General features: G+C 41.1%; 6 protein-coding genes and 3 pseudogenes across 10 annotated transcripts in view; 4 read left to right on the top strand and 5 right to left on the bottom strand.

Annotated features, from left to right (window-relative positions):
• Window positions 1–14,177: 14,177 nt before the first annotated feature.
• LOC146550414 (tonsoku-like protein) lies at window positions 14,178–17,650 on the bottom strand (annotated as a pseudogene).
• A 136-nt stretch (window positions 17,651–17,786) lies between these two features.
• On the bottom strand, window positions 17,787–31,408 carry LOC146550412 (tonsoku-like protein). The gene is made up of 3 exons (XM_085259542.1): window positions 30,306–31,408; window positions 30,016–30,172; window positions 17,787–20,045 (listed from the first exon to the last, which is right to left on the bottom strand). The coding sequence occupies exons 1-3, from the start codon at window positions 30,383–30,385 to the stop codon at window positions 20,031–20,033; spliced, it is 252 nt and encodes an 83-aa protein (XP_085115668.1). The 5' UTR covers window positions 30,386–31,408; the 3' UTR covers window positions 17,787–20,030.
• Window positions 20,164–22,793, top strand: LOC146550413 (uncharacterized). The gene has a single exon (XM_085259540.1). It carries the CDS (start codon window positions 20,281–20,283, stop codon window positions 22,402–22,404), a length of 2,124 nt encoding a protein of 707 aa, XP_085115666.1. The 5' UTR covers window positions 20,164–20,280; the 3' UTR covers window positions 22,405–22,793.
• A 54-nt stretch (window positions 31,409–31,462) lies between the features above and the next one.
• On the bottom strand, window positions 31,463–43,456 carry LOC146550410 (tonsoku-like protein). Of its 4 annotated transcripts, XR_014890154.1 has the most exons (4): window positions 43,167–43,456; window positions 42,877–43,033; window positions 33,046–33,200; window positions 31,463–32,771 (listed from the first exon to the last, which is right to left on the bottom strand). XR_014890154.1 is itself a non-coding variant. In XM_085259667.1 (3 exons), exons 1-3 carry the CDS (start codon window positions 43,244–43,246, stop codon window positions 32,757–32,759), a joined length of 252 nt encoding a protein of 83 aa, XP_085115793.1. In that variant the 5' UTR covers window positions 43,247–43,456; the 3' UTR covers window positions 31,463–32,756. The 4 variants fall into 4 exon arrangements, 2 of the variants coding, with proteins under 2 accessions (XP_085115793.1, XP_085115792.1); XR_014890155.1 differs by lacking the exons at window positions 42,877–43,033; window positions 43,167–43,456 and having other exon boundaries at window positions 31,463–32,021; window positions 32,382–32,771; window positions 33,046–34,000; XM_085259667.1 differs by lacking the exon at window positions 33,046–33,200.
• On the top strand, window positions 34,086–35,651 carry LOC146550411 (uncharacterized). Its single transcript, XM_085259665.1, has one exon. The coding sequence runs from the start codon at window positions 34,216–34,218 to the stop codon at window positions 35,266–35,268; it is 1,053 nt and encodes a 350-aa protein (XP_085115791.1). The 5' UTR covers window positions 34,086–34,215; the 3' UTR covers window positions 35,269–35,651.
• Window positions 43,457–47,107: 3,651 nt separating the features above from the next.
• Window positions 47,108–50,411, bottom strand: LOC146550409 (tonsoku-like protein; annotated as a pseudogene). Its single transcript, XR_014890161.1, has 9 exons — window positions 50,332–50,411; window positions 50,041–50,197; window positions 49,480–49,589; window positions 49,080–49,391; window positions 48,729–48,893; window positions 48,455–48,630; window positions 48,297–48,370; window positions 48,044–48,177; window positions 47,108–47,612 (listed from the first exon to the last, which is right to left on the bottom strand). The product of XR_014890161.1 is annotated as a tonsoku-like protein (transcript).
• A 3,670-nt stretch (window positions 50,412–54,081) lies between these two features.
• LOC146550408 (uncharacterized) lies at window positions 54,082–55,817 on the top strand. Its single transcript, XM_085260005.1, has one exon. The coding sequence runs from the start codon at window positions 54,105–54,107 to the stop codon at window positions 55,431–55,433; it is 1,329 nt and encodes a 442-aa protein (XP_085116131.1). The 5' UTR covers window positions 54,082–54,104; the 3' UTR covers window positions 55,434–55,817.
• Window positions 55,818–63,961: 8,144 nt separating this feature from the next.
• On the bottom strand, window positions 63,962–67,428 carry LOC146550407 (tonsoku-like protein; annotated as a pseudogene).
• Window positions 67,429–69,505: 2,077 nt separating this feature from the next.
• Window positions 69,506–71,015, top strand: part of LOC146550406 (uncharacterized) — a 3,204-nt gene continuing 1,694 nt past the window's right edge. The window contains exon 1 of the mRNA XM_085260719.1: window positions 69,506–71,015. This exon is cut by the window's right edge and continues 1,694 nt beyond it. Within this exon, the coding sequence (XP_085116845.1) occupies window positions 70,058–71,015 (958 nt within the window). The 5' untranslated portion in view covers window positions 69,506–70,057.

Here is a 71,015-nt window from a genome sequence, read left to right as displayed (position 1 = left end):
GTTCGATCTGATTTCCATGAGAGTTTGGCTTCTACCTTGATGACAAATCTGTGCATGAAAATGAGCAATGATCAACTTTGTAATGTGATGGTCCTTTGGGAGGATGATGGGGTGCTTAAGTCCCTGACAGAGTGTTGACTTCTTCAGTCTTCCTCCAACACGGAGAAGTCCTTGATCTAGTACTGGATCTACTCTAAACAGGGGACTTGAACTCGGAAGGTTATCTCCCACCTTCAACACTTCCATCTCTTGAGAAAAGGCCTGCTGCTGAAGGAGCTTTATTACTGTGTCAGCAGCTGTTTTCCGTTCATCTACTGTTACAAAGTTTCCATACTGGGCTTTGCCGGATCTCAATCTTTTTATCCTTGCAACCACTTTAAGGAGCATTGACCAGCTTGAAAACCTTGACAAACGGCTGAGGATATTGTCTTGTTCATTTGTTTGAGTTGTGAGAGCTTTGACTGCTTTGACTTCTGGATCCCCTACTAACAACACAGCTGAGGGGCTGGGTGCATATGAAATGTCATGTTCCTTCAGAAACTTTGGACCAGACAACCAACATGTTGACATGATTTCTGATGCACTGAGCCCTCTAGAGGCGTAATCTGCAGGATTCTGAGCTGTGTCAATGTAGTGCCACTGTCTGGGATCTGTAGTTTGCCTAATTAACTGAACACGGTTGGCAACGAAGACGTGGAACCGTCGTGCCTCATTGTTAATATAAGCTAAGACTACTTGGGAGTCAGTCCAAAAGAACTCTTCATTAATGCACATCTGAAGCTCTGCTTTTAGCATGCTGCTCATTCTAGCTGATGTGACTGCGGCTGAGAGTTCTAATCGCGGGATACTTGTGACCTTGGTAGGTGCGACTCTTGCCTTAGCCATAACAAGACTACAGTGGACCTTCTCGTTGCTGAGGTACCTAATATAGGAGCATGCACCATATCCTAAATCACTAGCATCACAAAAGTGGTGCAGTTCCACCTTTACAATGTCTGTTAGTTCTGGTGGGTGGTAACATCTAGGCACTGCAACCGATTTTAGTCTTTCCAACCCATCTTTCCAGTCCTCCCACCGTGAACGTAAGTTGTCAGGAAGGGGGTCATCCCATTCAATGCCTCTGCGACACAGTTCCTGTAGGATACCTTTGCCTCTTAAGGTGAAGGGAGCTACGAACCCTAGTGGGTCGTACAGGGATGAGATCACTGACAGTATGCTCCGGCGAGTAGGAGGTTGGTCCTTAGTGTTTATTTTGAAACTGAAAGTGTCATTTTTGATTGACCACTGGATGCCGAGCACATGGCCTTCAGCTGTTGTGTCAGGTTCGAAATCGAGCGGTTCTGTGGTGTCTGCTCTGTCTGAGGGTTCCAGCTGGGAAAGCGCATCACTTTGGTTTGAGTTGAACTTGTGCAGATGTAGACCGCCAAGTCTACAAAGTGCTTGTGTTTCGGTGATGAGTTCTTGTGCCTCTTTAACTGATGGGACACTAGTTAGACCATCGTCTACATAAAAGTTCTGTTCAACAAACTCTGAGGCCTTAGGATAGTCTGCTCTGTACTGTTGTGCCAAATATTTCAGGCCGAAATTAGCACATCCAGGGGATGAACTGGCACCGAATAGATGTACAGCCATTCTGTACTCTCTGGGTTCTTTGTCTAATTGTCCATCCTGCCACCACAGAAATCTCAGATAGTTGCGCATGTCTGGACAAACAGAGAACTGGTGGAACATTCTCTCGATATCACAGATTATGGCTACATTTTCCTTTCTGAAACGACAGAGTACCCCCACCAATGAGTTGATCATATCTGGACCTGTGAGAAGAGTGTCGTTTAATGAGACACCGAGAAATTTTGCTGAACAGTCAAAGACAACTCTTAGCTTGGCTGGTTTTTTCGGGTGATATACCCCATGGTGTGGGATGTACCATGCAGTCTTGCCTTCAGACAAAGGAGGTGCTAATTCTGCATCACCACTGCTGATAATGTCTCTCATAAAGGAACAGTAATGTTCATGATACTGTTTATCAGCCTTTAGCCTTTTCTTCAGGTGTTGCAGTCGGACTGTGGCTAACTTCTTATTGTTGGGAAGCGCTGGTGGATCATTGCCCTTGAAGGGAAGCGGCATCTCATAGTGCCCATCTGGTCTTTGTTTTATTGTATCACTGAGGATTTGTATGAAGCGAACATCATCCTGTGATACATACTTATCCTCATAGTTTCTCTCATTAAAGTCAGTCTCTAGGACTTTGAGTACTTCTGTGGCTGATGGTATGGGCATTTCTTTGACTGTGATCCTGTGCACATAACTCTGGTTACCTTCTCTGTCTAGGTGAGGATTACCAGAACCAATAATACTCCATCCTAGTAGGGTTCTTTGTGCGAAAGGTTCGTTTATTTTGCCTGTGACGATCTCTAGGGGGGCTAGTGCTGATGGGCAGTCATAACCAATCAATAGACCTACTTCACAGTTCTGTAATGGCTGTAACTTGTTAGCTAAGCCTTCAAGGTGTGGCCACTGAAGTGCCGTTTCCTTGGTAGGGATATGAGACTTGTCAACTGGGATAAAGTCACGAGAGTAGACGTGTTCTATTCGGACACGAGTCTCAGAATCAAACCCACGCACCTGTAAGTTGTTGGCAAGTTTACTTGCAACGACTGTGTCGACGGAAGTCATGGTGCTAAGCTTTAACTGCACTGGTTGGGCGTCTACATTTAGTTCTAAGGCCAAATCCTCTAAAATAAAGGATGAGTCACTCTGGGTATCAAGCAGGGCATATGTAAGTATTTCTTTCTCAGGCTCAGATGCAACTGACACAAATACTGGTACTATGCTGGATGTGGAAGATGGTTTCCTTGTTAGTACATGAGTCATAACATTATGCACTTCCTTGTTTGCACCTTCATCTGGGGATTTAGAATCCTCAGTTTTCCTTTCTTTAGGTTCATTCACTCTTTCTGTGTGTAGACAGGTGGGGTGACGCCGACCACACTTACTACAGGAGTGACGTCCTCTGCATTCTTTGGTTACATGACCCCTTCTCAAACACCCGAAGCAGAGACGATTTTCTTGAATGAAAACTTTCTTGTCATCACTAGTTTTCGCTGCAAAAGCAGGACACTTAGCTATGCCGTGCGATTCTTCTTTGCAAAACAAACATGGGGGTTTAGGTCTAGAAATAGATACTGGGATTGGTGGAGACTTTGGTTGGATGGTAGTACTGAGTGCCTTCGCTCTTTTAACGTGCCGCTCTTCTGATGCCCTTTCGTTTATTAGGAATGGTGAGGCAACAGGATTGAAAACTACTTTAGCTTCATTTTGTATGAACTTTGTAAAGCGAGCGAAGTTGGGGTAGTCTTGGCTTTTGTCTAGCTCCTCCACCACAATGCGGCTCCATCTCTGCACTATCCACTCAGGCAGTTTTCTTAGAAGCTTGTGATTTTCCTCACAATCATTAAGGATCTCTAGGCCTTTGACTTGAGGGATAGCCTCTGCACAGCTTTGGAGAAAATCTGCAAACTCCCTCAGTGCTTTAGGATCATTGGCAGCTATTCTAGGCCATTTTGTGAGTTTAGCCCTAAAGGCTCTTTGAATAACAAATGGGCTGCCATACCTTTCCTCTAAAACGCTCCAAATGCCTGCGTATGCCTGCTCACTGTTGCGGAAAAAATATCCCTCTACTGCCTTTCGTGCTTCACCTGCAAGATAGCTCTTTAGATACAACATTTTCTCACACACAGGTAAAGGTTTGTCACCAATTAGTGCCATAAAGGATACCTTCCAATCCATAAACTTTAGGGGGTCGCCACTAAAGATGGTGGGCTCAGGTACAGGAAGCCTGTTTAGGGTAAGAGAGCTGGCGAGGGCTTGAACTAAGCTAAGTTCTTCACGTTCTGGAGTAGTATTGTGAGGTCTAAATGTTGGTGCTTGTGGATTTAAAGAGAGCCGTGGTGCGATGTTGGGGAGATTTGCGGAATTTTCTAAGTTGTAGCAGGACACTTGATCATGGCTTTCAATGTCATTTTGAGCGCTAAGGGCTCTTACTCGTGCAGCTGCTACTTTCACTTCGCTGTCTGCCTTTAACTGTTGAAGTTTAGTCTTTTCCTCCTCCAACTTTGCCTTTGTTTCCACTTCCTTTATTTTCCACTCATTTTCCATTTGGCTGATCTTGGTTTCCTGTGCCAATATTTCTTGTGTGGCCTTTGCTTGTTCCACTTTGGCTGCAAGTTCAGCTTCTGCTTCCACCTCACGACTGCCAGTAGAATCTGCCTTTGAGCGTGCAACTGAACCCTCTGGGAACGACGTTTCAGTTTTTGTATCACCAAACACAGAACCATAGTCCCTTTTGTTTAACATCACTCGTACTCTTTCCTTTTCAAGGCGATCGTTAAAGAGCTGATCGATATTTTCCTGTCGTTTAGCAACAACTTCACAAATGTCAATTGTAAGCACTGCACAAGCATCCATTCGCTTAACAATGTCTGGCGTCATGGATTGGCTGCGGCGAATGGGTTCATAATGCTGTTGTACTACAGCGTGCTTGTCTCTTATGTCATGACTGGCATTGTTTAGCTCTTCAGGTGAGCAGAAAGTTTTCAGCTTTGTTCTGATTTCTTTAGCTGCCTTCTTCCAAGTGTCATAAGCTTTGTTAAATGCCTTCTCATTTTTCTTTGCCTCATATTCCTGCATTTCTTTACCCTTTTCAGTTAAATGCCTTTCACGATTGCTGGATCTTACTCCTTGTTGCTCTGAGTCGTCGGCTTCTTCAGCAGCGTTCAACATTTTGTTACTGTAATGTGTATGTTGCTCTATGCGATAACGTCTGGACTTAAACTTACGTGAGTGTTACTTTTGGAAACAATGCTCACATCAGACGTTTACATCACATAAATAAACAGATTAGCACCCACATATTAGACAAAATGTAACTGTAAATACCGCTGATATACGTTACTTTCAAGAAGAATAAACCCATACAATTTAAAGATTGTAATTACTCAGTGCAATGCAGTATACCTTTAAGGCTGTAACCACAAAAATATTTAAGGCAAGTAATTCTGAATTAGTGTGCAGACATTTTAACTTTGTTATCAGCAAAGTCCTTAATGGGCATAATACCTGCACCTTCGTAAAGTAACCATCAGAGTTCAAAGGGGAGGTAGGCGACGAAGCAAAGATGATCTTGACTGGTGTAGAAATATCTCACAGCTGACACACGGACCCACCTCGTGGCACGGACTGCACTCATCTGGCATGGGAGCTAGCAAGTAGCCTTCACTCAGCGATCGAGTTTTCACTGTAGCAGTCCCTCGGACCAAGGAAGAAATAGAGAGAGCCTCGACGGGTGCAGTAATTTTTACTTTGAGATTCATTCAGAATCTAACAGTGCGCCAGGTGCACCAATGCACCGTGAAAACTAAACAGAAACACAAAATACATTTTCTTAGACGCTTATTACAAATATGAACTCAAATAATGCAGAAAATACAACAAAATATCAGTTAAGCAAACAAATACAACTTAAAACATGTACCTCGCTCCGCATTCCAAGGGCTGCAAATTGTTAATTTTGCTAGAGTCCGGTATCACGCTGCTTCACGCTTCATTGAGAGCTGCCTACTGGGACATGTGCGCCACAAAAACCGGTCTGAGCTGGAAGTGCAGCTTGCCGCTAACTAAACAACAGAGCCCTCTACTGGACACTACGCGTCGCTGTTCAGGCTTAGATCAATAAACAAAACTGGACATTTACAGAATATGATGCATTGGTGTGGATTAAACAGTGTAATAGTTTTGATATTTACCTTAAAGAGCAGTAACCTTAATCAATATTGCACAGATAGAGAAAATCAGCAAAGTTATTGGCTTTAGTTTTGATATTTTGCCAGTAAAACAGTTTTATGTCTCCTGAGGTCTTTTCATTGTTTTATTGTTTCTTTTGCTAAAGAAAAATATCCCTGCCATTCCTCATTGTTAGCTAATCATGAATCCATCACTGGATCACACCCAATTGCTAGCACAATAATCATGTTTAAGGTTGTGAGCTGGTGTCTGATTTGTGTTTTCGTTAAATTAAGGCATCATCTGCACAAATGAACCACTTCATCAGAAAACAGAAAACTAAGTGTCTGTCATGGTCCTGAGTCTGTGTTGCCTTATGCTTTTGTTCATTCCGAGTATGTATTCTGCTGTGATTTTGCCATTTGTTAGGTTTCTGTTCTTTACCTGCCTGCTCCCACTTCTGTGTTCCCTCTGTCTGTCCTCGGTGTTATTGTGTCTACTTATGAGTCCGCCTGTCAAGTTCAGTGCCCTGTCTGGTTCTCTGTCCTGTTTTATTCTGAAAGTTCATGTTTCATGTCAGTGTGTTCAGTTTTACCACTCCCCTGTCTCGTTAGCCTAATTTCTCCCAGCTGTGTCTCCCTCCTGTGGCCCATTCCCTGATTACTCCCCGTGTATTTAAGCCCTGTGTTTTCCTGTGCTCTCTGTTGCGTCGTCTGTTTAACTCCATGTCCGTCTGCATAATTCTGTGTAACCTGGTGTTCAGTCTGCGTCTCTCCGCCATCTTTCTTTGTGCATTTTGTTCCTCCTCCCGTGCGTGTTTGGTAGTGATGGGCAGATGAAGCTTCATGAAGCACTGAAGCTTTTCATCCAATTGGTTCACTCCAGTGCAAAGCTTCTTGAAGCTTCATTTGCTCTATTAGGACACCTACTGGACGTAAAAATATTAGTTGGCATGAATTTGAAGAGTGTGGCCTTTTGCACACAGCCTGTAAATGTCAACAACAAAAGGAGTGTGTAAAACATCTATATTGTATTGATGGCAGCATACTGTGTATATTTATACTGGCAGTATGGAAAATGATCATTTGGAAATGCTTAAAATGGAAATGATCATTTACTGTGAGGTGAGGTGTGGTTGGGGGTGTGGACAGTGGTTGTGCTTTTGTAACGTTGAGGTATGGACAGCTACACACTGAGGCTTTGAGCCTCAGTCCTGCCCACGTTTTATTCTGTAAAAACTAAATTTTCACTGCTTTTATGACCTTTTAGTGGGGAGAACATAGCTAGGATTTAATGATTTCACAAATCTTTTGAATCCTTTGTCCTCCACAATGCTAAATGGCTGGGAGTCCTCAATCACCATGCTAACCAGGTCTTCATCTATTGGAGATTGTTCTCCTGAGGAAAGACAATAAAGACAAAGCACAAATATAAATATCACACACGGAACGTATTACAGTTGTATAATATTGTTATATCATTTAGTAACATTACTGCATCCTATATTATCATTGCATTTGATGGCTCACCTGGTCTTGCTCCACAATTGGTGTTCCCCTTATTCTCATGCAAAGCTCTGTAGTGCCTAAGCATGGATGAGGTGTTGTTGTTATATCCCAGCTCCCTGGCACATAGCAAACACTTCACCTTGTACAAAAGTAAAGCCGCTTAACATAAATTGTATTGCACCATCATTATTATGAAAATACATCTTCTGTAGAAATTTACATACCTTGTTGGGAGGAATAAAATCAAAATGTTCCCACACAGGGGAGGACATCCTCCTCTTCTTAGCTGGCTCCATTCTCTCCTGACTTTCTCTCCTCACTCTCATAAACCTCCAAACTGTCTCCAAACTCTCACTAACCGCAACTCTCCATCAAACACCTACATTTTGAATGAAGTCTGAGGGGTTTATATTGCTGTCATATCTCGCGACAAAGTTCGAACCACTTCATGAACCAGTCACGTGGTACAGCCGGGCAGCGAGGCTTCGGACGTCATCATTTTCAGCTCTTCCCATAAATGAAGCAAGCCTCAATACGCGCATCGCGGAAACGCCCCCTCAATTACTCGACACAAGCTTCGAAGCCTCGATACAGAACGTCACATCACTAGTGTTTGGTTTAAGTTGACTTCTTTAGGTTTCCCCAGTTTAGGTTTGTTTGCTCCCCGCTCTGCTCCTCCTGTTTTTGTCACCTTATCACCTCTGTAAATAAACATTCACTCGCACCCCAGCCAGTGCCTGCATTTTGGATCCTTTTCTCAATTCACCACACGACTGCTGCGCAGCCGTGAAAGTGTCTGATGCTAAAATACCACATATGTTCCCTCCTATAACAAAAATTAAAAACTAAGGATTGTTTACAGTATGATATTTTTTATCAGATATGTTCCCATTAGTTTGTGTAGGAATTATTAAACTGCATAGTGACAACCAAAAAACTGGTTCACTCACACCTTAGACCGATGTTGGACAACATGCCTTCCTCTAATGTTAAGTCAGTCTTTGCATTTTTTCCAGGTAACTCCCACAGGCATGACATGATGATTAAAGCTTGGATGTGTAATCTGTCGTGTGTATTATGTGCTCTCCAGCAAGATAAATTCATGTTTTTTATATAGTTTAACAAAACTGTTTGCAACATAGGGTACAGAGGCCTGTTGATTCAAACAGGTTTGTTTAGATGCACCTTTTTTGAGTGCATGTTTTGTATGATAAGTTTTAATCTAAATAAACACTTTAATTAGTAGCTTTAAATAACAGTCATCATACCCTGCAGAATTAGAGACGGAGCAGCCGGGCTATGTAAAAAGCATCCAAAATGCCGAAAAAGATAAAAAGATTGCATACCTGGAAAGTAAGGTCGCTGACCTGGAACAATACTCCAGGATAAACGACGTCATCATCACTGGGCTCCATATTAAACCCCGGTCATACGCTCAGGCGGTGACCGCTGACAGCAACGAGGAACCTGGAGAGCTTGACATTAGCTCCACGGAACAACAGGTGGCTGCTTTCCTGCGGTCCAAAGGGATTGCCCTGGACTGTAACTCTGTCGAAGCATGCCACCCTCTTCCCAGGAGGAACGGCAACATACCGGCTATTATTATTAAGGTTTGTAAATCGAAAGCACAAGATTACGCTGCTGAAACAAGGAAGAAAATTAAAAGGATCTAATGTCTTTATCAATGAACATCTAACCAAACACAACGCTGAAATAGCCAAAAAAGCGCGACACCTTAAGAAGCTGGGAAAAATCCAAGGCACTTGGACGACGAACTGCAAAATATTCATTAAACTAAACGGATCACCAGAGGAAGCCAAAGTTCTGACCATTAAAAATATGGCGGATCTCGAAAAATATCAGTGAGCAACACGATCTGGACGGCAAACAAGGTAACAGACAACCACACACTCACTTATGACACACACTGGAAGGAAGAACTCAGATACATCTGGAAGAATCAGCTGCATCAGTCAGACAGTTGCAGAATATGATCAATTGGAACTGAAAACATTTAACTATATGGATCACAATACACACGACTTGGAATATGAAATAGATCCAGACAACAACTTTTTCTCATCTAACAATAACAATTGCTGCTACTATACAAATAAAGACTACAATCAGAGGATTAAAACTGAGAATAAATTATCAATTATCCACTTTAACTGTAGAAGTCTCTATGCTAATTTTAGTCATATCAAAGAATATCTTAACCAGTTTTCACATCCATTTAGTGTCATTGCCTTATCAGAAACTTGGATCAATATGGAAAAAGGAACAGACTTTGAACTGGAGGGTTATGAATTCACATTTATAACTAGGCGAAACAAAGGAGGAGGAGGAGTGGCCTTGTATGTGGACAAATCCTTGAAATTTAATGTGGTGGAAAAGATGACGATGGTGATTGATAATGTACTAGAATGTATTACAGTTGAAATTTGTAAAGAAAAAAGTAAAAATGTAATCATTAGCTGTATATACAGAGCTCCAGGTAGTAGTATTGAGACATTTAAAGACTGGATAGAAGAAACATTTATTGAAATAGCTCGCAAAAAAGTTTTCATTTGTGGAGACTTCAATATTGATTTGCTAAACCCAAATAAACATAAAACCACTGAGGTTTTTTTTTTTTTTAAATCCAACCTCACCTCTTCATTTGTGTGCAGGACGGCCAGTAGCTGGTCCTGCGGGGAGAGCAGAGCGCCTTCTTTCTGCAGAGAGAGACGAGGCAGGAGGCCACATTTCTGGTAGTAACGCTGAGCTGCCTGCTCACACAGCCACGACACAGAGCAGGAGTTGGCCTCACTGGGATGCAGAGCAATGACCGGTGATTAAACAGAAATTAAAAACAAAACAAAACAACAACAAAAAAAACACTATACCAATCAGATTGGGATTTATTTTTATGTACTGCTCAAACTTAAAACTTTTCACCGACCTTTGTGGAACTGGGATCAGGAAGACGTCTTCCTGAACCCGGACCCTCATTCTGATTGGTGGAGGAAGTGACGTGGGCATAGGAGCAACCAAAGTTTGAGTTGGAGGCTAGAGTAAACAAAATAAAACATTCAAGCACTGTTAAAACATCTGTATTTAATGTCGTCAACTCTTTGTAGAAAGACAAAGCAGAGTCTGTGGAGGGATCAGAAAGTCTAAACATCAGGAAAGTAAAAGTTTGTCAGGTGATGCTACAAAACACCAAGGTATAACTATATATAAGATCCGAAATGGGCGATGTCATCTTTTACTCGTGGACAAAGCCCACGGCATCCAGGCTGCAGAAATATGTAAAAACAGCTCGCCCGTTTTGATCAGCTCGCGCTCATTTACTTCCACATTCATCACTGTTCAAAATGAATCAGAAATGAAGACACATCATCTTCAAGTTATATCCCCTAGTGACACTGAATTATAGTTATTCTCTCACTGAGTGTGCATTTCCTGAATAATTCATGTGTAGTCTCACTCTGACTATCACCTTTTCACACTTGGAGTGACTTATTCACAATCACTGTGTTGTGTGTATTTCCTTAGTTAGTGTTACTCCATCCGTAACTAACAAACAGCAAAAGAGCATTCCACTTCTGACCTAAGCATGGATAAGGAGAGGTGGGGGCGGTGTGTCTGATCTCCAATCGTCATCATCTGCATCCCCAAGCTGTTCTTTCTCTGAGAGAGGCCTCTACTGGACAGGGAGGAAACTGCAGATCCTGAAAGAAAAAGGGCACAACAAGCTAGAAAAGTGGGAAAAGCACGAAAAAGAAAAACCAAACAAACCCAGTCTAATCTGCAGGCCGTGTCCGAGTTCAAATACTTGTTTTGAATTCCAGCTGCAGAAGATAAGGCAGTTTCCTCTACTCTTGGCCCAGATGAGTGTGGTAAAAAGCAAACTTACAAATCAGATGTCCTTGCAGAGCCTTAACTCCATCCTGTACATCCGATATGGACTGAAGCTGTCTGGTGAGGCTTGCTATGAACACCAGCTGCCTGATAATGTTGATGACCCACTCTTTCTGTGAGCCAGCACAGCCTGTGTGTGTGGAGGGATGTCGGAAGAAAACAAAACAAAAAAACAAAAAAACAATTAGCCTGAATTAGGACTAGTTGTCATCATTTTTTTTCACATAGCCACGGTTTTTTCTATGGTCTGTTTTTGGGCCATTAATGTAGTTTGGTAACAGCATTATGCTTAAAAATGTTCATCTTTTACTGTTACCTGTTGTGGATCACAAAGTTTAAAACTACTTAAAAACACACACAAACACAACAAAGTAACTCCACCATGTGTCTATCCGGTCTTTAAGTGATGACGTGATCAATCCTACTTCTGGGCCCAAACTACTCTGCGTTTAATAAGGCTGTTGTGTTTTTAACATGTTTTAATGCTTTGTAACTTGTTCTATTTAATCTCAACAAGCCCCTTACAAAAAGTAAGTGATCACTGTCGGCCTCTCTCAGTTTTTATTACAACTATTCATTTTAAAGCTCAGTTTTTAAAACCTTACCATGTAACTACAGCCCAGGCAATGCAGCAGCACATTAATGACTAACCTGTATGTGGATGGATTATCTCAGTTGTTCTCTTGACTGAAGTTTGGTCCGTTTACAGCATCCTGCCATGCCACTGCATTTGTCCCTAACCATCGGGAACCCTCACCTTAATTCTTATCCAGTGGAAAAAAGTTCCCCTTCATCACTGTGTTAATGTTATGCTAACATAGCTGTTTCGCTAGTCACATAGCACATCACTATATACCAGCAAGCCAAACTTCAGTAACCCTACAAACATCACTGCTGCTTACTTTCCTGTCTTCATGTATGTCAGAAGTGATAGCAGAGCTGTGCCTTTTAATTTGTTTTAGAAATCCCTCAGTCAGAACCTGGTATATTATATTTAGACGGAAACTAGTGAGCTAACTCTCTGCTAACTTCTAACTTCAGACAGATTTTTAACTCTCAGTGATCATTTGACTTTGGGACCTGCAGTGTAGTTTGGGTCCAGACATGCTAATGACCAGACTTAAAGACCAAATTTCGGGTCACTTTTGCTGGTCCCAAGCCCCAATAAAGAAGCTAGCTTGAAGCTTGACATAAAAAACAATAATTGCTAAGAAAAGTGTAATTTGTAGTTCTAAATATATTCTAAATGCATTTAGATCGTTTTTACTCACTTTATGTCTCTTCCACGATGTTACGTCTCTCTCCTATGTTGGTTACAATTACATAAGCACTTAGCAGGACAGTGGAAAAACCCAGGGCCACAGTGATACTGAGAATTCCACGGTGTTCACTGTCTTCAGCAACCTTACGAGGGCCGGTTGAACGGCTACAGTCTTATCATACACGTGCAGTGTTCCTACAAGCCATAAGGTTACCTTGAGTGAGGAAGATGATGATTGAATGTCCGTCTGAGTCCATAGGTTGAGGTGCAAGCACATTTCTCCCATTCTCCACAGAGGGCAGTGGCGCATAGGTGTGACGTCACTAACACTTAAGTTGCCTTAGAGTGATAGCAGAAAATTGTGAGCGTTACACTTGTATGCAGCTTGACGTAGGCACACATTGGCAGGGATGTGGTTGGAACGGCTGACTAGATAAGGCCTGGTGTCCAGCTAATGAAAAAGAGCCGAAAATTGGGGTGCGGCTGCGCAGGTGTGCACTTTAAATATAGCACTTTTGCCCTGTCATTCCGGGCCGCCGAGTGGCTCATGGGAACGTGACAGGCCCCATGGCAGAGATTGAGGACAGAGGGCAGTGGTTCGAATCCCATGCGGACCATATGCTGGGGACAAAAAAAAAAAAAAAAAAAAAAAAAAAATCCCTGGCTCTGAAATTCACTTGCTACGCTTGCTAGAAGCCTACAGGCGAGCCTACAGAATGGGCTCTCTCTGCCTTTTTTTTTTTTTTTACCCCTGTCTCAAAATCTCTTCCATCAATCAATATTGGTTGTTATGGTTGCTATGGACGCCAAACACACCATGCATTGTCGCTTTCTCAATCTCTTCTTCATGTCCGAACAAACGCTCAATTTTGCCTTCATTAACACAAATTATACATCAAAATGTAGGTATTTTTCTTGCCTTTAACAAAATGGCACTGTCATTATTGTAGGAGTTGCCGTTTTCTCGCAAATGGCCTCGAAGCAACACAGTTAAAAAACGTCCACATTCAAAGTCTATGGAGACTTGAGTGAAAATGACAGCTGAAATTCTGTAACAGAGGCGTTTTCAACTCCTCATATCTCCTAGATGTATTTTTCTTTAGAGACCTGAAAACCGCCTTGATTTTTTTTTCCCTTTTTTATTAAAGCCTGCTGATTGTTACAGTGAAAGAATGATGTCGACAGTCCGTGTACTTTTGGAGTTACAGAACATTTTGTAAGACGAAGAAACGGCAGTTTTCACCTCTCAGTTGTGGTAAACGCTTGAAATATATTATAGGGCAGGCCGCGGCGTAGAGAACGCGCTTTGGGAGCGAGAGACCCAGGTTGAAATCTAGCCAGTGGCAGTATCTAATATCGTTCCCTAATTCACTTTATAATTACAAATTCTCAACACTTGAACATTCCCACGTGTGTTCTGATCAAAACAGTGCAAGAATGAGCTCTTTAGCTTTTGATTTACAACTTATCCACATTTCTTTGCGGACACTCCTGCATGTCACAAATACATTGCACAAAGCGCATCTGTGGCTGTGTACCATTCGTGGTGCGTTGGCTCCCTCTACTGGTACGCGCCTCATTCAAATGTCGCCACACATTTAAAATTGCAGGGTGTCTTTACACTGTCATAGCTCCTAGATAGATTTCTTCAGAGCTGAAAATCGCTGTGATTATTCACCATAGCCTGCTTTGTCTTACAGTGAAAGAACGATGTCAACGTATAGCATCGTTGGTTACTTTAATTATGTTTGTTTTTTTAAATCAAATCCTACAAAACAGGACCATTGTGACACAAAACCTCTCACACACTAACACAAACTCTTTATACAGATACAGAGCTTTACATGTATAAATAAGGCAGACAAAAATGCATAAAACACAAGCTATCCACAGACTGTCGGTGGACGCCATGTCACTTTATTTTGTTTTTATCTTGTTTCTTTTTGGTGTAGCCTCATTAAACAAAATGTTTATAAAAATGACCACTTTTATTATGAATTATTAGGAAATTAATAATTCATTATTAATTATTTATTATGAACACACCTGCCACCCTCAAGTAGAGGTGGCAGAGAGGAGGCACTTGGAGTTTCGGTCGAGAAAGTGTCCGTGTGACTGAGTCCTGTCCCAGCTCTGCTTCAAGGTCTGTCGGTCCAGCTTGTTGAGGGTCTGAGAGCAAAGACGGATATCCTGGACCAGCTCTGACAAACTGTCCAGGTCTTGACTCTCCCAGGGGCCAGAGACCTGACAACCTGCAGGTTAAGCAACAAAGAATCATTTTATTTCATATCCATAATTTCCATTTTCCCCCCTATAAATATTTGACATCCAAATGTAGCCTGTTAGCTAGCATTCAGCAATGTTTTCTGCTCCATAAAATGGAAAATTAATTCACAGCTAATCTTTTTTTTAAATCTTTAAACCACACTTCTATATTGTAATGTCTGTGTGTGTAATCATCATGTAACACCTCTGTGCATACATACTAAATGTTCAAACTTAGAAATGCGTCAAAAGGAAACGCACTGATAGCAAGAAAGAAACTGTTGCCAAGTACAACTTTGCACAGGTGATAAAAACATCAAAGAAATCCAAATTGTGAATTAGTGTGAAACGGTGAATCTAAGAATAGCTTTAGAAAAAAAAAGGAACTCCATGGAGTATCTCCAAGTTCAGACATACCTTCGAGGTTTAGAAGTGTCAGTGGTCGACGGGCCTCTCTGACAGACGCCAGGATGTTGTGAAGTCCCACTGATGTAACAGACGGATTTCCTGACAGATTCAGACTCACCAGTGTGGGACACGACGAGAGGCACCTGTGAAATAATAAGAAAAAGTCCAACAGGCCAGTAAAGAGTGACAATTTAAACAAAGGCAAAGCCCCACTAACATGAGTAATAACTGAGCCGTAGAAATGACGCCCTCACACACACACACACACACACCTCGCCAAGGTAGCTACACTGCTGTCTGTCAGCCCATTTGCAGCCAGGCTGAGGTGGGTCAGAGAGCACTCGTCCTGCAAAAACACAAAAGTCTTAACCTGATTGCACAATTATATCTTTCGACAATAAATGACATTGCATGATTTTTGCGTGCACACCTGTGACAGGACTTTGGCGAGGTGTTCCAGTGCCGGGTAATCAGCAGGCCCTCTGCAGACAGCTGACAGGTCCACGTGTGTGAGGCAGTGGAGGGGCAGAGTCTTTAACACCAGCTCAAAGCCGGTGGAGCCCAGGGGATTGAGGGACAGGCACACTGCTTTCAAATGGCCTGTGCCTGAACGTTCAGAAGATGTAAAGTTAGTTGCAGTTTTGCTTATGGATGGGAGTTCAGTGAAGCTTAAGGCTTCAGTCAGCTGCTTGTTAGAGAGTCACCTGTGAGCGCGCTGGCTAGCAGCAGTCGATGCTGCTGAAGGAAATGAGCAGTGAGACCTGCAGAGACCGCTTGGCTAGCACAGGGCAGCAGGACAGCAGACAGGACAGAGACTCAGACACGCCGTCCCCCAGTGGGTTCATACTGAGGTCCAGCTCCTCCAGGCACTTTGAGTGGAAACGAGCAGAAAAAGCAAATGATCACGAGAGCCAATTCTCTCTGACAGATATCATTGATATGAATCAGGTTAGCTTGTTATTAAGATCTAAGGTAGTTATTAAGACCAGAGGTACTTAAATACAGGTTAGATGGTAAACCTGGAGCTGCCACTATTGGCTAGCTGAGGCCCTTACCGGGAATGCAGGTGCACTCTGTCCCTTTAAAGCATTTACAGCCTTCTCCAGGCCGTCCCCTGTAATGCAGTTGGCAGAAATGTCCAGCAGCTGCAGACGAGGCATGGTGAGCGTTGTGGCAATCAGCTCAGGGAGAAGGTCGTCAGACATACGGTTTCCAGAAATTCGCAGCTCCGTGAGGCTGGCCTGAAGTTTTAGGGCACGGAGGAGCGGGCTGAGGGAAGAGGCGGCCAAACCGAGACATTTGGAGTCCTGACACGGAGGAACCCCGGTCCCGAACCTCACATAGCCGGGAGACACGCTTGTTCTCATCTACAGGTAGAAAGAGATGGTACTTCATAACAGAATACAAGAATGCACATGTGTCCGTTTTATAATGCATTTCCTCTGTGTTGCTCACCCACTGCTAGACTTTGACAGGCCTTCTTGTATCGCTCAGGGAGAGGAGGGAGATCCCCACGAGCAAACGTCAGCCAGAACCCACAACACAAACCCATCAGTTATCCTGCACTGGTGCGGGAAAGTGAAGCCAAGGATTCAATCCCAAAAACTGTGATTCCTTCAGTGTCTTCTGGAAGCTGGCTCCAAAAGCAAGTCAGCATCCAGTCTGGTAATAGAAATGGTTCTAATCTTTACAGTTTCTCAGATTGTAGTTTCTCAGGCAGCTTGTTAACATAATCAGCCCTTCACCTTCTTACCAGAATCATACAGTCTAAAACCTGCACGCCTCATCTGGGTAAGAAAGATGAAGTCATTGTGGAAGGACCTAGAACCTCCATTCCTTCTATCAGTGATTTAATGAAAAGACCTCTGTGTCTATGAGAAAGTCTATTTTATGAATTTGGGCCATACTTTGCCTAAGAAAAGGAGTATGCTCACTGGCTGACATGCAAGCTGTTTCACAGTCATAGCCGTCCTCTTGTCACTGTGGGTTGTTTTGTTTTTTTTAAATCCAAGATAGCAACGGTGACAACATTTGTCTTAAACACTCGTGATCAGACTTCATCAACCAATCATGGTAGTCTTCAGCATCTTTTAAATTGTCTGTGGTCCAAGTATGGTCACTTCTGGCTCTCCTCAGTGTCACCTCACCTCTTCATTTGTGTGCAGGACGGCCAGTAGCTGGTCCTGCGGGGAGAGCAGAGCGCCTTCTTTCTGCAGAGAGAGACGAGGCAGGAGGCCACATTTCTGGTAGTAACGCTGAGCTGCCTGCTCACACAGCCACGACACAGAGCAGGAGTTGGCCTCACTGGGATGCAGAGCAATGACCGGTGATTAAACAGAAATTAAAAACAACAACAACAACAACAACAACAAAAAAACACTATACCAATCAGATTGGGATTTATTTTTATGTACTGCTCAAACTTAAAACTTTTCACCGACCTTTGTGGAACTGGGATCAGGAAGACGTCTTCCTGAACCCGGACCCTCATTCTGATTGGTGGAGGAAGTGACGTGGGCATAGGAGCAACCAAAGTTTGAGTTGGAGGCTAGAGTAAACAAAATAAAACATTCAAGCACTGTTAAAACATCTGTATTTAATGTCATCAACTCTTTGTAGAAAGACAAAGCAGAGTCTGTGGAGGGATCAGAAAGTCTAAACATCAGGAAAGTAAAAGTTTGTCAGGTGATGCTACAAAACACCAAGGTATAACTATATATAAGATCCGAAATGGGCGATGTCATCTTTTACTCCTGGACAAAGCCCACGGCATCCAGGCTGCAGAAATATGTAAAAACAGCTCGCCCGTTTTGATCAGCTCGCGCTCATTTACTTCCACATTCATCACTGTTCAAAATGAATCAGAAATGAAGACACATCATCTTCAAGTTATATCCCCTAGTGACACTGAATTATAGTTATTCTCTCACTGAGTGTGCATTTCCTGAATAATTCATGTGTAGTCTCACTCTGACTATCACCTTTTCACACTTGGAGTGACTTATTCACAATCACTGTGTTGTGTGTATTTCCTTAGTTAGTGTTACTCCATCCGTAACTAACAAACAGCAAAAGAGCATTCCACTTCTGACCTAAGCATGGATAAGGAGAGGTGGGGGCGGTGTGTCTGATCTCCAATCGTCATCATCTGCATCCCCAAGCTGTTCTTTCTCTGAGAGAGGCCTCTACTGGACAGGGAGGAAACTGCAGATCCTGAAAGAAAAAGGGCACAACAAGCTAGAAAAGTGGGAAAAGCACGAAAAAGAAAAACCAAACAAACCCAGTCTAATCTGCAGGCCGTGTCCGAGTTCAAATACTTGTTTTGAATTCCAGCTGCAGAAGATAAGGCAGTTTCCTCTACTCTTGGCCCAGATGAGTGTGGTAAAAAGCAAACTTACAAATCAGATGTCCTTGCAGAGCCTTAACTCCATCCTGTACATCCGATATGGACTGAAGCTGTCTGGTGAGGCTTGCTATGAACACCAGCTGCCTGATAATGTTGATGACCCACTCTTTCTGTGAGCCAGCACAGCCTGTGTGTGTGGAGGGATGTCGGGAAAAAAACAAAACAAAAAAACAAAAAAACAATTAGCCTGAATTAGGACTAGTTGTCATCATTTTTTTTCACATAGCCACGGTTTTTTCTATGGTCTGTTTTTGGGCCATTAATGTAGTTTGGTAACAGCATTATGCTTAAAAATGTTCATCTTTTACTGTTACCTGTTGTGGATCACAAAGTTTAAAACTACTTAAAAACACACACAAACACAACAAAGTAACTCCACCATGTGTCTATCCGGTCTTTAAGTGATGACGTGATCAATCCTACTTCTGGGCCCAAACTACTCTGCGTTTAATAAGGCTGTTGTGTTTTTAACATGTTTTAATGCTTTGTAACTTGTTCTATTTAATCTCAACAAGCCCCTTACAAAAAGTAAGTGATCACTGTCGGCCTCTCTCAGTTTTTATTACAACTATTCATTTTAAAGCTCAGTTTTTAAAACCTTACCATGTAACTACAGCCCAGGCAATGCAGCAGCACATTAATGACTAACCTGTATGTGGATGGATTATCTCAGTTGTTCTCTTGACTGAAGTTTGGTCCGTTTACAGCATCCTGCCATGCCACTGCATTTTTCCCTAACCATCGGGAAGCTACGGTGGCCCTGAGAGGCCAAACGGACTGCAACTTCAGAAAACACTTGCAAAACATTAACAGTGCAGTGAATCCTGCTTGTTCCGTAATATTCAGGACTGCAAACCGAACAGCATCACTGACTTTCAGCCTGTTGTGTTTGTGGATATATGACTGACTTTAATTATCCACAAAATCATCAGATTCTCTGTAAGATTAAGGTCGACTATCTGGCGTATAAAGTAAAGGCTTTAAAACAAAGTAAATGCTGAAAGTACAAACATCGCTAATGTCACATAACTTTGCCGGCATGTGGCCAACAGTAATGTTCTAATGTTCCTCATTATTAAACATTAGCACATAAATAAGTGACATATTATTCAGAACTTACTTTTGAAAGTTTACTCTTTGGCCACTCCACTTCTTTGAAGTGTCTCCCAGTCCCAGTGCACTTGTTAGCATGTTTTGGTTCGTGCAACTGGTGCGTCCGGTTATTGTCTCCCCAGAAACATTTCTGTTGTATTTTTTTCCTATTTCCGTTGTGTTGTGTGTGCTTTTGCAGCGTTTTTCTTTTTGCAGCATTTTTCTTTTTGCAAGTGTTTTTCTTTTTGCAGCATTTTTCTTTTTGCAAGTGTTTTTCTTTTTGCAGCATTTTTCTTTTTCCAAGTGTTTTCTGAAGTTGCAGTCCGTTTGGCCTCTCAGGGCCACCGTACCTTTGTTTGGCCTGCTAGAATGGTGCCCGGAGGCCACGCCCCCTCCCGTGACATCACGTTCCAAAGCCCTATAGACAATAACACCAAATTTAAAAGAAAGAAGAAGAAAAAAGAATGTTACTGTTACATTTTGTTATGACATCATTATGATGTCATAGTAGTGAATCTATAAGTAGGGGTAAGAATCCCAAACTTTCAGTCAGTTTATTTGCAACACTCAAGATTGCAGCATTCAAAGGTAAACCTGAGAAACATTTTAAAACAGTTGAACCTTTAACACAGTCACTTCATCAACACTCTAACATGTCTCAGAGTAAACACGGCAAAAGTCAACAAGCTTACGCTGGCTTTACTACAATGGACCACCAAAATCCAGAGCCAAATTCTGAAGAAACACATTTCCAGCTTCCACTCAAGAGGAAGCGAGGCCCGCATTATGCTGCACAGAATTGCAGAAGTCCCGACAGCTGCTCTCCACCAAGGAAAAAGAGACGAATCTGTGAAGAAAAAACTGTGTTGAAAAGACGATACAGTCAGATTTCAAAAGGCAGCAAAAACAACTCTGAGAGCTACTCTCCAGAGAGAAAGAGGATGAGAATAGACACTGAGAAAAAAGAAACAGCAGTGACTCCGAGCATCCAAAAAGGTTCTTCTTCAAGGACTATCCAACTCCAAGTTCAGAAAAAGAACAATATGAACTTGAGTGATACCAAAACCTCTCAAAACACACCAAAAGACAACAAGAGTCCAGAACAAGCAGCAGTGACACAGAGCATCCAGAAAAGTTATGCGCCAAGGACTTTCCAACAACTAGTTGAGAAAATGGACGTTACGACCTCGAGTGATACCATAACCTCTGAAAACACTCCAAAATACAACAAGAGGCCAGAACAAGCAGCAGTGACACAGAGCATCCAGAAAAGTTCTTCGTCAAGGACTATCCAACACGTAGTTGAGAAAATGGACGTTACGACCTCGAGTGATACCATAACCTCTGAAAACACTCCAAAATACAACAAGAGGCCAGAACAAGCAGCAGTGACACAGAGCATCCAGAAAAGTTCTTTGTCAAGGAATATCCGACACGTAGTTGAGAAAATTAACGTTACGACCTCGAGTGATACCATAACCTCTGAAAACACTCCAAAATACAACAAGAGGCCAGAACAAGCAGCAGTGACACAGAGCATCCAGAAAAGTTATGCGCCAAGGACTTTCCAACAACTAGTTGAGAAAATGGACGTTACGACCTCGAGTGATACCATAACCTCTGAAAACACTCCAAAATACAACAAGAGGCCAGAACAAGCAGCAGTGACACAGAGCATCCAGAAAAGTTATGCGCCAAGGACTTTCCAACAACTAGTTGAGAAAATGGACAATATGACCTTGAGTGATACCATAACCTCTGAAAACACACTGAAAGACAACAAGAGGCCAGAACAAGCAGCAGTGACACAGAGCATCCAGAAAAGTTCTTCGTCAAGGACTATCCAACAACTAGTTGAGAAAATGGACAATATGACCTTGAGTGATACCAAAACCTCTGAAAACACACTGAAAGACAACAAGAGGCCAGAACAAGCAGCAGTGACACAGAGCATCCGAAAAAGTTTTCCGCCAAAGAATATCCAACACCTAGTTAAAACAATGAACGATATGACCTTGGGTGATACCAAAACATCTGAAAACACACTGAAAGACAACAAGAGGCCAGAACAATCAGTAGTGACACAGAGCATCCAAAAAAGTCCCTGGTCCAGGACTATCCGACTCCCAGGTCAGAAAACAAACGATACGGCCTTGAGCGATACCAACACCTGTGAAAACACACCGAAAAAGAAAGAGAGCCCAGAAGACCAGAGAGAAACAAACGTGTGGATCATTGGGTCCAGTTACATTAGACGAGCCAAGGGTGAAGCAAAAGAGATTTTCGGAGAAAATTTCGGACTTAATACCAAAGTCCAGTGGTTTGGCAAACGAGGAATGCGCTGGGGGGGAGTCCTTCCTTGTTTTTATAAGGAGCTATCCACACAGAGCCCACCTGACATACTGGTAATCCATGCTGGGGGCAATGATTTGGGACTCTTTTCTGCTTATGAACTTTCTTCTGTCATTGAGAAGGAATTGATGCAATTGCACACAGAGTTCCCCTCAATGACAATTGCATATTCATCCATCAATGAGCGTCAAGTGTGGATATATGGAAATCCAGGCGAAATCAATAAGGACAGGAAGACTGTGAATGCCAGCATTAGAAAGGCTGTCGACCGCTTCGATGGAGTGATTATTGAGCATCCGCACATCAGGTTTTTTGACAACTCCATTTTTTTACACAACGGAGTTCGTTTCTCCAAGAAAGGAAATGAACTGTTTCTGACAAGCATCCGCACGGCCATCCAGAAAAGTCTTCAGTCACGTCACTGAAAACTGACTTGAGACATTTCTTTCACAGTCCAGAAAACCATACGTTGTTCATTTTAGGCAATGTGAGCAACATATAGCTAACGTGTGCTCTCTTTTTTCTTTTCCTCTGCCTCTCACCCCCCAACCAGTCATGACAGATGGCTGCCCCTTTCTTAGCCTGGTTCTGTCAAAGGTTTCTCCCTTTTTATAAGGGAGTTTTTCCTTTCCACCGTTGCCCAGCGCTTGCTATTAAAGGAGATCATTCGATTGTTGGGGTTGATAGTTTAGAATCTAAACTAAACTAATAAACATAAAACATCAGGTGAGGGGTTCACATAGCATGGAGCACTACAAAAATTACAAATAAAAACATGTAATTGGTGGCAAATCAAAAATAAAATAAAAAAAATTGAAAAATATCTCTTACTGCTCTGTTTATTTCCTTAAATGAACACTTGTACTTTTTGTCATAGAAGAATAAGAATATTAATATAAATATGAACACCAAGGCGTTCCCAGGCCAGCCGAGAGATATAATCTCTCCAGCCTGTCTTGGGTCTGCCCCGGGGCCAAATGCCTGGTGGCACCCTTGCCTCCATGGGCACCTTAACTCATCACTTTTGGCGCAGAGAATGTATTTTATGAACTAATATTAGTAGGCTGAAGCCTTTTATTTGAGCTGTGATTGTTTTTGTTATTAAGATACATATTAATATGTTTTTTTAAGGATCAAGATGTGGGTTTGTTTTTCCAGCTTTGTTAACAGTTGTTTTTTCAGAGATCAGATGTCCTCACAGGACAACATATACAAAAATATGATTTTACAGAATATGATGCATTGGTGTGGATTAAACAGTGTAATAGTTTTGATATTTACCTTAAAGAGCAGTAACCTTAATCAATATTGCACAGATAGAGAAAATCAGCAAAGTTATTGGCTTTAGTTTTGATATTTTGCCAGTAAAACAGTTTTATGTCTCCTGAGGTCTTTTCATTGTTTTATTGTTTCTTTTGCTAAAGAAAAATATCCCTGCCATTCCTCATTGTTAGCTAATCATGAATCCATCACTGGATCACACCCAATTGCTAGCACAATAATCATGTTTAAGGTTGTGAGCTGATGTCTGATTTGTGTTTTCGTTAAATTAAGGCATCATCTGCACAAATGAACCACTTCATCAGAAAACAGAAAACTAAGTGTCTGTCATGGTCCTGAGTCTGTGTTGCCTTATGCTTTTGTTCATTCCGAGTATGTATTCTGCTGTGATTTTGCCATTTGTTAGGTTTCTGTTCTTTACCTGCCTGCTCCCACTTCTGTGTTCCCTCTGTCTGTCCTCGGTGTTATTGTGTCTACTTATGAGTCCGCCTGTCAAGTTCAGTGCCCTGTCTGGTTCTCTGTCCTGTTTTATTCTGAAAGTTCATGTTTCATGTCAGTGTGTTCAGTTTTACCACTCCCCTGTCTCGTTAGCCTAATTTCTCCCAGCTGTGTCTCCCTCCCTCCTCCTCAATCACCATGCTAACCAGGTCTTCATCTATTGGAGATTGTTCTCCTGAGGAAAGACAATAAAGACAAAGCACAAATATAAATATCACACACGGAACGTATTACAGTTGTATAATATTGTTATATCATTTAGTAACATTACTGCATCCTATATTATCATTGCATTTGATGGCTCACCTGGTCTTGCTCCACAATTGGTGTTCCCCTTATTCTCATGCAAAGCTCTGTAGTGCCTAAGCATGGATGAGGTGTTGTTGTTATATCCCAGCTCCCTGGCACATAGCAAACACTTCACCTTGTACAAAAGTAAAGCCGCTTAACATAAATTGCATTGCACCATCATTATTATGAAAATACATCTTCTGTAGAAATTTACATACCTTGTTGGGAGGAATAAAATCAAAATGTTCCCACACAGGGGAGGACATCCTCCTCTTCTTAGCTGGCTCCATTCTCTCCTGACTTTCTCTCCTCACTCTCATAAACCTCCAAACTGTCTCCAAACTCTCACTAACCGCAACTCTCCATCAAACACCTACATTTTGAATGAAGTCTGAGGGGTTTATATTGCTGTCATATCTCGCGACAAAGTTCGAACCACTTCATGAACCAGTCACGTGGTACAGCCGGGCAGCGAGGCTTCGGACGTCATCATTTTCAGCTCTTCCCATAAATGAAGCAAGCCTCGATACGCGCATCGCGGAAACGCCCCCTCAATTACTCGACACAAGCTTCGAAGCCTCGATACAGAACGTCACATCACTAGTGTTTGGTTTAAGTTGAGTTCTTTAGGTTTCCCCAGTTTAGGTTTGTTTGCTCCCCGCTCTGCTCCTCCTGTTTTTGTCACCTTATCACCTCTGTAAATAAACATTCACTCGCACCCCAGCCAGTGCCTGCATTTTGGATCCTTTTCTCAATTCACCACACGACTGCTGCGCAGCCGTGAAAGTGTCTGATGCTAAAATACCACATATGTTCCCTCCTATAACAAAAATTAAAAACTAAGGATTGTTTACAGTATGATATTTTTTATCAGATATGTTCCCATTAGTTTGTGTAGGAATTATTAAACTGCATAGTGACAACCAAAAAACTGGTTCACTCACACCTTAGACCGATGTTGGACAACATGCCTTCCTCTAATGTTAAGTCAGTCTTTGCATTTTTTCCAGGTAACTCCCACAGGCATGACATGATGATTAAAGCTTGGATGTGTAATCTGTCGTGTGTATTATGTGCTCTCCAGCAAGATAAATTCATGTTTTTTATATAGTTTAACAAAACTGTTTGCAACATAGGGTACAGAGGCCTGTTGATTCAAACAGGTTTGTTTAGATGCACCTTTTTTGAGTGCATGTTTTGTATGATAAGTTTTAATCTAAATAAACACTTTAATTAGTAGCTTTAAATAACAGTCATCATACCCTGCAGAATTAGAGACGGAGCAGCCGGGCTATGTAAAAAGCATCCAAAATGCCGAAAAAGATAAAAAGATTGCATACCTGGAAAGTAAGGTCGCTGACCTGGAACAATACTCCAGGATAAACGACGTCATCATCACTGGGCTCCATATTAAACCCCGGTCATACGCTCAGGCGGTGACCGCTGACAGCAACGAGGAACCTGGAGAGCTTGACATTAGCTCCACGGAACAACAGGTGGCTGCTTTCCTGCGGTCCAAAGGGATTGCCCTGGACTGTAACTCTGTCGAAGCATGCCACCCTCTTCCCAGGAGGAACGGCAACATACCGGCTATTATATTAAGGTTTGTAAATCGAAAGCACAAGATTACGCTGCTGAAACAAGGAAGAAAATTAAAAGGATCTAATGTCTTTATCAATGAACATCTAACCAAACACAACGCTGAAATAGCCAAAAAAGCGCGACACCTTAAGAAGCTGGGAAAAATCCAAGGCACTTGGACGACGAACTGCAAAATATTCATTAAACTAAACGGATCACCAGAGGAAGCCAAAGTTCTGACCATTAAAAATATGGCGGATCTCGAAAAATATCAGTGAGCAACACGATCTGGACGGCAAACAAGGTAACAGACAACCACACACTCACTTATGACACACACTGGAAGGAAGAACTCAGATACATCTGGAAGAATCAGCTGCATCAGTCAGACAGTTGCAGAATATGATCAATTGGAACTGAAAACATTTAACTATATGGATCACAATACACACGACTTGGAATATGAAATAGATCCAGACAACAACTTTTTCTCATCTAACAATAACAATTGCTGCTACTATACAAATAAAGACTACAATCAGAGGATTAAAACTGAGAATAAATTATCAATTATCCACTTTAACTGTAGAAGTCTCTATGCTAATTTTAGTCATATCAAAGAATATCTTAACCAGTTTTCACATCCATTTAGTGTCATTGCCTTATCAGAAACTTGGATCAATATGGAAAAAGGAACAGACTTTGAACTGGAGGGTTATGAATTCACATTTATAACTAGGCGAAACAAAGGAGGAGGAGGAGTGGCCTTGTATGTGGACAAATCCTTGAAATTTAATGTGGTGGAAAAGATGACGATGGTGATTGATAATGTACTAGAATGTATTACAGTTGAAATTTGTAAAGAAAAAAGTAAAAATGTAATCATTAGCTGTATATACAGAGCTCCAGGTAGTAGTATTGATACATTTAAAGACTGGATAGAAGAAACATTTATTGAAATAGCTCGCAAAAAAGTTTTCATTTGTGGAGACTTCAATATTGATTTGCTAAACCCAAATAAACATAAAACCACTGAGGAATTTATAAACACAATGCACTGTATGAATCTATTCCCTAAAATTACTAGACCTACCAGGATTACATCACATTGTGCAACTCTCATAGACAACATTTTTGCAAATGACATTGAAAATAAGACTGTAAGTGGACTCCTGATTAACGACATAAGTGACCATCTTCCAATTTTTACAATCTATGATAGGAATTACAAGATCAATAAAATGGACAGTAAAAAAGAGTACAGACGAGTAAGAACAGAAGAAAGAATGAATGCATTTAAAAAAGATTTATTGAAGGAAAACTGGGGTGAAGTATATCAGGAACAGGACGTTAATAGTGCTTATAATAAATTCCTTAGAATATTTACATTACTGTACAATACCAACTGTCCAATAAAGCAATATAGTAGGAAACAGAAATATATGGACTGTCCATGGATAACAAAAGGTCTGCAAAATGCATGTATAAAGAAAAATGCTCTATACAGAGAGTTCTTAAGAACGAGAACTAAAGATGCTGAAATCAGATACAAAAGATATAAAAATAGGTTAACTAATATACTTAGATTTAGTAAAAAGGAATACTATAAGAAGCAATTAGATATAAATAGAAATAATAATAAAAGATTATGGGAAATCCTGAACAGTGTTATAAAATGTGGGACTGGACAAAAGAACTATCCCAAGTATTTCATTTGTAATGACCATGAAGAATACAATATGGATGTTGTGGCAAATAGTCTCAATGAATTCTTTGTAACTGCTGGACCAAATTTAGCAAGAACAATCACTCATCCTGGGAAAGCACAGGAAAAACCCGTTACACTGATTGACAGAAATCCATATTCTATGTTTCTCACAGCCGTTGATGAAAATGAAGTTCTTGAAATTGTCAAAAAATGTAAAAATCACAAATCTTTGGATTGTAATGATATTGATATGATAGTGGTTAAAAGAGTCATTGAGGCTATTATAAAACCATTTACATACATCTGTAATTTATCATTTCAAACTGGTCGATTTCCAGACAGAATGAAAATAGCAAAAGTTATACCTCTATACAAATCTGGAAACAAACACCATTTCACAAACTACAGGCCTGTCTCTTTACTACCTCAATTCTCAAAAGTTCTTGAAAAACTGTTTAAAAACAGACTGGAAAAATTTATAGATAAACATAAACTACTCACTGAGAGTCAGTACGGATTCAGATCAAGCAGATCAACATCATCGGCACTATTAGATTCAATAGAATACATCACAAATTCCATAGACAAAAAGCAATATGTGGCTGGGTTATTCATAGACTTGACAAAGGCATTTGACACTATAGATCATGATATATTAATAAGAAAACTGGAACGTTATGGTGTCAGAGGGGTAGTTTTAGATTGGGTCCGGAGTTATTTAAGTGACAGAAAGCAGTTTGTGAAAATAAATGGTGGTTGCTCCTTATGTATGGACATTGCTTGTGGTGTACCCCAAGGGTCAGTTTTGGGTCCAAAATTCTTCAACTTGTACATTAACGACATCTGTAAAGTGTCCAAAGTATTAAAAATGGTTCTCTTTGCTGACGATACCAACATTTTTTGCTCTGGTGATGATCTGCAGAATTTATTGGAGGATATGACTAATGAAATAAGTAAAGTGAAGTTCTGGCTTGATAAAAACAAATTATCATTAAATTTGAATAAATCTAAACTTATGTTATTTGGAAATAGTAGTTTAAATACAAATGCAAAGATTCAAATAAATGGTGTTGATATTGAAAGAGTCAGTGAAAATAAATTTCTGGGGGTAATAATAGATGAAAAACTTAACTGGAGAGCTCACGTAAGATATATTCATTCCAAAGTATCACGAAGCATTGCAGTACTAAACAAGGCAAAACAGGTATTCGACAGAACATCACTTCATATTCTCTACTGTTCACTGGTTTCACCATACTTAAGCTATTGTGCAGAGGTCTGGGGCAATAACTATAAAACCACATTACATTCACTTTTTACTCTTCAAAAGAAAGCAATTCGAATCATCCACAATGCAGGTTATAGGGAACATACAAACTCACTATTTTTGCAGTCTGAAATATTGAAAATTGACGATATAGTGAAATTCCAAACAGCACAAATTCTATTCAAAGCAAAAAATAAAGAACTGCCAGGTAATATTCAGAGTATGTTTTTTTTGAAAGAAGGAAGTTATAATTTAAGGGGTTTTTGTAACTTCAAAACAATGAAGGTACGTACTACAAGAAAAGGCTTTTGTGTTTCTGTTCAAGGAGTGAAACTATGGAACAAACTGAATATGGAATTAAAGCAATGTCCAAACATAAAACTGTTCAAAAAGAGTTATAAAAATATGATCTTCTCGATCTATAAAGAAAAGGAAAATATTTAAATTAAGTGAATGTCTCTATTTAAAAACAAACAAACAAAAAATTCATGATGTGATATTATAGTATATCAGAAATCTGTTCACTATTTTTATTACAAATTATATCAGTAAGGAAGCTGACTAAATATTCACTGATAATTTATGGGACAGGGGTGGGATTAAATAAGTGTATACTTCTTCCCACTCCCTTTCAACATGTAAATTAATCAGAATGTTTTTTTGTATGTAATTTGTATAGTATATTTTTTTTCTCTCATTTCTTTTCTAAATGTACTTGTATATTGTTCACATGTTGAAATAAATTACCAATCAATCAATCAATCAATCAATAAGGGGGCGTGTTCGCAGTCATGTCCAGAGACACTCCACCACGAGTTACTACTGAGCAGACTCTGGCTCCAAAAGTGGAACATGGCAGCGCCCACAAGCGGGATATTTTGGCTTCATTTTCGCAGAATGGGAGGAAGTGCTGTCAGCATCCAGTCTGGTAATAGAAATGGTTCTAATCTTTACAGTTTCTCAGATTGTAGTTTCTCAGGCAGCTTGTTAACATAATCAGCCCTTCACCTTCTTACCAGAATCATACAGTCTAAAACCTGCACGCCTCATCTGGGTAAGAAAGATGAAGTCATTGTGGAAGGACCTAGAACCTCCATTCCTTCTATCAGTGATTTAATGAAAAGACCTCTGTGTCTATGAGAAAGTCTATTTTATGAATTTGGGCCATACTTTGCCTAAGAAAAGGAGTATGCTCACTGGCTGACATGCAAGCTGTTTCACAGTCATAGCCGTCCTCTTGTCACTGTGGGTTGTTTTTTTTTTTTTAAATCCAAGATAGCAACGGTGACAACATTTGTCTTAAACACTCGTGATCAGACTTCATCAACCAATCATGGTAGTCTTCAGCATCTTTTAAATTGTCTGTGGTCCAAGTATGGTCACTTCTGGCTCTCCTCAGTGTCACCTCACCTCTTCATTTGTGTGCAGGACGGCCAGTAGCTGGTCCTGCGGGGAGAGCAGAGCGCCTTCTTTCTGCAGAGAGAGACGAGGCAGGAGGCCACATTTCTGGTAGTAACGCTGAGCTGCCTGCTCACACAGCCACGACACAGAGCAGGAGTTGGCCTCACTGGGATGCAGAGCAATGACCGGCGATTAAACAGAAATTAAAAACAAAACAACAACAACAACAAAAAAACACTATACCAATCAGATTGGGATTTATTTTTATGTACTGCTCAAACTTAAAACTTTTCACCGACCTTTGTGGAACTGGGATCAGGAAGACGTCTTCCTGAACCCGGACCCTCATTCTGATTGGTGGAGGAAGTGACGTGGGCATAGGAGCAACCAAAGTTTGAGTTGGAGGCTAGAGTAAACAAAATAAAACATTCAAGCACTGTTAAAACATCTGTATTTAATGTCGTCAACTCTTTGTAGAAAGACAAAGCAGAGTCTGTGGAGGGATCAGAAAGTCTAAACATCAGGAAAGTAAAAGTTTGTCAGGTGATGCTACAAAACACCAAGGTATAACTATATATAAGATCCGAAATGGGCGATGTCATCTTTTACTCCTGGACAAAGCCCACGGCATCCAGGCTGCAGAAATATGTAAAAACAGCTCGCCCGTTTTGATCAGCTCGCGCTCATTTACTTCCACATTCATCACTGTTCAAAATGAATCAGAAATGAAGACACATCATCTTCAAGTTATATCCCCTAGTGACACTGAATTATAGTTATTCTCTCACTGAGTGTGCATTTCCTGAATAATTCATGTGTAGTCTCACTCTGACTATCACCTTTTCACACTTGGAGTGACTTATTCACAATCACTGTGTTGTGTGTATTTCCTTAGTTAGTGTTACTCCATCCGTAACTAACAAACAGCAAAAGAGCATTCCACTTCTGACCTAAGCATGGATAAGGAGAGGTGGGGGCGGTGTGTCTGATCTCCAATCGTCATCATCTGCATCCCCAAGCTGTTCTTTCTCTGAGAGAGGCCTCTACTGGACAGGGAGGAAACTGCAGATCCTGAAAGAAAAAGGGCACAACAAGCTAGAAAAGTGGGAAAAGCACGAAAAAGAAAAACCAAACAAACCCAGTCTAATCTGCAGGCCGTGTCCGAGTTCAAATACTTGTTTTGAATTCCAGCTGCAGAAGATAAGGCAGTTTCCTCTACTCTTGGCCCAGATGAGTGTGGTAAAAAGCAAACTTACAAATCAGATGTCCTTGCAGAGCCTTAACTCCATCCTGTACATCCGATATGGACTGAAGCTGTCTGGTGAGGCTTGCTATGAACACCAGCTGCCTGATAATGTTGATGACCCACTCTTTCTGTGAGCCAGCACAGCCTGTGTGTGTGGAGGGATGTCGGAAAAAAACAAAACAAAAAAACAATTAGCCTGAATTAGGACTAGTTGTCATCATTTTTTTTCACATAGCCACGGTTTTTTCTATGGTCTGTTTTTGGGCCATTAATGTAGTTTGGTAACAGCATTATGCTTAAAAATGTTCATCTTTTACTGTTACCTGTTGTGGATCACAAAGTTTAAAACTACTTAAAAACACACACAAACACAACAAAGTAACTCCACCATGTGTCTATCCGGTCTTTAAGTGATGACGTGATCAATCCTACTTCTGGGCCCAAACTACTCTGCGTTTAATAAGGCTGTTGTGTTTTTAACATGTTTTAATGCTTTGTAACTTGTTCTATTTAATCTCAACAAGCCCCTTACAAAAAGTAAGTGATCACTGTCGGCCTCTCTCAGTTTTTATTACAACTATTCATTTTAAAGCTCAGTTTTTAAAACCTTACCATGTAACTACAGTCCAGGCAATGCAGCAGCACATTAATGACTAACCTGTATGTGGATGGATTATCTCAGTTGTTCTCTTGACTGAAGTTTGGTCCGTTTACAGCATCCTGCCATGCCACTGCATTTTTCCCTAACCATCGGGAAGCTACGGTGGCCCTGAGAGGCCAAACGGACTGCAACTTCAGAAAACACTTGCAAAACATTAACAGTGCAGTGAATCCTGCTTGTTCCGTAATATTCAGGACTGCAAACCGAGCAGCATCACTGACTTTCAGCCTGTTGTGTTTGTGGATATATGACTGACTTTAATTATCCACAAAATCATCAGATTCTCTGTAAGATTAAGGTCGACTATCTGGCGTATAAAGTAAAGGCTTTAAAACAAAGTAAATGCTGAAAGTACAAACATCGCTAATGTCACATAACTTTGCCGGCATGTGGCCAACAGTAATGTTCTAATGTTCCTCATTATTAAACATTAGCACATAAATAAGTGACATATTATTCAGAACTTACTTTTGAAAGTTTACTCTTTGGCCACTCCACTTCTTTGAAGTGTCTCCCAGTCCCAGTGCACTTGTTAGCATGTTTTGGTTCGTGCAACTGGTCCGTCCGGTTATTGTCTCCCCAGAAACATTTCTGTTGTATTTTTTTCCTATTTCCGTTGTGTTGTGTGTGCTTTTGCAGCGTTTTTCTTTTTGCAGCATTTTTCTTTTTGCAAGTGTTTTTCTTTTTGCAGCATTTTTCTTTTTGCAAGTGTTTTTCTTTTTGCAGCATTTTTCTTTTTGCAAGTGTTTTCTGAAGTTGCAGTCCGTTTGGCCTCTCAGGGCCACCGTACCTTTGTTTGGCCTGCTAGAATGGTGCCCGGAGGCCACGCCCCCTCCCGTGACATCACGTTCCAAAGCCCTATAGACAATAACACCAAATTTAAAAGAAAGAAGAAGAAAAAAGAATGTTACTGTTACATTTTGTTATGACATCATTATGATGTCATAGTAGTGAATCTATAAGTAGGGGTAAGAATCCCAAACTTTCAGTCAGTTTATTTGCAACACTCAAGATTGCAGCATTCAAAGGTAAACCTGAGAAACATTTTAAAACAGTTGAACCTTTAACACAGTCACTTCATCAACACTCTAACATGTCTCAGAGTAAACACGGCAAAAGTCAACAAGCTTACGCTGGCTTTACTACAATGGACCACCAAAATCCAGAGCCAAATTCTGAAGAAACACATTTCCAGCTTCCACTCAAGAGGAAGCGAGGCCCGCATTATGCTGCACAGAATTGCAGAAGTCCCGACAGCTGCTCTCCACCAAGGAAAAAGAGACGAATCTGTGAAGAAAAAACTGTGTTGAAAAGACGATACAGTCAGATTTCAAAAGGCAGCAAAAACAACTCTGAGAGCTACTCTCCAGAGAGAAAGAGGATGAGAATAGACACTGAGAAAAAAGAAACAGCAGTGACTCCGAGCATCCAAAAAGGTTCTTCTTCAAGGACTATCCAACTCCAAGTTCAGAAAAAGAACAATATGAACTTGAGTGATACCAAAACCTCTCAAAACACACCAAAAGACAACAAGAGTCCAGAACAAGCAGCAGTGACACAGAGCATCCAGAAAAGTTATGCGCCAAGGACTTTCCAACAACTAGTTGAGAAAATGGACGTTACGACCTCGAGTGATACCATAACCTCTGAAAACACTCCAAAATACAACAAGAGGCCAGAACAAGCAGCAGTGACACAGAGCATCCAGAAAAGTTCTTCGTCAAGGACTATCCAACACGTAGTTGAGAAAATGGACGTTACGACCTCGAGTGATACCATAACCTCTGAAAACACTCCAAAATACAACAAGAGGCCAGAACAAGCAGCAGTGACACAGAGCATCCAGAAAAGTTCTTTGTCAAGGAATATCCGACACGTAGTTGAGAAAATTAACGTTACGACCTCGAGTGATACCATAACCTCTGAAAACACTCCAAAATACAACAAGAGGCCAGAACAAGCAGCAGTGACACAGAGCATCCAGAAAAGTTATGCGCCAAGGACTTTCCAACAACTAGTTGAGAAAATGGACGTTACGACCTCGAGTGATACCATAACCTCTGAAAACACTCCAAAATACAACAAGAGGCCAGAACAAGCAGCAGTGACACAGAGCATCCAGAAAAGTTATGCGCCAAGGACTTTCCAACAACTAGTTGAGAAAATGAACGTTACGACCTCGAGTGATACCATAACCTCTGAAAACACTCCAAAATACAACAAGAGGCCAGAACAAGCAGCAGTGACACAGAGCATCCAGAAAAGTTCTTCGTCAAGGACTATCCAACACGTAGTTGAGAAAATGGACAATATGACCTTGAGTGATACCAAAACCTCTGAAAACACACTGAAAGACAACAAGAGGCCAGAACAAGCAGCAGTGACACAGAGCATCCAGAAAAGTTCTTCGTCAAGGACTATCCAACAACTAGTTGAGAAAATGGACAATATGACCTTGAGTGATACCAAAACCTCTGAAAACACACTGAAAGACAACAAGAGGCCAGAACAAGCAGCAGTGACACAGAGCATCCGAAAAAGTTTTCCGCCAAAGAATATCCAACACCTAGTTAAAACAATGAACGATATGACCTTGGGTGATACCAAAACATCTGAAAACACACTGAAAGACAACAAGAGGCCAGAACAATCAGTAGTGACACAGAGCATCCAAAAAAGTCCCTGGTCCAGGACTATCCGACTCCCAGGTCAGAAAACAAACGATACGGCCTTGAGCGATACCAACACCTGTGAAAACACACCGAAAAAGAAAGAGAGCCCAGAAGACCAGAGAGAAACAAACGTGTGGATCATTGGGTCCAGTTACATTAGACGAGCCAAGGGTGAAGCAAAAGAGATTTTCGGAGAAAATTTCGGACTTAATACCAAAGTCCAGTGGTTTGGCAAACGAGGAATGCGCTGGGGGGGAGTCCTTCCTTGTTTTTATAAGGAGCTATCCACACAGAGCCCACCTGACATACTGGTAATCCATGCTGGGGGCAATGATTTGGGACTCTTTTCTGCTTATGAACTTTCTTCTGTCATTGAGAAGGAATTGATGCAATTGCACACAGAGTTCCCCTCAATGACAATTGCATATTCATCCATCAATGAGCGTCAAGTGTGGATATATGGAAATCCAGGCGAAATCAATAAGGACAGGAAGACTGTGAATGCCAGCATTAGAAAGGCTGTCAACCGCTTCGATGGAGTGATTATTGAGCATCCGCACATCAGGTTTTTTGACAACTCCATTTTTTTACACAACGGAGTTCGTTTCTCCAAGAAAGGAAATGAACTGTTTCTGACAAGCATCCGCACGGCCATCCAGAAAAGTCTTCAGTCACGTCACTGAAAACTGACTTGAGACATTTCTTTCACAGTCCAGAAAACCATACGTTGTTCATTTTAGGCAATGTGAGCAACATATAGCTAACGTGTGCTCTCTTTTTTCTTTTCCTCTGCCTCTCACCCCCCAACCAGTCATGACAGATGGCTGCCCCTTTCTTAGCCTGGTTCTGTCAAAGGTTTCTCCCTTTTTATAAGGGAGTTTTTCCTTTCCACCGTTGCCCAGCGCTTGCTATTAAAGGAGATCATTCGATTGTTGGGGTTGATAGTTTAGAATCTAAACTAAACTAATAAACATAAAACATCAGGTGAGGGGTTCACATAGCATGGAGCACTACAAAAATTACAAATAAAAACATGTAATTGGTGGCAAATCAAAAATAAAATAAAAAAAATTGAAAAATATCTCTTACTGCTCTGTTTATTTCCTTAAATGAACACTTGTACTTTTTGTCATAGAAGAATAAGAATATTAATATAAATATGAACACCAAGGCGTTCCCAGGCCAGCCGAGAGATATAATCTCTCCAGCCTGTCTTGGGTCTGCCCCGGGGCCAAATGCCTGGTGGCACCCTTGCCTCCATGGGCACCTTAACTCATCACTTTTGGCGCAGAGAATGTATTTTATGAACTAATATTAGTAGGCTGAAGCCTTTTATTTGAGCTGTGATTGTTTTTGTTATTAAGATACATATTAATATGTTTTTTTAAGGATCAAGATGTGGGTTTGTTTTTCCAGCTTTGTTAACAGTTGTTTTTTCAGAGATCAGATGTCCTCACAGGACAACATATACAAAAATATGATTTTACAGAATATGATGCATTGGTGTGGATTAAACAGTGTAATAGTTTTGATATTTACCTTAAAGAGCAGTAACCTTAATCAATATTGCACAGATAGAGAAAATCAGCAAAGTTATTGGCTTTAGTTTTGATATTTTGCCAGTAAAACAGTTTTATGTCTCCTGAGGTCTTTTCATTGTTTTATTGTTTCTTTTGCTAAAGAAAAATATCCCTGCCATTCCTCATTGTTAGCTAATCATGAATCCATCACTGGATCACACCCAATTGCTAGCACAATAATCATGTTTAAGGTTGTGAGCTGGTGTCTGATTTGTGTTTTCGTTAAATTAAGGCATCATCTGCACAAATGAACCACTTCATCAGAAAACAGAAAACTAAGTGTCTGTCATGGTCCTGAGTCTGTGTTGCCTTATGCTTTTGTTCATTCCGAGTATGTATTCTGCTGTGATTTTGCCATTTGTTAGGTTTCTGTTCTTTACCTGCCTGCTCCCACTTCTGTGTTCCCTCTGTCTGTCCTCGGTGTTATTGTGTCTACTTATGAGTCCGCCTGTCAAGTTCAGTGCCCTGTCTGGTTCTCTGTCCTGTTTTATTCTGAAAGTTCATGTTTCATGTCAGTGTGTTCAGTTTTACCACTCCCCTGTCTCGTTAGCCTAATTTCTCCCAGCTGTGTCTCCCTCCCTCCTCCTCAATCACCATGCTAACCAGGTCTTCATCTATTGGAGATTGTTCTCCTGAGGAAAGACAATAAAGACAAAGCACAAATATAAATATCACACACGGAACGTATTACAGTTGTATAATATTGTTATATCATTTAGTAACATTACTGCATCCTATATTATCATTGCATTTGATGGCTCACCTGGTCTTGCTCCACAATTGGTGTTCCCCTTATTCTCATGCAAAGCTCTGTAGTGCCTAAGCATGGATGAGGTGTTGTTGTTATATCCCAGCTCCCTGGCACATAGCAAACACTTCACCTTGTACAAAAGTAAAGCCGCTTAACATAAATTGTATTGCACCATCATTATTATGAAAATACATCTTCTGTAGAAATTTACATACCTTGTTGGGAGGAATAAAATCAAAATGTTCCCACACAGGGGAGGACATCCTCCTCTTCTTAGCTGGCTCCATTCTCTCCTGACTTTCTCTCCTCACTCTCATAAACCTCCAAACTGTCTCCAAACTCTCACTAACCGCAACTCTCCATCAAACACCTACATTTTGAATGAAGTCTGAGGGGTTTATATTGCTGTCATATCTCGCGACAAAGTTCGAACCACTTCATGAACCAGTCACGTGGTACAGCCGGGCAGCGAGGCTTCGGACGTCATCATTTTCAGCTCTTCCCATAAATGAAGCAAGCCTCGATACGCGCATCGCGGAAACGCCCCCTCAATTACTCGACACAAGCTTCGAAGCCTCGATACAGAACGTCACATCACTAGTGTTTGGTTTAAGTTGAGTTCTTTAGGTTTCCCCAGTTTAGGTTTGTTTGCTCCCCGCTCTGCTCCTCCTGTTTTTGTCACCTTATCACCTCTGTAAATAAACATTCACTCGCACCCCAGCCAGTGCCTGCATTTTGGATCCTTTTCTCAATTCACCACACGACTGCTGCGCAGCCGTGAAAGTGTCTGATGCTAAAATACCACATATGTTCCCTCCTATAACAAAAATTAAAAACTAAGGATTGTTTACAGTATGATATTTTTTATCAGATATGTTCCCATTAGTTTGTGTAGGAATTATTAAACTGCATAGTGACAACCAAAAAACTGGTTCACTCACACCTTAGACCGATGTTGGACAACATGCCTTCCTCTAATGTTAAGTCAGTCTTTGCATTTTTTCCAGGTAACTCCCACAGGCATGACATGATGATTAAAGCTTGGATGTGTAATCTGTCGTGTGTATTATGTGCTCTCCAGCAAGATAAATTCATGTTTTTTATATAGTTTAACAAAACTGTTTGCAACATAGGGTACAGAGGCCTGTTGATTCAAACAGGTTTGTTTAGATGCACCTTTTTTGAGTGCATGTTTTGTATGATAAGTTTTAATCTAAATAAACACTTTAATTAGTAGCTTTAAATAACAGTCATCATACCCTGCAGAATTAGAGACGGAGCAGCCGGGCTATGTAAAAAGCATCCAAAATGCCGAAAAAGATAAAAAGATTGCATACCTGGAAAGTAAGGTCGCTGACCTGGAACAATACTCCAGGATAAACGACGTCATCATCACTGGGCTCCATATTAAACCCCGGTCATACGCTCAGGCGGTGACCGCTGACAGCAACGAGGAACCTGGAGAGCTTGACATTAGCTCCACGGAACAACAGGTGGCTGCTTTCCTGCGGTCCAAAGGGATTGCCCTGGACTGTAACTCTGTCGAAGCATGCCACCCTCTTCCCAGGAGGAACGGCAACATACCGGCTATTATTATTAAGGTTTGTAAATCGAAAGCACAAGATTACGCTGCTGAAACAAGGAAGAAAATTAAAAGGATCTAATGTCTTTATCAATGAACATCTAACCAAACACAACGCTGAAATAGCCAAAAAAGCGCGACACCTTAAGAAGCTGGGAAAAATCCAAGGCACTTGGACGACGAACTGCAAAATATTCATTAAACTAAACGGATCACCAGAGGAAGCCAAAGTTCTGACCATTAAAAATATGGCGGATCTCGAAAAATATCAGTGAGCAACACGATCTGGACGGCAAACAAGGTAACAGACAACCACACACTCACTTATGACACACACTGGAAGGAAGAACTCAGATACATCTGGAAGAATCAGCTGCATCAGTCAGACAGTTGCAGAATATGATCAATTGGAACTGAAAACATTTAACTATATGGATCACAATACACACGACTTGGAATATGAAATAGATCCAGACAACAACTTTTTCTCATCTAACAATAACAATTGCTGCTACTATACAAATAAAGACTACAATCAGAGGATTAAAACTGAGAATAAATTATCAATTATCCACTTTAACTGTAGAAGTCTCTATGCTAATTTTAGTCATATCAAAGAATATCTTAACCAGTTTTCACATCCATTTAGTGTCATTGCCTTATCAGAAACTTGGATCAATATGGAAAAAGGAACAGACTTTGAACTGGAGGGTTATGAATTCACATTTATAACTAGGCGAAACAAAGGAGGAGGAGGAGTGGCCTTGTATGTGGACAAATCCTTGAAATTTAATGTGGTGGAAAAGATGACGATGGTGATTGATAATGTACTAGAATGTATTACAGTTGAAATTTGTAAAGAAAAAAGTAAAAATGTAATCATTAGCTGTATATACAGAGCTCCAGGTAGTAGTATTGAGACATTTAAAGACTGGATAGAAGAAACATTTATTGAAATAGCTCGCAAAAAAGTTTTCATTTGTGGAGACTTCAATATTGATTTGCTAAACCCAAATAAACATAAAACCACTGAGGAATTTATAAACACAATGCACTGTATGAATCTATTCCCTAAAATTACTAGACCTACCAGGATTACATCACATTGTGCAACTCTCATAGACAACATTTTTGCAAATGACATTGAAAATAAGACTGTAAGTGGACTCCTGATTAACGACATAAGTGACCATCTTCCAATTTTTACAATCTATGATAGGAATTACAAGATCAATAAAATGGACAGTAAAAAAGAGTACAGACGAGTAAGAACAGAAGAAAGAATGAATGCATTTAAAAAAGATTTATTGAAGGAAAACTGGGGTGAAGTATATCAGGAACAGGACGTTAATAGTGCTTATAATAAATTCCTTAGAATATTTACATTACTGTACAATACCAACTGTCCAATAAAGCAATATAGTAGGAAACAGAAATATATGGACTGTCCATGGATAACAAAAGGTCTGCAAAATGCATGTATAAAGAAAAATGCTCTATACAGAGAGTTCTTAAGAACGAGAACTAAAGATGCTGAAATCAGATACAAAAGATATAAAAATAGGTTAACTAATATACTTAGATTTAGTAAAAAGGAATACTATAAGAAGCAATTAGATATAAATAGAAATAATAATAAAAGATTATGGGAAATCCTGAACAGTGTTATAAAATGTGGGACTGGACAAAAGAACTATCCCAAGTATTTCATTTGTAATGACCATGAAGAATACAATATGGATGTTGTGGCAAATAGTCTCAATGAATTCTTTGTAACTGCTGGACCAAATTTAGCAAGAACAATCACTCATCCTGGGAAAGCACAGGAAAAACCCGTTACACTGATTGACAGAAATCCATATTCTATGTTTCTCACAGCCGTTGATGAAAATGAAGTTCTTGAAATTGTCAAAAAATGTAAAAATCACAAATCTTTGGATTGTAATGATATTGATATGATAGTGGTTAAAAGAGTCATTGAGGCTATTATAAAACCATTTACATACATCTGTAATTTATCATTTCAAACTGGTCGATTTCCAGACAGAATGAAAATAGCAAAAGTTATACCTCTATACAAATCTGGAAACAAACACCATTTCACAAACTACAGGCCTGTCTCTTTACTACCTCAATTCTCAAAAGTTCTTGAAAAACTGTTTAAAAACAGACTGGAAAAATTTATAGATAAACATAAACTACTCACTGAGAGTCAGTACGGATTCAGATCAAGCAGATCAACATCATCGGCACTATTAGATTCAATAGAATACATCACAAATTCCATAGACAAAAAGCAATATGTGGCTGGGTTATTCATAGACTTGACAAAGGCATTTGACACTATAGATCATGATATATTAATAAGAAAACTGGAACGTTATGGTGTCAGAGGGGTAGTTTTAGATTGGGTCCGGAGTTATTTAAGTGACAGAAAGCAGTTTGTGAAAATAAATGGTGGTTGCTCCTTATGTATGGACATTGCTTGTGGTGTACCCCAAGGGTCAGTTTTGGGTCCAAAATTCTTCAACTTGTACATTAACGACATCTGTAAAGTGTCCAAAGTATTAAAAATGGTTCTCTTTGCTGACGATACAAACATTTTTTGCTCTGGTGATGATCTGCAGAATTTATTGGAGGATATGACTAATGAAATAAGTAAAGTGAAGTTCTGGCTTGATAAAAACAAATTATCATTAAATTTGAATAAATCTAAACTTATGTTATTTGGAAATAGTAGTTTAAATACAAATGCAAAGATTCAAATAAATGGTGTTGATATTGAAAGAGTCAGTGAAAATAAATTTCTGGGGGTAATAATAGATGAAAAACTTAACTGGAGAGCTCACGTAAGATATATTCATTCCAAAGTATCACGAAGCATTGCAGTACTAAACAAGGCAAAACAGGTATTCGACAGAACATCACTTCATATTCTCTACTGTTCACTGGTTTCACCATACTTAAGCTATTGTGCAGAGGTCTGGGGCAATAACTATAAAACCACATTACATTCACTTTTTACTCTTCAAAAGAAAGCAATTCGAATCATCCACAATGCAGGTTATAGGGAACATACAAACTCACTATTTTTGCAGTCTGAAATATTGAAAATTGACGATATAGTGAAATTCCAAACAGCACAAATTCTATTCAAAGCAAAAAATAAAGAACTGCCAGGTAATATTCAGAGTATGTTTTTTTTGAAAGAAGGAAGTTATAATTTAAGGGGTTTTTGTAACTTCAAAACAATGAAGGTACGTACTACAAGAAAAGGCTTTTGTGTTTCTGTTCAAGGAGTGAAACTATGGAACAAACTGAATATGGAATTAAAGCAATGTCCAAACATAAAACTGTTCAAAAAGAGTTATAAAAATATGATCTTCTCGATCTATAAAGAAAAGGAAAATATTTAAATTAAGTGAATGTCTCTATTTAAAAACAAACAAACAAAAAATTCATGATGTGATATTATAGTATATCAGAAATCTGTTCACTATTTTTATTACAAATTATATCAGTAAGGAAGCTGACTAAATATTCACTGATAATTTATGGGACAGGGGTGGGATTAAATAAGTGTATACTTCTTCCCACTCCCTTTCAACATGTAAATTAATCAGAATGTTTTTTTGTATGTAATTTGTATAGTATATTTTTTTTCTCTCATTTCTTTTCTAAATGTACTTGTATATTGTTCACATGTTGAAATAAATTACCAATCAATCAATCAATCAATAAGGGGGCGTGTTCGCAGTCATGTCCAGAGACACTCCACCACGAGTTACTACTGAGCAGACTCTGGCTCCAAAAGTGGAACATGGCAGCGCCCACAAGCGGGATATTTTGGCTTCATTTTCGCAGAATGGGAGGAAGTGCTGTCAGCATCCAGTCTGGTAATAGAAATGGTTCTAATCTTTACAGTTTCTCAGATTGTAGTTTCTCAGGCAGCTTGTTAACATAATCAGCCCTTCACCTTCTTACCAGAATCATACAGTCTAAAACCTGCACGCCTCATCTGGGTAAGAAAGATGAAGTCATTGTGGAAGGACCTAGAACCTCCATTCCTTCTATCAGTGATTTAATGAAAAGACCTCTGTGTCTATGAGAAAGTCTATTTTATGAATTTGGGCCATACTTTGCCTAAGAAAAGGAGTATGCTCACTGGCTGACATGCAAGCTGTTTCACAGTCATAGCCGTCCTCTTGTCACTGTGGGTTGTTTTTTTTTTTTTAAATCCAAGATAGCAACGGTGACAACATTTGTCTTAAACACTCGTGATCAGACTTCATCAACCAATCATGGTAGTCTTCAGCATCTTTTAAATTGTCTGTGGTCCAAGTATGGTCACTTCTGGCTCTCCTCAGTGTCACCTCACCTCTTCATTTGTGTGCAGGACGGCCAGTAGCTGGTCCTGCGGGGAGAGCAGAGCGCCTTCTTTCTGCAGAGAGAGACGAGGCAGGAGGCCACATTTCTGGTAGTAACGCTGAGCTGCCTGCTCACACAGCCACGACACAGAGCAGGAGTTGGCCTCACTGGGATGCAGAGCAATGACCGGCGATTAAACAGAAATTAAAAACAAAACAACAACAACAACAAAAAAACACTATACCAATCAGATTGGGATTTATTTTTATGTACTGCTCAAACTTAAAACTTTTCACCGACCTTTGTGGAACTGGGATCAGGAAGACGTCTTCCTGAACCCGGACCCTCATTCTGATTGGTGGAGGAAGTGACGTGGGCATAGGAGCAACCAAAGTTTGAGTTGGAGGCTAGAGTAAACAAAATAAAACATTCAAGCACTGTTAAAACATCTGTATTTAATGTCGTCAACTCTTTGTAGAAAGACAAAGCAGAGTCTGTGGAGGGATCAGAAAGTCTAAACATCAGGAAAGTAAAAGTTTGTCAGGTGATGCTACAAAACACCAAGGTATAACTATATATAAGATCCGAAATGGGCGATGTCATCTTTTACTCGTGGACAAAGCCCACGGCATCCAGGCTGCAGAAATATGTAAAAACAGCTCGCCCGTTTTGATCAGCTCGCGCTCATTTACTTCCACATTCATCACTGTTCAAAATGAATCAGAAATGAAGACACATCATCTTCAAGTTATATCCCCTAGTGACACTGAATTATAGTTATTCTCTCACTGAGTGTGCATTTCCTGAATAATTCATGTGTAGTCTCACTCTGACTATCACCTTTTCACACTTGGAGTGACTTATTCACAATCACTGTGTTGTGTGTATTTCCTTAGTTAGTGTTACTCCATCCGTAACTAACAAACAGCAAAAGAGCATTCCACTTCTGACCTAAGCATGGATAAGGAGAGGTGGGGGCGGTGTGTCTGATCTCCAATCGTCATCATCTGCATCCCCAAGCTGTTCTTTCTCTGAGAGAGGCCTCTACTGGACAGGGAGGAAACTGCAGATCCTGAAAGAAAAAGGGCACAACAAGCTAGAAAAGTGGGAAAAGCACGAAAAAGAAAAACCAAACAAACCCAGTCTAATCTGCAGGCCGTGTCCGAGTTCAAATACTTGTTTTGAATTCCAGCTGCAGAAGATAAGGCAGTTTCCTCTACTCTTGGCCCAGATGAGTGTGGTAAAAAGCAAACTTACAAATCAGATGTCCTTGCAGAGCCTTAACTCCATCCTGTACATCCGATATGGACTGAAGCTGTCTGGTGAGGCTTGCTATGAACACCAGCTGCCTGATAATGTTGATGACCCACTCTTTCTGTGAGCCAGCACAGCCTGTGTGTGTGGAGGGATGTCGGGAAAAAAACAAAACAAAAAAACAAAAAAACAATTAGCCTGAATTAGGACTAGTTGTCATCATTTTTTTTCACATAGCCACGGTTTTTTCTATGGTCTGTTTTTGGGCCATTAATGTAGTTTGGTAACAGCATTATGCTTAAAAATGTTCATCTTTTACTGTTACCTGTTGTGGATCACAAAGTTTAAAACTACTTAAAAACACACACAAACACAACAAAGTAACTCCACCATGTGTCTATCCGGTCTTTAAGTGATGACGTGATCAATCCTACTTCTGGGCCCAAACTACTCTGCGTTTAATAAGGCTGTTGTGTTTTTAACATGTTTTAATGCTTTGTAACTTGTTCTATTTAATCTCAACAAGCCCCTTACAAAAAGTAAGTGATCACTGTCGGCCTCTCTCAGTTTTTATTACAACTATTCATTTTAAAGCTCAGTTTTTAAAACCTTACCATGTAACTACAGCCCAGGCAATGCAGCAGCACATTAATGACTAACCTGTATGTGGATGGATTATCTCAGTTGTTCTCTTGACTGAAGTTTGGTCCGTTTACAGCATCCTGCCATGCCACTGCATTTGTCCCTAACCATCGGGAACCCTCACCTTAATTCTTATCCAGTGGAAAAAAGTTCCCCTTCATCACTGTGTTAATGTTATGCTAACATAGCTGTTTCGCTAGTCACATAGCACATCACTATATACCAGCAAGCCAAACTTCAGTAACCCTACAAACATCACTGCTGCTTACTTTCCTGTCTTCATGTATGTCAGAAGTGATAGCAGAGCTGTGCCTTTTAATTTGTTTTAGAAATCCCTCAGTCAGAACCTGGTATATTATATTTAGACGGAAACTAGTGAGCTAACTCTCTGCTAACTTCTAACTTCAGACAGATTTTTAACTCTCAGTGATCATTTGACTTTGGGACCTGCAGTGTAGTTTGGGTCCAGACATGCTAATGACCAGACTTAAAGACCAAATTTCGGGTCACTTTTGCTGGTCCCAAGCCCCAATAAAGAAGCTAGCTTGAAGCTTGACATAAAAAACAATAATTGCTAAGAAAAGTGTAATTTGTAGTTCTAAATATATTCTAAATGCATTTAGATCGTTTTTACTCACTTTATGTCTCTTCCACGATGTTACGTCTCTCTCCTATGTTGGTTACAATTACATAAGCACTTAGCAGGACAGTGGAAAAACCCAGGGCCACAGTGATACTGAGAATTCCAAGGTGTTCACTGTCTTCAGCAACCTTACGAGGGCCGGTTGAACGGCTACAGTCTTATCATACACGTGCAGTGTTCCTACAAGCCATAAGGTTACCTTGAGTGAGGAAGATGATGATTGAATGTCCGTCTGAGTCCATAGGTTGAGGTGCAAGCACATTTCTCCCATTCTCCACAGAGGGCAGTGGCGCATAGGTGTGACGTCACTAACACTTAAATTGCCTTAGAGTGATAGCAGAAAATTGTGAGCGTTACACTTGTATGCGGCTTGACGTAGGCACACATTGGCAGGGATGTGGTTGGAACGGCTGACTAGATAAGGCCTGGTGTCCAGCTAATGAAAAAGAGCCGAAAATTGGGGTGCGGCTGCGCAGGTGTGCACTTTAAATATAGCACTTTTGCCCTGTCATTCCGGGCCGCCGAGTGGCTCATGGGAACGTGACAGGCCCCATGGCAGAGATTGAGGACAGAGGGCAGTGGTTCGAATCCCATGCGGACCATATGCTGGGGACACAAAAAAAAAAAAAAAAAAAAAAAAATCCCCTGGCTCTGAAATTCACTTGCTACGCTTGCTAGAAGCCTACAGGCGAGCCTACAGAATGGGCTCTCTCTGCCTTTTTTTTTTTTTACCCCTGTCTCAAAATCTCTTCCATCAATCAATATTGGTTGTTATGGTTGCTATGGACGCCAAACACACCATGCATTGTCGCTTTCTCAATCTCTTCTTCATGTCCAAACAAACGCTCAATTTTGCCTTCATTAACACAAATTATACATCAAAATGTAGGTATTTTTCTTGCCTTTAACAAAATGGCACTGTCATTATTGTAGGAGTTGCCGTTTTCTCGCAAATGGCCTCGAAGCAACACAGTTAAAAAATGTCCACATTCAAAGTCTATGGAGACTTGAGTGAAAATGACAGCTGAAATTCTGTAACAGAGGCGTTTTCAACTCCTCATATCTCCTAGATGTATTTTTCTTTAGAGACCTGAAAACCGCCTTGATTTTTTTCCCTTTTTTATTAAAGCCTGCTGATTGTTACAGTGAAAGAATGATGTCGACAGTCCGTGTACTTTTGGAGTTACAGAACATTTTGTAAGACGAAGAAACGGCAGTTTTCACCTCTCAGTTGTGGTAAACGCTTGAAATATATTATAGGGCAGGCCGCGGCGTAGAGAACGCGCTTTGGGAGCGAGAGACCCAGGTTGAAATCTAGCCAGTGGCAGTATCTAATATCGTTCCCTAATTCACTTTATAATTACAAATTCTCAACACTTGAACATTCCCACGTGTGTTCTGATCAAAACAGTGCAAGAATGAGCTCTTTAGCTTTTGATTTACAACTTATCCACATTTCTTTGCGGACACTCCTGCATGTCACAAATACATTGCACAAAGCGCATCTGTGGCTGTGTACCATTCGTGGTGCGTTGGCTCCCTCTACTGGTACGCGCCTCATTCAAATGTCGCCACACATTTAAAATTGCAGGGTGTCTTTACACTGTCATAGCTCCTAGATAGATTTCTTCAGAGCTGAAAATCGCTGTGATTATTCACCATAGCCTGCTTTGTCTTACAGTGAAAGAACGATGTCAACGTATAGCATCGTTGGTTACTTTAATTATGTTTGTTTTTTTAAATCAAATCCTACAAAACAGGACCATTGTGACACAAAACCTCTCACACACTAACACAAACTCTTTATACAGATACAGAGCTTTACATGTATAAATAAGGCAGACAAAAATGCATAAAACACAAGCTATCCACAGACTGTCGGTGGACGCCATGTCACTTTATTTTGTTTTTATCTTGTTTCTTTTTGGTGTAGCCTCATTAAACAAAATGTTTATAAAAATGACCACTTTTATTATGAATTATTAGGAAATTAATAATTCATTATTAATTATTTATTATGAACACACCTGCCACCCTCAAGTAGAGGTGGCAGAGAAAGTGTCCGTGTGACTGAGTCCTGTCCCAGCTCTGCTTCAAGGTCTGTCGGTCCAGCTTGTTGAGGGTCTGAGAGCAAAGACGGATATCCTGGACCAGCTCTGACAAACTGTCCAGGTCTTGACTCTCCCAGGGGCCAGAGACCTGACAACCTGCAGGTTAAGCAACAAAGAATCATTTTATTTCATATCCATAATTTCCATTTTCCCCCCTATAAATATTTGACATCCAAATGTAGCCTGTTAGCTAGCATTCAGCAATGTTTTCTGCTCCATAAAATGGAAAATTAATTCACAGCTAATCTTTTTTTTAAATCTTTAAACCACACTTCTATATTGTAATGTCTGTGTGTGTAATCATCATGTAACACCTCTGTGCATACATACTAAATGTTCAAACTTAGAAATGCGTCAAAAGGAAACGCACTGATAGCAAGAAAGAAACTGTTGCCAAGTACAACTTTGCACAGGTGATAAAAACATCAAAGAAATCCAAATTGTGAATTAGTGTGAAACGGTGAATCTAAGAATAGCTTTAGAAAAAAAAAAGGAACTCCATGGAGTATCTCCAAGTTCAGACATACCTTCGAGGTTTAGAAGTGTCAGTGGTCGACGGGCCTCTCTGACAGACGCCAGGATGTTGTGAAGTCCCACTGATGTAACAGACGGATTTCCTGACAGATTCAGACTCACCAGTGTGGGACACGACGAGAGGCACCTGTAAAATAATAAGAAAAAGTCCAACAGGCCAGTAAAGAGTGACAATTTAAACAAAGGCAAAGCCCCACTAACATGAGTAATAACTGAGCCGTAGAAATGACGCCCTCACACACACACCTCGCCAAGGTAGCTACACTGCTGTCTGTCAGCCCATTTGCAGCCAGGCTGAGGTGGGTCAGAGAGCACTCGTCCTGCAAAAACACAAAAGTCTTAACCTGATTGCACAATTATATCTTTCGACAATAAATGACATTGCATGATTTTTGCGTGCACACCTGTGACAGGACTTTGGCAAGGTGTTCCAGTGCCGGGTAATCAGCAGGCCCTCTGCAGACAGCTGACAGGTCCACGTGTGTGAGGCAGTGGAGGGGCAGAGTCTTTAACACCAGCTCAAAGCCGGTGGAGCCCAGGGGATTGAGGGACAGGCACACTGCTTTCAAATGGCCTGTGCCTGAACGTTCAGAAGATGTAAAGTTAGTTGCAGTTTTGCTTATGGATGGGAGTTCAGTGAAGCTTAAGGCTTCAGTCAGCTGCTTGTTAGAGAGTCACCTGTGAGCGCGCTGGCTAGCAGCAGTCGATGCTGCTGAAGGAAATGAGCAGTGAGACCTGCAGAGACCGCTTGGCTAGCACAGGGCAGCAGGACAGCAGACAGGACAGAGACTCAGACACGCCGTCCCCCAGTGGGTTCATACTGAGGTCCAGCTCCTCCAGGAACTTTGAGTGGAAACGAGCAGAAAAAGCAAATGATCACGAGAGCCAATTCTCTCTGACAGATATCATTGATATGAATCAGGTTAGCTTGTTATTAAGATCTAAGGTAGTTATTAAGACCAGAGGTACTTAAATACAGGTTAGATGGTAAACCTGGAGCTGCCACTATTGGCTAGCTGAGGCCCTTACCGGGAATGCAGGTGCACTCTGTCCCTTTAAAGCATTTACAGCCTTCTCCAGGCCGTCCCCTGTAATGCAGTTGGCAGAAATGTCCAGCAGCTGCAGACGAGGCATGGTGAGCGTTGTGGCAATCAGCTCAGGGAGAAGGTCGTCAGACATACGGTTTCCAGAAATTCGCAGCTCCGTGAGGCTGGCCTGAAGTTTTAGGGCACGGAGGAGCGGGCTGAGGGAAGAGGCGGCCAAACCGAGACATTTGGAGTCCTGACACGGAGGAACCCCGGTCCCGAACCTCACATAGCCGGGAGACACGCTTGTTCTCATCTACAGGTAGAAAGAGATGGTACTTCATAACAGAATACAAGAATGCACATGTGTCCGTTTTATAATGCATTTCCTCTGTGTTGCTCACCCACTGCTAGACTTTGACAGGCCTTCTTGTATCGCTCAGGGAGAGGAGGGAGATCCCCACGAGCAAACGTCAGCCAGAACCCACAACACAAACCCATCAGTTATCCTGCACTGGTGCGGGAAAGTGAAGCCAAGGATTCAATCCCAAAAACTGTGATTCCTTCAGTGTCTTCTGGAAGCTGGCTCCAAAAGCAAGTCAGCATCCAGTCTGGTAATAGAAATGGTTCTAATCTTTACAGTTTCTCAGATTGTAGTTTCTCAGGCAGCTTGTTAACATAATCAGCCCTTCACCTTCTTACCAGAATCATACAGTCTAAAACCTGCACGCCTCATCTGGGTAAGAAAGATGAAGTCATTGTGGAAGGACCGAGAACCTCCATTCCTTCTATCAGTGATTTAATGAAAAGACCTCTGTGTCTATGAGAAAGTCTATTTTATGAATTTGGGCCATACTTTGCCTAAGAAAAGGAGTATGCTCACTGGCTGACATGCAAGCTGTTTCACAGTCATAGCCGTCCTCTTGTCACTGTGGGGTTTTTTTTTTTTTTTAATCCAACCTCACCTCTTCATTTGTGTGCAGGACGGCCAGTAGCTGGTCCTGCGGGGAGAGCAGAGCGCCTTCTTTCTGCAGAGAGAGACGAGGCAGGAGGCCACATTTCTGGTAGTAACGCTGAGCTGCCTGCTCACACAGCCACGACACAGAGCAGGAGTTGGCCTCACTGGGATGCAGAGCAATGACCGGCGATTAAACAGAAATTAAAAACAACAACAACAACAACAACAAAAAAACACTATACCAATCAGATTGGGATTTATTTTTATGTACTGCTCAAACTTAAAACTTTTCACCGACCTTTGTGGAACTGGGATCAGGAAGACGTCTTCCTGAACCCGGACCCTCATTCTGATTGGTGGAGGAAGTGACGTGGGCATAGGAGCAACCAAAGTTTGAGTTGGAGGCTAGAGTAAACAAAATAAAACATTCAAGCACTGTTAAAACATCTGTATTTAATGTCGTCAACTCTTTGTAGAAAGACAAAGCAGAGTCTGTGGAGGGATCAGAAAGTCTAAACATCAGGAAAGTAAAAGTTTGTCAGGTGATGCTACAAAACACCAAGGTATAACTATATATAAGATCCGAAATGGGCGATGTCATCTTTTACTCCTGGACAAAGCCCACGGCATCCAGGCTGCAGAAATATGTAAAAACAGCTCGCCCGTTTTGATCAGCTCGCGCTCATTTACTTCCACATTCATCACTGTTCAAAATGAATCAGAAATGAAGACACATCATCTTCAAGTTATATCCCCTAGTGACACTGAATTATAGTTATTCTCTCACTGAATGTGCATTTCCTGAATAATTCATGTGTAGTCTCACTCTGACTATCACCTTTTCACACTTGGAGTGACTTATTCACAATCACTGTGTTGTGTGTATTTCCTTAGTTAGTGTTACTCCATCCGTAACTAACAAACAGCAAAAGAGCATTCCACTTCTGACCTAAGCATGGATAAGGAGAGGTGGGGGCGGTGTGTCTGATCTCCAATCGTCATCATCTGCATCCCCAAGCTGTTCTTTCTCTGAGAGAGGCCTCTACTGGACAGGGAGGAAACTGCAGATCCTGAAAGAAAAAGGGCACAACAAGCTAGAAAAGTGGGAAAAGCACGAAAAAGAAAAACCAAACAAACCCAGTCTAATCTGCAGGCCGTGTCCGAGTTCAAATACTTGTTTTGAATTCCAGCTGCAGAAGATAAGGCAGTTTCCTCTACTCTTGGCCCAGATGAGTGTGGTAAAAAGCAAACTTACAAATCAGATGTCCTTGCAGAGCCTTAACTCCATCCTGTACATCCGATATGGACTGAAGCTGTCTGGTGAGGCTTGCTATGAACACCAGCTGCCTGATAATGTTGATGACCCACTCTTTCTGTGAGCCAGCACAGCCTGTGTGTGTGGAGGGATGTCGGAAAAAAACAAAACAAAAAAACAATTAGCCTGAATTAGGACTAGTTGTCATCATTTTTTTTCACATAGCCACGGTTTTTTCTATGGTCTGTTTTTGGGCCATTAATGTAGTTTGGTAACAGCATTATGCTTAAAAATGTTCATCTTTTACTGTTACCTGTTGTGGATCACAAAGTTTAAAACTACTTAAAAACACACACAAACACAACAAAGTAACTCCACCATGTGTCTATCCGGTCTTTAAGTGATGACGTGATCAATCCTACTTCTGGGCCCAAACTACTCTGCGTTTAATAAGGCTGTTGTGTTTTTAACATGTTTTAATGCTTTGTAACTTGTTCTATTTAATCTCAACAAGCCCCTTACAAAAAGTAAGTGATCACTGTCGGCCTCTCTCAGTTTTTATTACAACTATTCATTTTAAAGCTCAGTTTTTAAAACCTTACCATGTAACTACAGTCCAGGCAATGCAGCAGCACATTAATGACTAACCTGTATGTGGATGGATTATCTCAGTTGTTCTCTTGACTGAAGTTTGGTCCGTTTACAGCATCCTGCCATGCCACTGCATTTTTCCCTAACCATCGGGAAGCTACGGTGGCCCTGAGAGGCCAAACGGACTGCAACTTCAGAAAACACTTGCAAAACATTAACAGTGCAGTGAATCCTGCTTGTTCCGTAATATTCAGGACTGCAAACCGAGCAGCATCACTGACTTTCAGCCTGTTGTGTTTGTGGATATATGACTGACTTTAATTATCCACAAAATCATCAGATTCTCTGTAAGATTAAGGTCGACTATCTGGCGTATAAAGTAAAGGCTTTAAAACAAAGTAAATGCTGAAAGTACAAACATCGCTAATGTCACATAACTTTGCCGGCATGTGGCCAACAGTAATGTTCTAATGTTCCTCATTATTAAACATTAGCACATAAATAAGTGACATATTATTCAGAACTTACTTTTGAAAGTTTACTCTTTGGCCACTCCACTTCTTTGAAGTGTCTCCCAGTCCCAGTGCACTTGTTAGCATGTTTTGGTTCGTGCAACTGGTCCGTCCGGTTATTGTCTCCCCAGAAACATTTCTGTTGTATTTTTTTTCCTATTTCCGTTGTGTTGTGTGTGCTTTTGCAGCGTTTTTCTTTTTGCAGCATTTTTCTTTTTGCAAGTGTTTTTCTTTTTGCAGCATTTTTCTTTTTGCAAGTGTTTTTCTTTTTGCAGCATTTTTCTTTTTGCAAGTGTTTTCTGAAGTTGCAGTCCGTTTGGCCTCTCAGGGCCACCGTACCTTTGTTTGGCCTGCTAGAATGGTGCCCGGAGGCCACGCCCCCTCCCGTGACATCACGTCCCAAAGCCCTATAGACAATAACACCAAATTTAAAAGAAAGAAGAAGAAAAAAGAATGTTACTGTTACATTTTGTTATGACATCATTATGATGTCATAGTAGTGAATCTATAAGTAGGGGTAAGAATCCCAAACTTTCAGTCAGTTTATTTGCAACACTCAAGATTGCAGCATTCAAAGGTAAACCTGAGAAACATTTTAAAACAGTTGAACCTTTAACACAGTCACTTCATCAACACTCTAACATGTCTCAGAGTAAACACGGCAAAAGTCAACAAGCTTACGCTGGCTTTACTACAATGGACCACCAAAATCCAGAGCCAAATTCTGAAGAAACACATTTCCAGCTTCCACTCAAGAGGAAGCGAGGCCCGCATTATGCTGCACAGAATTGCAGAAGTCCCGACAGCTGCTCTCCACCAAGGAAAAAGAGACGAATCTGTGAAGAAAAAACTGTGTTGAAAAGACGATACAGTCAGATTTCAAAAGGCAGCAAAAACAACTCTGAGAGCTACTCTCCAGAGAGAAAGAGGATGAGAATAGACACTGAGAAAAAAGAAACAGCAGTGACTCCGAGCATCCAAAAAGGTTCTTCTTCAAGGACTATCCAACTCCAAGTTCAGAAAAAGAACAATATGAACTTGAGTGATACCAAAACCTCTCAAAACACACCAAAAGACAACAAGAGTCCAGAACAAGCAGCAGTGACACAGAGCATCCAGAAAAGTTATGCGCCAAGGACTTTCCAACAACTAGTTGAGAAAATGGACGTTACGACCTCGAGTGATACCATAACCTCTGAAAACACTCCAAAATACAACAAGAGGCCAGAACAAGCAGCAGTGACACAGAGCATCCAGAAAAGTTCTTCGTCAAGGACTATCCAACACGTAGTTGAGAAAATGGACGTTACGACCTCGAGTGATACCATAACCTCTGAAAACACTCCAAAATACAACAAGAGGCCAGAACAAGCAGCAGTGACACAGAGCATCCAGAAAAGTTCTTTGTCAAGGAATATCCGACACGTAGTTGAGAAAATTAACGTTACGACCTCGAGTGATACCATAACCTCTGAAAACACTCCAAAATACAACAAGAGGCCAGAACAAGCAGCAGTGACACAGAGCATCCAGAAAAGTTATGCGCCAAGGACTTTCCAACAACTAGTTGAGAAAATGGACGTTACGACCTCGAGTGATACCATAACCTCTGAAAACACTCCAAAATACAACAAGAGGCCAGAACAAGCAGCAGTGACACAGAGCATCCAGAAAAGTTATGCGCCAAGGACTTTCCAACAACTAGTTGAGAAAATGGACGTTACGACCTCGAGTGATACCATAACCTCTGAAAACACTCCAAAATACAACAAGAGGCCAGAACAAGCAGCAGTGACACAGAGCATCCAGAAAAGTTCTTCGTCAAGGACTATCCAACACGTAGTTGAGAAAATGGACAATATGACCTTGAGTGATACCAAAACCTCTGAAAACACACTGAAAGACAACAAGAGGCCAGAACAAGCAGCAGTGACACAGAGCATCCAGAAAAGTTCTTCGTCAAGGACTATCCAACAACTAGTTGAGAAAATGGACAATATGACCTTGAGTGATACCAAAACCTCTGAAAACACACTGAAAGACAACAAGAGGCCAGAACAATCAGTAGTGACACAGAGCATCCGAAAAAGTTTTCCGCCAAAGAATATCCAACACCTAGTTAAAACAATGAACGATATGACCTTGGGTGATACCAAAACATCTGAAAACACACTGAAAGACAACAAGAGGCCAGAACAATCAGTAGTGACACAGAGCATCCGAAAAAGTTTTCCGCCAAAGAATATCCAACACCTAGTTAAAACAATGAACGATATGACCTTGGGTGATACCAAAACATCTGAAAACACACTGAAAGACAACAAGAGGCCAGAACAATCAGTAGTGACACAGAGCATCCAAAAAAGTCCCTGGTCCAGGACTATCCGACTCCCAGGTCAGAAAACAAACGATACGGCCTTGAGCGATACCAACACCTGTGAAAACACACCGAAAAAGAAAGAGAGCCCAGAAGACCAGAGAGAAACAAACGTGTGGATCATTGGGTCCAGTTACATTAGACGAGCCAAGGGTGAAGCAAAAGAGATTTTCGGAGAAAATTTCGGACTTAATACCAAAGTCCAGTGGTTTGGCAAACGAGGAATGCGCTGGGGGGGAGTCCTTCCTTGTTTTTATAAGGAGCTATCCACACAGAGCCCACCTGACATACTGGTAATCCATGCTGGGGGCAATGATTTGGGACTCTTTTCTGCTTATGAACTTTCTTCTGTCATTGAGAAGGAATTGATGCAATTGCACACAGAGTTCCCCTCAATGACAATTGCATATTCATCCATCAATGAGCGTCAAGTGTGGATATATGGAAATCCAGGCGAAATCAATAAGGACAGGAAGACTGTGAATGCCAGCATTAGAAAGGCTGTCGACCGCTTCGATGGAGTGATTATTGAGCATCCGCACATCAGGTTTTTTGACAACTCCATTTTTTTACACAACGGAGTTCGTTTCTCCAAGAAAGGAAATGAACTGTTTCTGACAAGCATCCGCACGGCCATCCAGAAAAGTCTTCAGTCACGTCACTGAAAACTGACTTGAGACATTTCTTTCACAGTCCAGAAAACCATACGTTGTTCATTTTAGGCAATGTGAGCAACATATAGCTAACGTGTGCTCTCTTTTTTCTTTTCCTCTGCCTCTCACCCCCCAACCAGTCATGACAGATGGCTGCCCCTTTCTTAGCCTGGTTCTGTCAAAGGTTTCTCCCTTTTTATAAGGGAGTTTTTCCTTTCCACCGTTGCCCAGCGCTTGCTATTAAAGGAGATCATTCGATTGTTGGGGTTGATAGTTTAGAATCTAAACTAAACTAATAAACATAAAACATCAGGTGAGGGGTTCACATAGCATGGAGCACTACAAAAATTACAAATAAAAACATGTAATTGGTGGCAAATCAAAAATAAAATAAAAAAAATTGAAAAATATCTCTTACTGCTCTGTTTATTTCCTTAAATGAACACTTGTACTTTTTGTCATAGAAGAATAAGAATATTAATATAAATATGAACACCAAGGCGTTCCCAGGCCAGCCGAGAGATATAATCTCTCCAGCCTGTCTTGGGTCTGCCCCGGGGCCAAATGCCTGGTGGCACCCTTGCCTCCATGGGCACCTTAACTCATCACTTTTGGCGCAGAGAATGTATTTTATGAACTAATATTAGTAGGCTGAAGCCTTTTATTTGAGCTGTGATTGTTTTTGTTATTAAGATACATATTAATATGTTTTTTTAAGGATCAAGATGTGGGTTTGTTTTTCCAGCTTTGTTAACAGTTGTTTTTTCAGAGATCAGATGTCCTCACAGGACAACATATACAAAAATATGATTTTACAGAATATGATGCATTGGTGTGGATTAAACAGTGTAATAGTTTTGATATTTACCTTAAAGAGCAGTAACCTTAATCAATATTGCACAGATAGAGAAAATCAGCAAAGTTATTGGCTTTAGTTTTGATATTTTGCCAGTAAAACAGTTTTATGTCTCCTGAGGTCTTTTCATTGTTTTATTGTTTCTTTTGCTAAAGAAAAATATCCCTGCCATTCCTCATTGTTAGCTAATCATGAATCCATCACTGGATCACACCCAATTGCTAGCACAATAATCATGTTTAAGGTTGTGAGCTGGTGTCTGATTTGTGTTTTCGTTAAATTAAGGCATCATCTGCACAAATGAACCACTTCATCAGAAAACAGAAAACTAAGTGTCTGTCATGGTCCTGAGTCTGTGTTGCCTTATGCTTTTGTTCATTCCGAGTATGTATTCTGCTGTGATTTTGCCATTTGTTAGGTTTCTGTTCTTTACCTGCCTGCTCCCACTTCTGTGTTCCCTCTGTCTGTCCTCGGTGTTATTGTGTCTACTTATGAGTCCGCCTGTCAAGTTCAGTGCCCTGTCTGGTTCTCTGTCCTGTTTTATTCTGAAAGTTCATGTTTCATGTCAGTGTGTTCAGTTTTACCACTCCCCTGTCTCGTTAGCCTAATTTCTCCCAGCTGTGTCTCCCTCCCTCCTCCTCAATCACCATGCTAACCAGGTCTTCATCTATTGGAGATTGTTCTCCTGAGGAAAGACAATAAAGACAAAGCACAAATATAAATATCACACACGGAACGTATTACAGTTGTATAATATTGTTATATCATTTAGTAACATTACTGCATCCTATATTATCATTGCATTTGATGGCTCACCTGGTCTTGCTCCACAATTGGTGTTCCCCTTATTCTCATGCAAAGCTCTGTAGTGCCTAAGCATGGATGAGGTGTTGTTGTTATATCCCAGCTCCCTGGCACATAGCAAACACTTCACCTTGTACAAAAGTAAAGCCGCTTAACATAAATTGTATTGCACCATCATTATTATGAAAATACATCTTCTGTAGAAATTTACATACCTTGTTGGGAGGAATAAAATCAAAATGTTCCCACACAGGGGAGGACATCCTCCTCTTCTTAGCTGGCTCCATTCTCTCCTGACTTTCTCTCCTCACTCTCATAAACCTCCAAACTGTCTCCAAACTCTCACTAACCGCAACTCTCCATCAAACACCTACATTTTGAATGAAGTCTGAGGGGTTTATATTGCTGTCATATCTCGCGACAAAGTTCGAACCACTTCATGAACCAGTCACGTGGTACAGCCGGGCAGCGAGGCTTCGGACGTCATCATTTTCAGCTCTTCCCATAAATGAAGCAAGCCTCGATACGCGCATCGCGGAAACGCCCCCTCAATTACTCGACACAAGCTTCGAAGCCTCGATACAGAACGTCACATCACTAGTGTTTGGTTTAAGTTGAGTTCTTTAGGTTTCCCCAGTTTAGGTTTGTTTGCTCCCCGCTCTGCTCCTCCTGTTTTTGTCACCTTATCACCTCTGTAAATAAACATTCACTCGCACCCCAGCCAGTGCCTGCATTTTGGATCCTTTTCTCAATTCACCACACGACTGCTGCGCAGCCGTGAAAGTGTCTGATGCTAAAATACCACATATGTTCCCTCCTATAACAAAAATTAAAAACTAAGGATTGTTTACAGTATGATATTTTTTATCAGATATGTTCCCATTAGTTTGTGTAGGAATTATTAAACTGCATAGTGACAACCAAAAAACTGGTTCACTCACACCTTAGACCGATGTTGGACAACATGCCTTCCTCTAATGTTAAGTCAGTCTTTGCATTTTTTCCAGGTAACTCCCACAGGCATGACATGATGATTAAAGCTTGGATGTGTAATCTGTCGTGTGTATTATGTGCTCTCCAGCAAGATAAATTCATGTTTTTTATATAGTTTAACAAAACTGTTTGCAACATAGGGTACAGAGGCCTGTTGATTCAAACAGGTTTGTTTAGATGCACCTTTTTTGAGTGCATGTTTTGTATGATAAGTTTTAATCTAAATAAACACTTTAATTAGTAGCTTTAAATAACAGTCATCATACCCTGCAGAATTAGAGACGGAGCAGCCGGGCTATGTAAAAAGCATCCAAAATGCCGAAAAAGATAAAAAGATTGCATACCTGGAAAGTAAGGTCGCTGACCTGGAACAATACTCCAGGATAAACGACGTCATCATCACTGGGCTCCATATTAAACCCCGGTCATACGCTCAGGCGGTGACCGCTGACAGCAACGAGGAACCTGGAGAGCTTGACATTAGCTCCACGGAACAACAGGTGGCTGCTTTCCTGCGGTCCAAAGGGATTGCCCTGGACTGTAACTCTGTCGAAGCATGCCACCCTCTTCCCAGGAGGAACGGCAACATACCGGCTATTATATTAAGGTTTGTAAATCGAAAGCACAAGATTACGCTGCTGAAACAAGGAAGAAAATTAAAAGGATCTAATGTCTTTATCAATGAACATCTAACCAAACACAACGCTGAAATAGCCAAAAAAGCGCGACACCTTAAGAAGCTGGGAAAAATCCAAGGCACTTGGACGACGAACTGCAAAATATTCATTAAACTAAACGGATCACCAGAGGAAGCCAAAGTTCTGACCATTAAAAATATGGCGGATCTCGAAAAATATCAGTGAGCAACACGATCTGGACGGCAAACAAGGTAACAGACAACCACACACTCACTTATGACACACACTGGAAGGAAGAACTCAGATACATCTGGAAGAATCAGCTGCATCAGTCAGACAGTTGCAGAATATGATCAATTGGAACTGAAAACATTTAACTATATGGATCACAATACACACGACTTGGAATATGAAATAGATCCAGACAACAACTTTTTCTCATCTAACAATAACAATTGCTGCTACTATACAAATAAAGACTACAATCAGAGGATTAAAACTGAGAATAAATTATCAATTATCCACTTTAACTGTAGAAGTCTCTATGCTAATTTTAGTCATATCAAAGAATATCTTAACCAGTTTTCACATCCATTTAGTGTCATTGCCTTATCAGAAACTTGGATCAATATGGAAAAAGGAACAGACTTTGAACTGGAGGGTTATGAATTCACATTTATAACTAGGCGAAACAAAGGAGGAGGAGGAGTGGCCTTGTATGTGGACAAATCCTTGAAATTTAATGTGGTGGAAAAGATGACGATGGTGATTGATAATGTACTAGAATGTATTACAGTTGAAATTTGTAAAGAAAAAAGTAAAAATGTAATCATTAGCTGTATATACAGAGCTCCAGGTAGTAGTATTGAGACATTTAAAGACTGGATAGAAGAAACATTTATTGAAATAGCTCGCAAAAAAGTTTTCATTTGTGGAGACTTCAATATTGATTTGCTAAACCCAAATAAACATAAAACCACTGAGGTTTTTTTTTTTTTTAAATCCAACCTCACCTCTTCATTTGTGTGCAGGACGGCCAGTAGCTGGTCCTGCGGGGAGAGCAGAGCGCCTTCTTTCTGCAGAGAGAGACGAGGCAGGAGGCCACATTTCTGGTAGTAACGCTGAGCTGCCTGCTCACACAGCCACGACACAGAGCAGGAGTTGGCCTCACTGGGATGCAGAGCAATGACCGGTGATTAAACAGAAATTAAAAACAAAACAAAACAACAACAAAAAAAACACTATACCAATCAGATTGGGATTTATTTTTATGTACTGCTCAAACTTAAAACTTTTCACCGACCTTTGTGGAACTGGGATCAGGAAGACGTCTTCCTGAACCCGGACCCTCATTCTGATTGGTGGAGGAAGTGACGTGGGCATAGGAGCAACCAAAGTTTGAGTTGGAGGCTAGAGTAAACAAAATAAAACATTCAAGCACTGTTAAAACATCTGTATTTAATGTCGTCAACTCTTTGTAGAAAGACAAAGCAGAGTCTGTGGAGGGATCAGAAAGTCTAAACATCAGGAAAGTAAAAGTTTGTCAGGTGATGCTACAAAACACCAAGGTATAACTATATATAAGATCCGAAATGGGCGATGTCATCTTTTACTCCTGGACAAAGCCCACGGCATCCAGGCTGCAGAAATATGTAAAAACAGCTCGCCCGTTTTGATCAGCTCGCGCTCATTTACTTCCACATTCATCACTGTTCAAAATGAATCAGAAATGAAGACACATCATCTTCAAGTTATATCCCCTAGTGACACTGAATTATAGTTATTCTCTCACTGAGTGTGCATTTCCTGAATAATTCATGTGTAGTCTCACTCTGACTATCACCTTTTCACACTTGGAGTGACTTATTCACAATCACTGTGTTGTGTGTATTTCCTTAGTTAGTGTTACTCCATCCGTAACTAACAAACAGCAAAAGAGCATTCCACTTCTGACCTAAGCATGGATAAGGAGAGGTGGGGGCGGTGTGTCTGATCTCCAATCGTCATCATCTGCATCCCCAAGCTGTTCTTTCTCTGAGAGAGGCCTCTACTGGACAGGGAGGAAACTGCAGATCCTGAAAGAAAAAGGGCACAACAAGCTAGAAAAGTGGGAAAAGCACGAAAAAGAAAAACCAAACAAACCCAGTCTAATCTGCAGGCCGTGTCCGAGTTCAAATACTTGTTTTGAATTCCAGCTGCAGAAGATAAGGCAGTTTCCTCTACTCTTGGCCCAGATGAGTGTGGTAAAAAGCAAACTTACAAATCAGATGTCCTTGCAGAGCCTTAACTCCATCCTGTACATCCGATATGGACTGAAGCTGTCTGGTGAGGCTTGCTATGAACACCAGCTGCCTGATAATGTTGATGACCCACTCTTTCTGTGAGCCAGCACAGCCTGTGTGTGTGGAGGGATGTCGGAAAAAAACAAAACAAAAAAACAAAAAAACAATTAGCCTGAATTAGGACTAGTTGTCATCATTTTTTTTCACATAGCCACGGTTTTTTCTATGGTCTGTTTTTGGGCCATTAATGTAGTTTGGTAACAGCATTATGCTTAAAAATGTTCATCTTTTACTGTTACCTGTTGTGGATCACAAAGTTTAAAACTACTTAAAAACACACACAAGCACAACAAAGTAACTCCACCATGTGTCTATCCGGTCTTTAAGTGATGACGTGATCAATCCTACTTCTGGGCCCAAACTACTCTGCGTTTAATAAGGCTGTTGTGTTTTTAACATGTTTTAATGCTTTGTAACTTGTTCTATTTAATCTCAACAAGCCCCTTACAAAAAGTAAGTGATCACTGTCGGCCTCTCTCAGTTTTTATTACAACTATTCATTTTAAAGCTCAGTTTTTAAAACCTTACCATGTAACTACAGCCCAGGCAATGCAGCAGCACATTAATGACTAACCTGTATGTGGATGGATTATCTCAGTTGTTCTCTTGACTGAAGTTTGGTCCGTTTACAGCATCCTGCCATGCCACTGCATTTGTCCCTAACCATCGGGAACCCTCACCTTAATTCTTATCCAGTGGAAAAAAGTTCCCCTTCATCACTGTGTTAATGTTATGCTAACATAGCTGTTTCGCTAGTCACATAGCACATCACTATATACCAGCTAGCCAAACTTCAGTAACCCTACAAACATCACTGCTGCTTACTTTCCTGTCTTCATGTATGTCAGAAGTGATAGCAGAGCTGTGCCTTTTAATTTGTTTTAGAAATCCCTCAGTCAGAACCTGGTATATTATATTTAGACGGAAACTAGCGAGCTAACTCTCTGCTAACTTCTAACTTCAGACAGATTTTTAACTCTCAGTGATCATTTGACTTTGGGACCTGCAGTGTAGTTTGGGTCCAGACATGCTAATGACCAGACTTAAAGACCAAATTTCGGGTCACTTTTGCTGGTCCCAAGCCCCAATAAAGAAGCTAGCTTGAAGCTTGACATAAAAAACAATAATTGCTAAGAAAAGTGTAATTTGTAGTTCTAAATATATTCTAAATGCATTTAGATCGTTTTTACTCACTTTATGTCTCTTCCACGATGTTACGTCTCTCTCCTATGTTGGTTACAATTACATAAGCACTTAGCAGGACAGTGGAAAAACCCAGGGCCACAGTGATACTGAGAATTCCACGGTGTTCACTGTCTTCAGCAACCTTACGAGGGCCGGTTGAACGGCTACAGTCTTATCATACACGTGCAGTGTTCCTACAAGCCATAAGGTTACCTTGAGTGAGGAAGATGATGATTGAATGTCCGTCTGAGTCCATAGGTTGAGGTGCAAGCACATTTCTCCCATTCTCCACAGAGGGCAGTGGCGCATAGGTGTGACGTCACTAACACTTAAGTTGCCTTAGAGTGATAGCAGAAAATTGTGAGCGTTACACTTGTATGCAGCTTGACGTAGGCACACATTGGCAGGGATGTGGTTGGAACGGCTGACTAGATAAGGCCTGGTGTCCAGCTAATGAAAAAGAGCCGAAAATTGGGGTGCGGCTGCGCAGGTGTGCACTTTAAATATAGCACTTTTGCCCTGTCATTCCGGGCCGCCGAGTGGCTCATGGGAACGTGACAGGCCCTATGGCAGAGATTGAGGACAGAGGGCAGTGGTTCGAATCCCATGCGGACCATATGCTGGGGACACAAAAAAAAAAAAAAAAAAAAAAAAAAATCCCTGGCTCTGAAATTCACTTGCTACGCTTGCTAGAAGCCTACAGGCGAGCCTACAGAATGGGCTCTCTCTGCCTTTTTTTTTTTTTTTTTACCCCTGTCTCAAAATCTCTTCCATCAATCAATATTGGTTGTTATGGTTGCTATGGACGCCAAACACACCATGCATTGTCGCTTTCTCAATCTCTTCTTCATGTCCGAACAAACGCTCAATTTTGCCTTCATTAACACAAATTATACATCAAAATGTAGGTATTTTTCTTGCCTTTAACAAAATGGCACTGTCATTATTGTAGGAGTTGCCGTTTTCTCGCAAATGGCCTCGAAGCAACACAGTTAAAAAATGTCCACATTCAAAGTCTATGGAGACTTGAGTGAAAATGACAGCTGAAATTCTGTAACAGAGGCGTTTTCAACTCCTCATATCTCCTAGATGTATTTTTCTTTAGAGACCTGAAAACCGCCTTGATTTTTTTTCCCTTTTTTATTAAAGCCTGCTGATTGTTACAGTGAAAGAATGATGTCGACAGTCCGTGTACTTTTGGAGTTACAGAACATTTTGTAAGACGAAGAAACGGCAGTTTTCACCTCTCAGTTGTGGTAAACGCTTGAAATATATTATAGGGCAGGCCGCGGCGTAGAGAACGCGCTTTGGGAGCGAGAGACCCAGGTTGAAATCTAGCCAGTGGCAGTATCTAATATCGTTCCCTAATTCACTTTATAATTACAAATTCTCAACACTTGAACATTCCCACGTGTGTTCTGATCAAAACAGTGCAAGAATGAGCTCTTTAGCTTTTGATTTACAACTTATCCACATTTCTTTGCGGACACTCCTGCATGTCACAAATACATTGCACAAAGCGCATCTGTGGCTGTGTACCATTCGTGGTGCGTTGGCTCCCTCTACTGGTACGCGCCTCATTCAAATGTCGCCACACATGTAAAATTGCAGGGTGTCTTTACACTGTCATAGCTCCTAGATAGATTTCTTCAGAGCTGAAAATCGCTGTGATTATTCACCATAGCCTGCTTTGTCTTACAGTGAAAGAACGATGTCAACGTATAGCATCGTTGGTTACTTTAATTATGTTTGTTTTTTTAAATCAAATCCTACAAAACAGGACCATTGTGACACAAAACCTCTCACACACTAACACAAACTCTTTATACAGATACAGAGCTTTACATGTATAAATAAGGCAGACAAAAATGCATAAAACACAAGCTATCCACAGACTGTCGGTGGACGCCATGTCACTTTATTTTGTTTTTATCTTGTTTCTTTTTGGTGTAGCCTCATTAAACAAAATGTTTATAAAAATGACCACTTTTATTATGAATTATTAGGAAATTAATAATTCATTATTAATTATTTATTATGAACACACCTGCCACCCTCAAGTAGAGGTGGCAGAGAGGAGGCACTTGGAGTTTCGGTCGAGAAAGTGTCCGTGTGACTGAGTCCTGTCCCAGCTCTGCTTCAAGGTCTGTCGGTCCAGCTTGTTGAGGGTCTGAGAGCAAAGACGGATATCCTGGACCAGCTCTGACAAACTGTCCAGGTCTTGACTCTCCCAGGGGCCAGAGACCTGACAACCTGCAGGTTAAGCAACAAAGAATCATTTTATTTCATATCCATAATTTCCATTTTCCCCCCTATAAATATTTGACATCCAAATGTAGCCTGTTAGCTAGCATTCAGCAATGTTTTCTGCTCCATAAAATGGAAAATTAATTCACAGCTAATCTTTTTTTTAAATCTTTAAACCACACTTCTATATTGTAATGTCTGTGTGTGTAATCATCATGTAACACCTCTGTGCATACATACTAAATGTTCAAACTTAGAAATGCGTCAAAAGGAAACGCACTGATAGCAAGAAAGAAACTGTTGCCAAGTACAACTTTGCACAGGTGATAAAAACATCAAAGAAATCCAAATTGTGAATTAGTGTGAAACGGTGAATCTAAGAATAGCTTTAGAAAAAAAAAGGAACTCCATGGAGTATCTCCAAGTTCAGACATACCTTCGAGGTTTAGAAGTGTCAGTGGTCGACGGGCCTCTCTGACAGACGCCAGGATGTTGTGAAGTCCCACTGATGTAACAGACGGATTTCCTGACAGATTCAGACTCACCAGTGTGGGACACGACGAGAGGCACCTGTGAAATAATAAGAAAAAGTCCAACAGGCCAGTAAAGAGTGACAATTTAAACAAAGGCAAAGCCCCACTAACATGAGTAATAACTGAGCCGTAGAAATGACGCCCTCACACACACACACACACACCTCGCCAAGGTAGCTACACTGCTGTCTGTCAGCCCATTTGCAGCCAGGCTGAGGTGGGTCAGAGAGCACTCGTCCTGCAAAAACACAAAAGTCTTAACCTGATTGCACAATTATATCTTTCGACAATAAATGACATTGCATGATTTTTGCGTGCACACCTGTGACAGGACTTTGGCGAGGTGTTCCAGTGCCGGGTAATCAGCAGGCCCTCTGCAGACAGCTGACAGGTCCACGTGTGTGAGGCAGTGGAGGGGCAGAGTCTTTAACACCAGCTCAAAGCCGGTGGAGCCCAGGGGATTGAGGGACAGGCACACTGCTTTCAAATGGCCTGTGCCTGAACGTTCAGAAGATGTAAAGTTAGTTGCAGTTTTGCTTATGGATGGGAGTTCAGTGAAGCTTAAGGCTTCAGTCAGCTGCTTGTTAGAGAGTCACCTGTGAGCGCGCTGGCTAGCAGCAGTCGATGCTGCTGAAGGAAATGAGCAGTGAGACCTGCAGAGACCGCTTGGCTAGCACAGGGCAGCAGGACAGCAGACAGGACAGAGACTCAGACACGCCGTCCCCCAGTGGGTTCATACTGAGGTCCAGCTCCTCCAGGCACTTTGAGTGGAAACGAGCAGAAAAAGCAAATGATCACGAGAGCCAATTCTCTCTGACAGATATCATTGATATGAATCAGGTTAGCTTGTTATTAAGATCTAAGGTAGTTATTAAGACCAGAGGTACTTAAATACAGGTTAGATGGTAAACCTGGAGCTGCCACTATTGGCTAGCTGAGGCCCTTACCGGGAATGCAGGTGCACTCTGTCCCTTTAAAGCATTTACAGCCTTCTCCAGGCCGTCCCCTGTAATGCAGTTGGCAGAAATGTCCAGCAGCTGCAGACGAGGCATGGTGAGCGTTGTGGCAATCAGCTCAGGGAGAAGGTCGTCAGACATACGGTTTCCAGAAATTCGCAGCTCCGTGAGGCTGGCCTGAAGTTTTAGGGCACGGAGGAGCGGGCTGAGGGAAGAGGCGGCCAAACCGAGACATTTGGAGTCCTGACACGGAGGAACCCCGGTCCCGAACCTCACATAGCCGGGAGACACGCTTGTTCTCATCTACAGGTAGAAAGAGATGGTACTTCATAACAGAATACAAGAATGCACATGTGTCCGTTTTATAATGCATTTCCTCTGTGTTGCTCACCCACTGCTAGACTTTGACAGGCCTTCTTGTATCGCTCAGGGAGAGGAGGGAGATCCCCACGAGCAAACGTCAGCCAGAACCCACAACACAAACCCATCAGTTATCCTGCACTGGTGCGGGAAAGTGAAGCCAAGGATTCAATCCCAAAAACTGTGATTCCTTCAGTGTCTTCTGGAAGCTGGCTCCAAAAGCAAGTCAGCATCCAGTCTGGTAATAGAAATGGTTCTAATCTTTACAGTTTCTCAGATTGTAGTTTCTCAGGCAGCTTGTTAACATAATCAGCCCTTCACCTTCTTACCAGAATCATACAGTCTAAAACCTGCACGCCTCATCTGGGTAAGAAAGATGAAGTCATTGTGGAAGGACCTAGAACCTCCATTCCTTCTATCAGTGATTTAATGAAAAGACCTCTGTGTCTATGAGAAAGTCTATTTTATGAATTTGGGCCATACTTTGCCTAAGAAAAGGAGTATGCTCACTGGCTGACATGCAAGCTGTTTCACAGTCATAGCCGTCCTCTTGTCACTGTGGGTTGTTTTGTTTTTTTTAAATCCAAGATAGCAACGGTGACAACATTTGTCTTAAACACTCGTGATCAGACTTCATCAACCAATCATGGTAGTCTTCAGCATCTTTTAAATTGTCTGTGGTCCAAGTATGGTCACTTCTGGCTCTCCTCAGTGTCACCTCACCTCTTCATTTGTGTGCAGGACGGCCAGTAGCTGGTCCTGCGGGGAGAGCAGAGCGCCTTCTTTCTGCAGAGAGAGACGAGGCAGGAGGCCACATTTCTGGTAGTAACGCTGAGCTGCCTGCTCACACAGCCACGACACAGAGCAGGAGTTGGCCTCACTGGGATGCAGAGCAATGACCGGCGATTAAACAGAAATTAAAAACAAAACAACAACAACAACAAAAAAACACTATACCAATCAGATTGGGATTTATTTTTATGTACTGCTCAAACTTAAAACTTTTCACCGACCTTTGTGGAACTGGGATCAGGAAGACGTCTTCCTGAACCCGGACCCTCATTCTGATTGGTGGAGGAAGTGACGTGGGCATAGGAGCAACCAAAGTTTGAGTTGGAGGCTAGAGTAAACAAAATAAAACATTCAAGCACTGTTAAAACATCTGTATTTAATGTCGTCAACTCTTTGTAGAAAGACAAAGCAGAGTCTGTGGAGGGATCAGAAAGTCTAAACATCAGGAAAGTAAAAGTTTGTCAGGTGATGCTACAAAACACCAAGGTATAACTATATATAAGATCCGAAATGGGCGATGTCATCTTTTACTCGTGGACAAAGCCCACGGCATCCAGGCTGCAGAAATATGTAAAAACAGCTCGCCCGTTTTGATCAGCTCGCGCTCATTTACTTCCACATTCATCACTGTTCAAAATGAATCAGAAATGAAGACACATCATCTTCAAGTTATATCCCCTAGTGACACTGAATTATAGTTATTCTCTCACTGAGTGTGCATTTCCTGAATAATTCATGTGTAGTCTCACTCTGACTATCACCTTTTCACACTTGGAGTGACTTATTCACAATCACTGTGTTGTGTGTATTTCCTTAGTTAGTGTTACTCCATCCGTAACTAACAAACAGCAAAAGAGCATTCCACTTCTGACCTAAGCATGGATAAGGAGAGGTGGGGGCGGTGTGTCTGATCTCCAATCGTCATCATCTGCATCCCCAAGCTGTTCTTTCTCTGAGAGAGGCCTCTACTGGACAGGGAGGAAACTGCAGATCCTGAAAGAAAAAGGGCACAACAAGCTAGAAAAGTGGGAAAAGCACGAAAAAGAAAAACCAAACAAACCCAGTCTAATCTGCAGGCCGTGTCCGAGTTCAAATACTTGTTTTGAATTTCAGCTGCAGAAGATAAGGCAGTTTCCTCTACTCTTGGCCCAGATGAGTGTGGTAAAAAGCAAACTTACAAATCAGATGTCCTTGCAGAGCCTTAACTCCATCCTGTACATCCGATATGGACTGAAGCTGTCTGGTGAGGCTTGCTATGAACACCAGCTGCCTGATAATGTTGATGACCCACTCTTTCTGTGAGCCAGCACAGCCTGTGTGTGTGGAGGGATGTTGGAAAAAAACAAAACAAAAAAACAAAAAAACAATTAGCCTGAATTAGGACTAGTTGTCATCATTTTTTTTCACATAGCCACGGTTTTTTCTATGGTCTGTTTTTGGGCCATTAATGTAGTTTGGTAACAGCATTATGCTTAAAAATGTTCATCTTTTACTGTTACCTGTTGTGGGTCACAAAGTTTAAAACTACTTAAAAACACACACAAACACAACAAAGTAACTCCACCATGTGTCTATCCGGTCTTTAAGTGATGACGTGATCAATCCTACTTCTGGGCCCAAACTACTCTGCGTTTAATAAGGCTGTTGTGTTTTTAACATGTTTTAATGCTTTGTAACTTGTTCTATTTAATCTCAACAAGCCCCTTACAAAAAGTAAGTGATCACTATCGGCCTCTCTCAGTTTTTATTACAACTATTCATTTTAAAGCTCAGTTTTTAAAACCTTACCATGTAACTACAGCCCAGGCAATGCAGCAGCACATTAATGACTAACCTGTATGTGGATGGATTATCTCAGTTGTTCTCTTGACTGAAGTTTGGTCCGTTTACAGCATCCTGCCATGCCACTGCATTTTTCCCTAACCATCGGGAAGCTACGGTGGCCCTGAGAGGCCAAACGGACTGCAACTTCAGAAAACACTTGCAAAACATTAACAGTGCAGTGAATCCTGCTTGTTCCGTAATATTCAGGACTGCAAACCGAGCAGCATCACTGACTTTCAGCCTGTTGTGTTTGTGGATATATGACTGACATTAATTATCCACAAAATCATCAGATTCTCTGTAAGATTAAGGTCGACTATCTGGCGTATAAAGTAAAGGCTTTAAAACAAAGTAAATGCTGAAAGTACAAACATCGCTAATGTCACATAACTTTGCCGGCATGTGGCCAACAGTAATGTTCTAATGTTCCTCATTATTAAACATTAGCACATAAATAAGTGACATATTATTCAGAACTTACTTTTGAAAGTTTACTCTTTGGCCACTCCACTTCTTTGAAGTGTCTCCCAGTCCCAGTGCACTTGTTAGCATGTTTTGGTTCGTGCAACTGGTCCGTCCGGTTATTGTCTCCCCAGAAACATTTCTGTTGTATTTTTTTCCTATTTCCGTTGTGTTGTGTGTGCTTTTGCAGCGTTTTTCTTTTTGCAGCATTTTTCTTTTTGCAAGTGTTTTTCTTTTTGCAGCATTTTTCTTTTTGCAAGTGTTTTTCTTTTTGCAGCATTTTTCTTTTTGCAAGTGTTTTCTGAAGTTGCAGTCCGTTTGGCCTCTCAGGGCCACCGTACCTTTGTTTGGCCTGCTAGAATGGTGCCCGGAGGCCACGCCCCCTCCCGTGACATCACGTTCCAAAGCCCTATAGACAATAACACCAAATTTAAAAGAAAGAAGAAGAAAAAAGAATGTTACTGTTACATTTTGTTATGACATCATTATGATGTCATAGTAGTGAATCTATAAGTAGGGGTAAGAATCCCAAACTTTCAGTCAGTTTATTTGCAACACTCAAGATTGCAGCATTCAAAGGTAAACCTGAGAAACATTTTAAAACAGTTGAACCTTTAACACAGTCACTTCATCAACACTCTAACATGTCTCAGAGTAAACACGGCAAAAGTCAACAAGCTTACGCTGGCTTTACTACAATGGACCACCAAAATCCAGAGCCAAATTCTGAAGAAACACATTTCCAGCTTCCACTCAAGAGGAAGCGAGGCCCGCATTATGCTGCACAGAATTGCAGAAGTCCCGACAGCTGCTCTCCACCAAGGAAAAAGAGACGAATCTGTGAAGAAAAAACTGTGTTGAAAAGACGATACAGTCAGATTTCAAAAGGCAGCAAAAACAACTCTGAGAGCTACTCTCCAGAGAGAAAGAGGATGAGAATAGACACTGAGAAAAAAGAAACAGCAGTGACTCAGAGCATCCAAAAAGGTTCTTCTTCAAGGACTATCCAACTCCAAGTTCAGAAAAAGAACAATATGAACTTGAGTGATACCAAAACCTCTCAAAACACACCAAAAGACAACAAGAGTCCAGAACAAGCAGCAGTGACACAGAGCATCCAGAAAAGTTATGCGCCAAGGACTTTCCAACACGTAGTTGAGAAAATGGACGTTACGACCTCGAGTGATACCATAACCTCTGAAAACACTCCAAAATACAACAAGAGGCCAGAACAAGCAGCAGTGACACAGAGCATCCAGAAAAGTTCTTCGTCAAGGACTATCCAACACGTAGTTGAGAAAATGGACGTTACGACCTCGAGTGATACCATAACCTCTGAAAACACTCCAAAATACAACAAGAGGCCAGAACAAGCAGCAGTGACACAGAGCATCCAGAAAAGTTCTTTGTCAAGGAATATCCGACACGTAGTTGAGAAAATTAACGTTACGACCTCGAGTGATACCATAACCTCTGAAAACACTCCAAAATACAACAAGAGGCCAGAACAAGCAGCAGTGACACAGAGCATCCAGAAAAGTTATGCGCCAAGGACTTTCCAACAACTAGTTGAGAAAATGGACGTTACGACCTCGAGTGATA

Source organism: Mchenga conophoros, linkage group LG20 (genome assembly GCF_057382185.1).
Source record: "Mchenga conophoros isolate Kocher_MC1m ecotype Shallow Benthic linkage group LG20, M_conophoros_male_GT1.1, whole genome shotgun sequence".
NCBI classification, from domain to species: domain Eukaryota; kingdom Metazoa; phylum Chordata; class Actinopteri; order Cichliformes; family Cichlidae; genus Mchenga; species Mchenga conophoros.
Note: the sequence above shows the minus strand (reverse complement) of the source record. Positions and strands in the feature narration are given on the sequence as shown.

Coding starts and splice junctions, on each gene's coding strand:
- LOC146550413 (XM_085259540.1), top strand. CDS start 20,281: ATGTCTCAGAGTAAACACGGCAAAAGTCAACAAGCTTACGCTGGCTTT.
- LOC146550412 (XM_085259542.1), bottom strand. CDS start 30,385: ATGCCCACGTCACTTCCTCCACCAATCAGAATGAGGGTCCGGGTTCAG. Junction 30,173..30,305: donor CTGATCCCAGTTCCACAAAG/GTCGGTGAAAAG, acceptor TCTGCATCCCAG/TGAGGCCAACTCCTGCTCTG.
- LOC146550411 (XM_085259665.1), top strand. CDS start 34,216: ATGGACAATATGACCTTGAGTGATACCAAAACCTCTGAAAACACACTG.
- LOC146550410 (XM_085259666.1), bottom strand. CDS start 43,246: ATGCCCACGTCACTTCCTCCACCAATCAGAATGAGGGTCCGGGTTCAG. Junction 43,034..43,166: donor CTGATCCCAGTTCCACAAAG/GTCGGTGAAAAG, acceptor TCTGCATCCCAG/TGAGGCCAACTCCTGCTCTG. Junction 33,201..42,876: donor TCCTGCACACAAATGAAGAG/GTGAGGTGACAC, acceptor TTTTCTTCACAG/ATTCGTCTCTTTTTCCTTGG.
- LOC146550408 (XM_085260005.1), top strand. CDS start 54,105: ATGGACGTTACGACCTCGAGTGATACCATAACCTCTGAAAACACTCCA.